The sequence below is a fragment of the Telmatherina bonti genome, assembly GCF_933228915.1.
Source record: "Telmatherina bonti genome assembly, chromosome: 8".
Lineage (NCBI taxonomy): Eukaryota > Metazoa > Chordata > Actinopteri > Atheriniformes > Telmatherinidae > Telmatherina > Telmatherina bonti.
Genome location: NC_136626.1, coordinates 29,735,203 through 29,807,291, shown reverse-complemented (window position 1 = coordinate 29,807,291; position 72,089 = coordinate 29,735,203). Strand labels below are relative to the sequence as shown.

Here is a 72,089-nt window from a genome sequence, read left to right as displayed (position 1 = left end):
TTGGGGATGTTCTAAAGTTACACCATGTGACTTTCTGGCCTCAGAAATATGTTCCTGACATGTTTTGGTGGCACAGTGACATTAAATCAACATTAAAGCTCCATTGTCCCGCAGCCTCCAGAGGCTGAGGAAGGGCATTTCACAACTTTTCTATCCATGAGACCCCCTTACATCAGACACAGCGACAAACATTCCTGCACATGTACCTACATCAAACAGCAGCACAGCTGAGGTTACCTATGCTATATACTGGTGCATTTAGTCATCAGCTGCGTTACCTTTAGCCTGAACATAGACATAATGAAGATGTATGTATTTATGTCTATGAACCTGCCTCTCACCAGTCTGTGTGCCAGTATTAGTTTAGTCATTTCATAACTCTTCCCCTCTGAAACCGGAGAGCAGAAATGATGTGACAATGAGCAAATATACTAATGGATATTTTGGGGAAACTAAATAGACGAGTCTTACATGTCACTTTTTCCGAAACAGCATTTTCTGGGCAACTGTTTTTCTGTTTTTAAAACAAGGGCAAGAAACTCAACCCACTTGTTGAGGGACCACTACACCACTGACAAAGGGGTTTTGTTTTGCTTCTCACATCACTAGCAACTGAATATTAACACACTGGCTGTTTTGAACATGAAACTGTTTTGAAAGGAGTCATCAAAGACACATGGAACGGGTTTTACTACCTGGAGAGAGGAAGCAGGAAGCAGAACAGATGCTGTCTATCAGCGTTCGTACCTCATTTAGAAAATCTGCCAGCGTTCAGGAGTGGAGCTTTAAATCACTCTTTTGTAATCCTGTTCATTGCCCTGTGGATGATGGAGAGCTGTTCAGTCTTTAAGGTAGTGAAGCAAACTCCAAACCGTAAAATTTCCACCAACATTCTTCAAATTTAGCACAAGTTTCTGCTCCTGAAGACTTTAGTGTCGCTGTGGACAAACAACTCTTGATGGATTTTTTTTATTGCATATGCTCACTGATAACCTGAAGCTTTTCCCATCATTTCCCATCACAGCAGGAAGTTATTGTGAATTTTAAAATCCTCTGATGAAACTTTGTGTTTTTTAATAAAGGTTTTACAGGTTTGACACAGTAACCTGTTGCTTCAACCAATCGTGGCAGATGCTGGTGTTGGGTTTTTCTGTTAAAAGAAAGTTTTTCCTCTCTGTCCAGCATATGCTCAGGATGTTTTATCCAATCAAAGAATGGCTTTGATGACTTCCGTTGGCTTCCTTTGCTAGGCAGTTATTTCATGAACTTGCTCATACGTACTCAGATAGTAAAAATGCAACTAATGTGGATCATGTAATGACTTTTGTCACCTTCTTCAAATAATGGCATGAGTGAGTTTTTTCAGATTTTTCTAAAAATGCAAACAAACAAACAAACAAAAAAAGTTGAACTACATATCAACAATAAATTAGTATTTTGTGTTTTTAAAAAATACCATATTTTAAAAAGGTAATAACTTGTTTTTAATTGAAGATAAGTTCACTTCTCTGAAGTGGATTGCATTGGGTTGTGTTGACAGTCATTATGCTGTTGTGATGATTTAACACAGCAGGTTGAAAACAGCGACACTTATGTTTTGCAGCGCAAATGCAGCTTTTACCTCCACCAAGGAGGTGGCAGAGGCTGTGTTTTTTCCAGGGTTTATCTGTTTGTCTGTCTGTTCACAACTTTATGCAAAAAGTACTGGATGGATTTTTTCCTCTCAGGATGAGTCTGATGCAACTTAGATTCCATTAAATTTTGAGTGAGATCCAGATCACAATCTGGATTCAGGAATTTGTGAGATTTTCAGAATATATGCATATAACTCGACACCAAATGTTCAGGCTGCTTGGCCAAAACATACAAGAAAAGTTCCCAACAGGTTTTACAAGATATCAGAGATGACCTGGATCTCAGCAAAATTTTTGATACTACAATTCAGAACAGGAAAAATGACTTTCAGAATTGTCATCACTACCAGAGAACAAATTAGGATATAAATATGCAACAAACACCACAATACAGCCAAGACACTGAGAATTCCTTATCAAAGAGCTACTTAACGAGACTACACTCACTGAGTTCATGTTGTTACGATCAATGTTTTACTCTGTTGTGTTCTGGTGCTCCTGATGATTGTTTGCTTCTAATTCCTACTGAAGCTGTTAATTTTCTCGAGAGGTGTCCTTTTCTTCTCCCTATTCTCTTCTTCTCTCTTTCCCTCAGACTTCCCATTCTCTTGTTTTCCCTCATTAGGTACAATCTATAATGTAACTTAGCAATATCCAAATTAAAGATCAACAATAAAGAATCAAAGGGAGCTTCGTCGCTGCCATTATGCTCAAACACAAAGAAAAGATCATTTCTCTGTATTTTTATGTGGCCCTGCATACAGTGCAACTGTCATAACACACACAGTCACGCTCAGACAAATTAATACCACAGGTCAAGCAGCTTTAAAAGCTCAGTGAGTGTTAGGAGAGGCATTTCACTCAGACAACCTATTGCTATCTTATTTTACGGCAGCTGGAAGAGAAGGGCAGTGACTGTGAGATGTGTATAAATCACTCTGAGCTGTGAGACTCAACAGGCTTACTGCAGCTCGCGTTCATATTTCACATCCGTGATCATGTTGTCTAAATGGTGCCTCTGTACAGTGTATAAAATTCAAACACAAACTCTCACTTGGGAACTTGGTCGATATTCTACCTGAGTTCAGGGCGGCTCTGTATCTGTCTCTGCTTGTAGGTAAGAACCATTGGGGCTGTGACTAATACTGCACTTAGAAACCGCGTGCTGGCATGTGAACGAACGATTGTGCGGCTGTGACCACAGCTGCCGCAAGAAGGGAAAAGAAATAGGATGCTACCCAGCTGGACCCAAGCTCCAATCTGGACATACATTTAGAACTGTCAGCATAAACCCCTTGGAGTCATGGGTCTGGATGCACGCCATCCTGTTTCAGTACCTGAATGCATGCACCTACCCTCGCTGAGAGCAGGCAACTCTTTACGAAAAGTGTCGTGTTGAGTACTGAAAATAAGTACCATGGCAACATGAAGACATCATTAATATGAGATACACTGATAAAAGGACATAAGTAAAGCAGAAATGAAGTCATGTTCACTGGTTAGAGGTAAAAATGAATGATAAGTCTGTCTGTCTGATCAAACCAAGGACATACATGCAGTCATGTCTCGGTACAACGTCTAGAGACTAGATAATTCATGCTTCAGATAAACAGCACATGCCATGTCAGACTGCTTCACTATTTATTTAACAAAGTCTAAGTCAAAGTTCAGATGTTGTGAGTGTAAAACTAAGTCCATTCTGAATGTTTTCATAGCACTTTAGCTGGTCTTTAGCAGCTAACAGCTACCGATCAAATGCACTTGATTACTTGATTATGAGTTAAAGGGCCCCCTTAAAGCATTTTGACTTGTTTTGGTTTGCTGGTCTGTGGCAGTCAGGTGATTATCAACACAATGCCAAGGAGGAAAGACATCAGCATTAACCTTAGTTTTAATTTTATAAAAACAAACATGGCCTTTCTTACAGCGGGTGATGGCTGCAAACACACGTCAAAAACACACTGCATTTATGAACAGAACTGGTGGCAGGAAGTACAGAGGAGCGCTGCAAATGAAGTACAGTAATGCAAAAAAAAAAAAAAAAAAAAAAAAAAACGCTGCATAAACAGTAAAGTGCTGCAAATACAAAAACTTGATGCATAAACTAAAACAACAGGAAAAACTGCTGCACATTCACTCTGGACACAGAGTTGTGCTGATATTATAAAAGATGCTACATTTAGTTTAAACCAAAGATGCTGCTTACAAAATGCTGTTGGTTAAAGGGTTAGTTTGAATTGACAAAGCAGTTTCTGAGTAGACCAGATGGCACCCATTGAATGACAGTTTACTCATCACTTGCAAAGAAATTTGATAAGTGTCTTTGATTAAGAATCAGGTTAAACAAGAGAGCAGTAAGTAATAATAGCAGACTACATAAGGGGCAACTTGTAAAGAATAAAACAGGAAGCAGGGCTAACAATTTAACACTGGATAAAGGAACAGGACACAATAAAACGGAATAGAATAAATTATGAACACAGAAATCACAACCTGAAGTGAACAAAACACAACTGAAAACTAGAACTCACACAACAAGGCTCAAAATAGAAATTTAACAGGAACAAAACAAAACAAAAAACAAAACTAAAACCCACAGAGCTTCCACAAACTAAACACATTCAGCTTTTACTCTCCAGCAAAAAATTACATATTAGTGACCTATCCAAGAAAAATGTTCCTTCTCCGCTTGCATGAGCAATGAACATTTTGCTTTTTTCCTTTTGTCATAAGGAGGTGTAATTAATTTTCAGATGTAATAAATGGAGGAGCCAATATTAATACTTCAGACTTCCAACCCAAACCAAAGACACAAATACAGATCTTAACAATAAAGCTTGTAGCTCTTCATTTCTTTGTTCATATATATATATATATATATATATATATATATATATATATATATATATATATATATATATATATATATATATATAAATTCCATGTAGCAATAAATTTCTTCTTCAATCGTATCCCATGTTATCTCTACTGTATATCGTTCCTTATTCCTCTGTAGATTTTTCTGCTGAGACAGCAAGACACCAAACTTTAACCTTGAATACCAGGGATGAGAAGCTAGAGGTGCAAACAGACAAAGTGCCAGACAGCAGATGATAGACAGAGACGAGAGGGCAGGATCTGGGTCACAGCGGGGAGCACAGACACACATCAGATAGAAGGACTGCCCTCTCTGTGCCCTCCGCGACAGCAGCGGCCATAAACAACTCTTTTACCTTTCATCCTCCAGCTCTCTGTGCTACCTGTTAACCTGTGACCTCTCACACATGATCTTCTGCTTCCTGACCTCTGACTTTTCTCCCCTGGAGGTCATGGTCAGTGTCCTGTTGTTCATCTCAGTACTCTGCTGTTTCTTTAACTTTTCCTCTTACTTCATTGCTGATTGTTACTGTATATGATTTTTTTTAAAATATCAGTTTGATTTAAAGTTAAAAAAAAATTGGCTGGGTTGCTCAAACAAATCTGTCATTTAGTGTTGTTGGGAAATGAGCAACACAGATTCACAAAAAATTCACAAAGTGTTGAGAGAGGGGATTGCTGATGCACTGCTTACGTTAGTAATCTCAGCAGAGATTGAAACCAGATGTGGGGGTGAGGAGAGGTGGGAGGCAGCAGTAAGAGGAGGAGCAGGGCTGAAGGTAGGTGAAGGCTAGGAGAGAGGAATAACAATGCATAACCCCAGTGGCCCCATTTTAAATCTGAAATGCCATCCACATCTCCACAGAAAGAAAAGGAGATGGAGGTGGGAGCTCGTAAATCTGCACATTTCCCTGCTTTTAATCATCTCCACTCGCTGCAAAACAACACTTTAGATCTTTTCAAAAGTTGTTGCTACACTTCCCTTACAGTTTTCTTCCATTACTTTCATTGTCTCCCTTTGTTTACATCTTCTCTTCATTCCTTTTCCCCTTCTGCCTCTTTTGTGCCTCTTTTGCCAGCATTACTCACGTGGAAGACAGCAAGCACTTAAAGGCACAGATAGCCACAGATCTGTGACTCCTACAACTAAGAGTGGGAAAAACAACTGCTCAGATCCAATGCTGGGAGTCTGATTTTTACAGATTATTACTATCATGAGAAAGTGAAGCATCGTATCACATAATAACAGCACATTATGACATGGAGGTGTGAAGACTTTTGGTGTTGCTGTTAAAAAGAAAACAAAATTTTAAAATGTTTGACTAAACTGTAAAAAATTAATACTTTATTTAATACGAAATGTTTGGATGTGTGTATGCATTAAAAATAGAATTAAAATATTTTCAAATGGCATGAACCCATATTCTATTCCCAGCGGAACATAAAGGACATTTCAGATGTTTAAACTGAATCATTTTTTATTTCATTGAAAATATTATTTCTTTTTAAAGTTGATGGCAGCGATGTATCTAAAAAAAAGTTGCAGGTGGATGTTAACAATTGGGTAGCTTCCCAAGGACCCAAAGATAAAAGGTATCCTGTTTTAACGTTGCTTTGTCCCATACACACAGAGATTCCTCCTGATTCGTTGAATATTTTGATGATATTAAACCCAGATGGTGGAATGTTCAAAGTCTCAATTTCATGTTGCAAAATAATTTTCTAACATTTCTCTGCAATTTTTAAATGCTTTTTTTCTAAAATTGGTGACACTGACCACCTTCACACCTGAGAGACTCCCCCTTTCTGAAATGAGTCTTCCGACCAAGTCCTGACACTGACTTATTATAATTGCTCCTCCTCTTGGATTTTTTTGTGGGTCATATTTTCCAGCATTTTGTTCTCCCTTCCCAACATTTAGAGAAGTGTTGCTGCTGTCAAATTAACCCTTTCATGCCACTAACCAAAGAAACGGGCCGGTATCCTGCGGGTGTTTGTTGTCTCCATGATCCAACACACCTGACTGAAATGTATGAATGGGTTGATAAAAAGCTGTTGGATCCATTTGATTTGAACCAGGTGTGTTGGTGCGGGGAAACAACAAAACCTGCTGGATACCTGCCCTCAAGGACTGGATTTTCACACCCCAGTTGTAAAGTTAGTACCTGCAACGTTTACCTTCTTATATTGCTTAGTGTTTTGGTTGGTTAGTCATATTGACATAGTAAATGAGAACCGCATATTGTATAACGTAACTGTTGTTGTATGATCGCCCGCTGGCTCTGATGTGAATATAAACATTCATGTGACCCGATGCTGGACTGTTCAATAGTCCGTATTTGTCCTGCAGATTGTGAGTGTTGCCATCCTCAGTAAAGGAAGATAAATGTTATATTCCTTGCCTGGAGGGGTCTTTCATGCTGCTAACAGTCATTTAAATATCTCCTGTTCGCCAAAGCTAGCAATATTTCTCATTTATTAAAATGAAAAGTAGACACTTAGACACTTTTCTGATTGTTAAAAACAAGTCAGTGTGTCCAATAAGAAAAAAAAAGGAATGACCAGAGATATTTTCAACACATCTCTGATCCTTGTCCAAATCCGGTGCAAACATTCCCCACAATGCAATTAGAGAGGGAACACTGAGGTTCAACACTGAAGTGTTTTGTGTTAGATTTAGGTCAACCCTTAACCCCAAAGTATTCCACCTCTCGTTTGGGAAAAGTATGATAGAATAGCTCATGAAGAACGCAGAGAAAATGAATGCGGCTGTCACAGAGAAAAACATGGCCGTCAACAGTGTGAACTCTGTGCAGTCAGCCTTGGGTGCTGCAGTCATTTATCAGTGAAAAGTAGAGAAAGCACAAAATTTCATTGTAATGGATATAAAATACTCTGATATGAAGAGGGAGCTGTAATACAGTTAATGTTTGCAATAAGGATGTGTTTCCAGATTTTGAAGTTTGGGAAAACTGCACTAAAATGAGCTAGCTGATGGGAGAGGTGCAGCAGTGTAGAAAGCCAGTTTTACTGCTAGCTAAACAGAAGCATGGCTTTTCATTGTCTTTCTGAGTGAAACCAGGAAGAGGAAGAAACAACTACAACAATGCTTTGCAGGCAATTTGTCTTCTGGTCAGTCAGTCATGAAGTTGTGACGTTATCTTGCTCAAACTGCCACAGTCTGCTTTTGATATTTGCAGATAGGAGACACAGTGATATACCGTGTGCAGACAAGGTACTGAGAAATAACAAAGATGGAAACGTGTTATTATTCCCACACAGCACATTTAACAGCATCCTGTTTGTGTCAGAAAGAAATTGTCTGGTCTAACTTTTGCAAACCACTTGAACCAAATATGGACTTGAAGTAAATGTGGTCTCATTTGTTTTTAGTAATTATCCACCCATCTGTAACCGTCAGTCTGCTTGACAGAAATGATGCCATAACTGTTGAAATACATACAGTAAGTATTAATAGCTGAAGCAAAGCAGATGATAGGCCAAGCATGTGGAAAGCACGCTTTCTACAATAACTAATACCACACTTGTTCTAGTAAAGCATCAGCCTCTCAGTGGTTGCGTCATCAGAGCAGCAGAGATTCTTCACATTAACAAATCAAGTTTTTCAACATGTGACGGCAGTAAAGACATCATTGCCATTGTCTCTCAGAGAAACCATAAAACATCCACTGACACTTATTGTTCAAGCTCTCAGAGGAGACATTATGGTTTTTTTTTTCTGTGCAGGCCTCAAAAAGACAACAAACCATCTGGCGGAGGACACTTTACAAGACTGCGTCACACTTCGCAGCGTTCTTTAGCTGCGTTCAATGAGACGTTTCTGCAGGAAGGGGGCAAAAGTTGAGTGAAAGTGGTCTCTGTTTATTCTCTGAGCATTTGACTCACACTCTTTCATTATATGTTACATCTGCACACACCAGGAGTGTCTTGTTTAGAAATGGAGATTTAGAGTACGCGGTCGAGTTGATTCCTGTTACTCATGCAGTCTGAAGAGAAATTTTTATCAGTGAGTCATAGTTCTGAGAAGAAAGCAGGATGCATTTTAATTTGTGGGAACGGACAGGAACCAAATTGCACAACTAACAGTCTGTCCATTGATCTGTTTTAATGTACATGGATGCTCACTAACCAACCGCTACTAGGTGCACCTGTTCAGTTGCTTGTTAAAGACACATTGCGTAACTTTCTGACCTTTAGAACTGTGCAATCCGGACTTGTTCGATGACAAAGTGACATCTATTGTAGATTTCTGGACCCGCTGCTGCAGCCTTGAAACCCAGCAGTGTTTCAAGGCTGAGAAACTGGACTACACAACTTTTTCATCTGGGATGCTGCAGTGATGTTGCAGCGGAGTTTCGCTTCATGCTAGAAAACGCACTGGCTGTTTTGAACACTAATTAAGTAAAGAAACACAAGAGTATTTAAGAGAGAAACAGACTAAACAAGTGTCATCATAAGATTGTCTCTTGCTTGCTGGAGAAAGCTAAAAGTTCAGGTAGGATGCAAAATGGATGCCAAATTATCTGTTGATAGGAGGCGCATGACGTGAAAAATAGTTAAGTTTTTTAGTGTGTCTAACACAAATAGCAAACCAGCCAAACATATATATTTTAGCAACAAACTGTGTGTTTAATCACGAGGACATGGTCTAAATGACTTGTTGAAGTTAAAACTGAGCATCAGAATGAGGAAAAATGGGGATTTAAGTGACTTTGAATGCAGCATTACAGTTGTTGCTACCAGGCTGGTCAGAGTATTTCAAAAAGTGCTGATTTACAAGGATTTTCAAACACAACTATCTTTAGGATTTACAGAGAATGGTCTAAATGAGAGAAAATATCAAATAGTCTAGATGCCCTGTTCATGAAATGAAAGGAGAATGAACAGGTTGGAGAAGATAGTGAAGCTATGACACCAAAAATTAGGAGTATTGAACCCAAAACGGGGTCCTATTAGCAAGCTAAACCTAATAAAGTGACTTATGAGTCAATATATATACATATGTATTATGTAGGCCACTAAATGTGCCAATATGTAATCAATATTACATTGCACACAGAGCGACTCAGACACAACTTTGCTGTGGCACACTTCTTCTGTGCTACCTTTTATTTTTATATAACAGAACCTTCACTGATACCCTCTAGTGGTATAACATGGTACAACATGTCTATGCAAATATATAACATCTCCTTCCCGCCAAGATATGTTGTCATTAACATTTCCTTTAACTTAACTGAAAAATTACCATTATGTCTATCATCGTTATTTTAGGTTTAGAACAAACATTGGCTTAATAGCAACTACCAAGTATTTTACTCATCACGGTAGCGTACTGGTGGTTTAGTAATCCTAACTGGATAACGTCTCACAGTCTCTGCTACCTCTGTAGGTTCTTTGCGTGGCGTTTCCGGAGGTGGTGTTTTAGTTGGCACAGTGGTCTCAGGAACTTGATTAGTGTCCTCTTTGTGGTAGGATGTATTAGTTGTAACAGAAGTGGAACTATCACTCTGAGGAACCCATGGAGGACTCACAGGAATGTTCACAATGGTCTCTTGGGGCACTGACTCGGGGCGGGTCAGCATCTGGTCCACATGGCGTTTCCACAGTCCTTGAGTTCCAACATTTACTTTGTATGACACTGGTCCAGTCTTCTCCATAACAACACCTTGTGTCCACTTATCCTCCCCCTTCCTATGATCACGCACAAGGACCGGCTCTCCAACATCAAACTGTCTGTCCTTGGAGTGTTGTTGACGTCGTCGCTGTTGAGCATTTTGGGACTGATGTACTGCTCCAGCAACACTGGGTTTTAGAAAATCCAACCGAGAGCGCAGCTTGCGTCCCATGAACAGCATAGCTGGTGGTTCTTTTGTTGTTGCGTGGGGAGTATTGCGGTATGATAACAGAAACGTATCAAGTCGCTGCTGCACTGGCGATGTTCCTCTTGAAGACTTTAAGGCGTGCTTGAACGTCTGCACGAAACGCTCTGCCAGGCCATTAGTGGCAGGATGGTACGGCGCGGAGCGGATGTGTTTGACACCATTGGACTTCAGGAATGTGTTAAACTCTTCAGAACAAAACTGTGGTCCATTGTCGCTAACAAGAATGTGTGGGATACCATAGCGACTAAAAAGTCCCCTTAGCACTTGAATGGTTTTACTGGCTGTGGTGCTGTCCATGACGTGCACCTCAGGCCATTTGGAATGTGCATCTACAACAACCAGATACATATGTCCTTCAAATGGACCTGCAAAGTCCACATGTATCCTTTCCCACGGACTGGATGGCCACATCCATGGATGTAATGGTGCGAGAGCAGGGTCTTTTTGTACACGTTGACATGAGTGGCAGGACTTTGCTTTGAGTTCAACTTGAGAGTCTATGCCGGGCCACCACACATAACTGCGAGCTAAGCTCTTCATCCTCACCACACCTGGATGTGCAGAGTGTAGCTCTTCCAGAACATGTGGGCGTAGCTTGGGTGGCACAATAACTCTCACACCCCACATGAGGCATCCTTGTTGAACTGTGAGCTCAAGGCGACGCAGAATATAGGGTGACAGCTCTTCCTCTGCGTCCTTAGCAGCTGGAAAACGACCAGTAATGACCATTTCCATGACACGTGACAAAGTGGGGTCAGCCAAGGTGTCACGTCTGATCTTGGTGTGACTGAATGGCAAAGTGTCCAACTGCGATGTGTAAAATACTTCTACTGCTCCTGGTTTCTCAATAGAAGCATGCGGAAGCGGTAACCTCGAAAGTCCATCCGCATTGGCGTGTAATGCACCCTTCCTGTATTGAATGGTGTAGTTGTGTGCTGATAGGAGGAGCGCCCAACGCTGCATCCGAGCTGCAGCCATGGATGGTGTGCTTTTCACTGGACTCAGGATCGTGGTTAGCGGGCGATGGTCAGTGAGTAGAGTGAACTTGTTACCATACAGGTACTGATAAAACTTACGAACTCCAAATACTATCGCCAATGCCTCCTTCTCAATCTGGGCGTAGTTTCTTTCTGCCTTACTGAGAGTTCGGGATGCATAGGCGATCGGCTTTTCTTCACCATCAGGCATCACATGGGAGAGCACAGCGCCTACCCCATATGGTGAAGCATCACACGCCAGGCGGAGAGGCAGATCAGGATTGTAGTGGGTGAGTACCTCCTGAGATACTAGGAGTGCTTTAGCTTTCTGAAATGCTGACTCACAGGATGTTGTCCACTGCCATTTCTTCTCTTTATTAAGCAGTTCATTCAGTGGTTTTAAGACAGTGGCTAGATCAGGAATGAAACGTCCATAATAGTTCAGCATCCCTAGGAAGGAACGTAGTTGATTGACATCACACGGCGCAGGTGCTTCCACAATAGCACGTACCTTCTCCGGTGACTTGTGGAGCCCAGCTGCGTCAATAATATGGCCCAAGTATTCCACAGACTCCTGGAAAAATGAGCATTTCTCCTTCTTGAGGTGCAGGCCGTATTCCTCTAGCCTGCCCAGGACAGCATCCAGGGTTTTGAGGTGCGTCTGTTTGTTAGGACCGCTCACTAGAATGTCATCCAGATAGCAATGAGTGTGTGGCAGTCCGACAAGCACTTGGTCCATAGCCTTTTGGAATAAAGCGGGAGATGACGCTACGCCGAAAGGTAAGCGATTGAACAGGAATAGTCCTTTTTGTGTAGATATTGTCAGCAGCTTTTTAGAGCTCTCTTCAACTTCCATTTGTAGATAAGCATTTGACAAATCTAGCTTGCTGAAGTGTTGCCCTCCTGCGAGAGAAGCAAATAAATCTTCAATGCGTGGGATTGGGTATTTATCCACGCAAAGTGCAGGGTTGAGGGTGACTTTGAAATCGCCGCAAAGTCTCACTGTGTCATCCTTTTTGCTGACAGGCACCACAGGCGTAGCCCAGTCACTATGCGCCACAGGTGAGATTACCCCAAGCTCTGTCAGACGTTCCAGCTCAGCCTCCACTCGTGGTCGAAGAGCATAGGGCACGTTACGTGGTGGGCAAAACTTGGGAACACTGTTAGGTTTTAGGGTCAATCTGGCTTTAATACCTTTCATGGTGCCTAACCTTTTAGAGAAAACAGCTGAGTGTCGCTTTAACACAGTCTCTAGATTGTCAGCTTGTCCATGCTCAATGGCATATACAGTCTTTAAATCTCTCCAGTTCAGTTTAATAACTCTCAGCCACTCTCTACCAAACAATGGAGGAGCATCAACTTTCACCACGTACCAGGGCAAAACAGCACGCTGCTGATTTAACTCTACTTGGACTTTAATGACTCCTTCTGGTGCCAGTGGCTCACCAGTGTATGTCTTTAACATGATATCCGTGGGTTGCAGTGGAATCTGGCTCCAGTCTCTTTTATACTGTTCATAAGGAACCAAAGACACAGCAGCGCCTGTGTCTAATTCCATCTCTGTTTTCTTTCCATTGACTACAGGCATTACAGATATGCGTGAATATTTCCCTTTTTGAGACAACACATATAGTCCCAAATCACCATCTGTGTCTGATTTAGTGTCTTCACTTTCATATTCATTTGCCTCAACTTGATGAATCTTTTTCATTTTGTATTTGACATTGCGTTTTGTTTTGACATTACCTTTCAGTTCAGTTTTTCCCTCTTTAGGTTTCCTGTCTTGGCCGCTTTTGCCTTTATTTCTGCACATTTGTTTTGTGTGGCCTTTCCTCCCACACAGGTAACAATCTCGGTCTTTGTACCAGCACTCATCAGCAGTATGATTAGTTATACCGCAACGGCGGCATCTCTCTCCTCTTTGCGCCAGCACCGCGTTCACTTTTAGCGAGCTGCTTAACTGCTGTACATCGCGTGCTGCCGTCTCTGCCGATACAGCAATATCAGTTGCTTTCTGAAAGGTGAGGTCTTTCTCTGTCAAGAGGCGCTTCTGCACCGTTTCGCATTTTAATCCACACACAAAACGATCTCGTAGTGCGTCTTCCAAGTAAGCACCAAAGTCACAATGCTCCGAAAGTCTTTTTAGCACCGCAACATACTGTGCCACCGTTTCTCCCTCTCCTTGATTTCGCTTGTGAAACCGGAATCTTTCAGCTATAACAAGCGGCTTTGGGGCGAAATGGGCTTGCAGCGCAGCAACAATAGCATCATAGTTCATCGTCCCAGGCTTGGTGGGAGCCACCAAATTTCGGAGTAGACCGTACGTTTTAGGACCCATAACACTGAACAGCACGGGCACCTTCTTAGCAGCCTGTATGTCATTGGCGGACACGTAGTGCTCAAAACGTTCAATGTACGTTGCCCACTGTTCACCAGCCTCTTCAAATGGATCCATATGACCGATCACTCCAGCCATGATGCGCCTGCCTTCGTTTACATTTACAGCAGCATCAGCGTTGTCAGCGGCAGGGTTGCTCATAGTTGTTAGCTCATTAGCTTAGCTTCCCTCTGCAACGCGGGTGTTCGTCTTTGTCCAAACTTGACTCACAGCGGCATTCCTTGCACCACCGATGACTTTGGACCACACACCTCGTCGCCAATTTATATTATGTAGGCCACTAAATGTGCCAATATGTAATCAATATTACATTGCACACAGAGCGACTCAGACACAACTTTGCTGTGGCACACTTCTTCTGTGCTACCTTTTATTTTTATATAACAGAACCTTCACTGATACCCTCTAGTGGTATAACATGGTACAACATGTCTATGCAAATATATAACAATATGTATGTATACACATAATGTATAATGTTCTTAACAGTCAAGCTGATAACACTGCAAGGACTGACCTCTGGAATTACTCATTTATTACAGCTGACACAATCCCAATGTGTACACTTTAGCACATGTATATATGTAAAGAATGCTTAAGGTCAGAGTTGTTTGGACTCCCTTGTGGAAACTGGACCAAGTCTGATCGCATGTAGATTCATCTTGAAACTTTCAACAATCTCTGGAGAGGCCAAGTGATGTTTTATTGTGGACATAATGTGGACATCTCTAATTTAAAGACTATTTAAGAGAATGCCAGATTAATCGAATTAAAAAAAAAAAACATTAAGAAAAAAATAAGTTATTTTGGCATAATTTAATACACGGAAGCATTTCCAAACATTTAAAAGTTTATCTTCCATTCTACGTGAAGAAATTATGGACATTTTGACTATTTGTCATCAGGAAAAGATATTGTTTAGCTTGAACAAATTTGTATATGTCTTGTACAAATCGGTCTCCCATTTTTACTGGTAATGCGGTTTAATAAGTGTCTTTTATTACTATGCTCAATGGACAGTATGATGTATCAAAGCATTCATAACCAAACTTCAGCATTATAAATTAGCTTAATTTTTCCATATCAAGAAAATGTTGGAATTGTATTGGACCTCATCAAATTATGTTGTGGATGGAAACATTTATAATTACTTCTTTTATGCTATGTGTGTATTGTTATTCCCATTTCTGTCTCTTTTTGAATTCACAGACATCTCACCAGGTGTATGTTCAGACTTGTCATGTTACTTCTGTACATGACAAATGCATTACAGATTTTTGTTCAATGTTTCCTTCCTGACTTTAAAATCAAAAGACTTCCAGGCATTAGTTTTGAGGTTGCATTATAAATAATTTTTAGCATTGATTCTCACACATTGTATTTCATTTTACACCATAAGCTGCAGTGATAGTAGTCAGTGCTTCATTTCATTTGTGTATACTGTTCAATGGCATGCAGACTTTGTTTGACCACTGAAACAGTAAACCTATGAACTTGACTAAAAAAAAAAACTTCTAAGTTAATTCCAAGGGATGAATCACAAGCTTTATAATCAATCCTCCTTTTCACTGAATGGCCAATTAGTCTTTAAAATGAAACTCCGTATTTTCCAGTAAATTCCTGCTGGAAAACATCACAGTTTTATGAGTAAGATGAATGAGCCAAACGTCTGGAATGAGTACTCAGCTCATTGTCAACAAGAAAGATGCATGGTCCCTGAGTGCTGACCTCACAGCTGGCTCTTTGCAGACACAAGAAGTATGAAAATGCTGCACAGACACACACTCATATGGATGACTGCTAAATCAAGCAGCAGCTTTTGGATCACAGCCAGTCCAGTCCTGACTTCTTATAACCACCACATAGCTTTGCACTGCAGGAGTATTTCTCTACGTTTTGTTTGTATGTGCGCATATGGGAGCAACATGTGGGTTTTAGTGCAGTATTGCACAAGCAGGTGACTCATAGGGGGTCTGAAGTGAACCTGGCTGCATGGCAGAATACTGTATTAGAAATCTTAAGCACAAAACACAAAGAAGAAAGATGCTTGGCTAACTTCATGATGTACAATTGAAGAAAAAAAGACTGTTACATAACCCCATTTCCTTTTAAAGACAATCTTTAAAGACAACACACTTTTTCACTTAAAAAACGTCCACATGATTTTTTTTTTTTTTTTTGGCAGACCTCAAGCCTCAGAAATAAAAGTTAGACAGTTTTACGTGTATTATTTAAATGAACCAGCACCAATGAATCCTGACTTCTGGAAATCAGAAATTGCTTTCTCAGATTTAACATACAAACAGCTGGGTCTTACCTATACGTTCCTTACAAATCACTTTTCTAATAATTTATCTGTTTCTTTTAATGGCTTCTTGTGAGATCTTGAGATTTACTGGTGAACTTGCTTGAACTGTTTGGCTGAATCCCTAGAGTGATGACCGGTCCAAGTCGCACCCGGCCTCCCGCCTATAAGCTGCCAGGATTGGCTCCAATGGATAAAAAAATACCCAAAGTCTAATATTGTTTTGTGAGTGTGTGTGTGTGTGTGTGTGTTTTTTTTTTATTTATTTGAATTCAAAGCATTAAGTAGCTGCAGAATGACATTTTACCTTATTTTGTTTTCATGTGCATTAAGAAAATGAAACAGATTGTATTTATTTGGGGATTTTTGTTTATTTGTTTGTTTTCCATTTGCTTCCATGGATACAGCTCTGCTGTGCAACAGGTTAAAATCAACTGTTTAATTTTGATTTATTACAGTATATTACCTTACTCATATTACTTTTCTCTGAAGGAAAAACATAAATCAGTCTGGTTACTTGCAAAATTTTTCAATATTTCTGTTCTGTGTATACAGTTGGAAAATTAACGTCTGTTCTTTATCCAGTTTTTCATTTTTGTATGTATTTCTCTCTCTTTTTTTTTTTTTTTTTTTTCTTTTTTTTAAAGATTCAAATAAAAATGCCAGAAAAGTTTTTATTTGGCCTGAAAATACTCAGGAACAAACAAAAAAAAAAAAAAACAACAAAACAAAACCTTGAGCCAGACTTTGTAAGGACCTGAGAGGCTGGACATGATGGGGCTCATCAGCATATTCACAGATCACCACTCACTGAATGAGGAATGGGTTAAAAAGCAATAATCCATTTGATATCAAAAACGGTAAAATGATCATATTTTCAGTCAAATAGATGATTTATCAAGAACACTGGGAACTGCTGGATTTGGACTTTGCTTTTATCTCATATCCATTTTCCTTGATTGTCCCTTCCAACCTTCATCTCCTCTGAAAAACCAAATGGGAGTTGATTTCTGGTAGAGACGCCTGTGCAGACTGCCTGTGTCGGCGGAGGCATTTTTCCCTATTTATGCCTCGCTTGAGGTCAGGATGTCAGCAATTTTTCCACCTAAAGTTTATGCATTAACCACATCTTTTGCTGCAATAATCTATGTCTCAGTATAAAATGAGAATAATCATCAATAAAACTTTTAAGCATCTGTAAAAATCATGTCTTGTAAAAATGTTCAGAGCAACTAAATCCCCGTGCTCCTTTTCTGACCTGTCCAATCCACCATATGGTCCAACAGAGGACTAATGTCTTTTCCATTCAGGGAGGCACAAACGGAGGTAAGATTAAGAGATTGAGTTTAGCAAATTAAGGCAAAGCCCTCAGCACACAGCTAAAGACGGTACAAAGGTGAGAAATGTTGAGTTTTGCAGGGCATGTGGAAAAACATTTTGGCCGAAGGGCCAACAGGAAAAGAAGAGACGCAGAAGACAGTGTGTGATGATATTTTCACCTGTTGCCCCCACATGCAACCAACATCTGCAAAGTTGATCAACTTTCTATCCTTCCGTCACTGAAACTCTTCTCATCCTAGTCTCTACTCATTCAGACACGATGTGGCACAAGACCTTGGCTGTTTTGTGTGAAGAAAATTTTTATATTCCTAAAGTCCTTACATTTTAGAAGCAAATCAACCTCTCTCGACATATCTTATACAGTATTTAGTCATTGTCCTCAGCCTTTTTTAAAAGTCCTTACTCAGGTTTATAGTCATACCTAACACACTATCATTTCAAATCCTAATATTCTGATTTATTAAAAATTTTAATATTTCCATATATTTCAAGTTCTTAAGAATATATATGTTATTAAATGTACTGAAATAGAGCTTTTCTAGTTATGAGTACACTCCATTCATACTTATACAGCACTTCTGTTGTTATTATGCTATGAGATATTAACTATCACACACATTTGTACACCAGTAACTACACTGGATGACTTAGTGGGGTTCAATGTCTTGCTTAAGGTCACCAGTACATAGTGTCGGAAGCCAGGAATTGATCAACTTACCTTCCATTTTGAGAGATATGAAGAGGATCTACAAGCTGCTCTTAACACTGAGCAACAGTGTTTCCTCAGTAAGCTTATTGCTTTATATCTCATGTTTGTTCTGATTTTACACCAAAAATAGCATACACATCATGCAAAATCATGTAAAAACTGAGCAAAGCAAATGTTATTGTCGGTTACACTAAAGGAGTGGTGAGCTGTGAATACACTTACAGCTCAGTGTGCAGCACCCAGAATTACAGCCAGAGCCCCACTTCTACTACAGCTGATGCATAATTCCATTTAAACACTTTCCCAGTGTACTTAAAAGCCAGATTTCAGAAAATATTAGCAAGTATTTTGACAAGAGTAATGAAGGTTTAAGTATTTTCATGAACCTTGCTTGTGAGCTCATCAAAAGTTCTACTCTGTTGATAAAAGTTGACAACAAAATCTTTCCACATGTTTGTGGCCAAATGTTTTGCTAATAATCAGAGACCAAAGTGGCTGGAAACAAACCACAATATGTTGTAGTGCTTCCTGAAATGACTGTACCATGTCAATAGCTTGATAAATCCATGTGATGTTGCATGTCATCAGTTTAGTTTTAGTGTAGCTGAAATTCCTGCTGTGAAAATGATCTGAGACTGTTTTAGAGATAAAAAAAAAAAAAAGAATCTTGAAGTTTATAAAAACTTTGTACATTTTTGTACAATGATGTTGTTGCTTTTACATTTGTTTCATCAGAGCAATCAAGCTCAATCCATCCATCCATTATCCGTCCAATGAAGGGTCGCGGGGAAGCTGGAGCCTATCCCAGCAGTCTTTGGGTGAGAGGCAGGGTACACTCTGGACAGCTCGCCAGTCCATCGCAGCAATTAAGCTTTATTTGCATCAAATTTATTAAATATGGCATAGAAGGTCACAAGTTGGACCCCATCTTTTCCCTTGCTGGTTGTGTTACAAATCCTCCGCCATTTCCCTGAAACCACAATTCTTTGTCCATATCCTCCTGACTACCAGGAAAAAAAATGTGTGACTACAAATGTCCACTACGGAGGACATTGCTTAAACTTTTTAATATTGTGGTAAAATATAGTTATATTTATCTAAGAAACGATTTAATGTGTTTATAAGATATTCAAAGAAAATATAACTACAAATTTTCAAGTAAAAATAAGCACAAAGAAAAGTATGAACTTTTGCTCTTCCCATAAAACATGCTTGTTGCAATGGAGCCCCCCCCCAAATGAGGTACCATTTAAAAGCACTAAATGTCCTCTTTAAAGACCAAAAGGTGTTAGTTCAGTAGCATTCAGGGAGATGAAAATATTTAGGTTTACAAAGGTCCTTCACAGAGGACAAATTGAACTACTGGTAGTCAGGAGGATATTGTTGTGAAAACTGGCTTACTGGTTTTTGTGCAAACCTGCTCAAAAGCAGACGATTCACGCTGTAGTTGTTCCTCCTCGGTGGAGTTCATAAGGCTGACTCATTTTTCACGAACATTCATCATGGAAAGGAAATACAACAAAACCTGCAAAGGTACTTGTGAACAGCAGATATCAAAAATAAACCCGTAAACTGGAACAGAAAGAAACTAGGTTAATCCATACTTCCTGTCTGCCACAATTAACACAAGATTCATGTCTAGCAGCATTTTCCGCTTATTGGACTGAGGTTTCATTCATATCAAAAAAGCTTAATGAGTATTTTCTCAGCTGAGACAAAGACACGGTGTTAATCCGAGACATAAATCCTTGTGCTGCCTCCACATGTGCTTATTGACAGCCATCCATTGCCCCACTGTCCTTATTTTAATCACTGATAGAGATATTATTCTGTAGATGAAAAACTGGGTTAATACTTAGCAAAATCAATCCTCTTTTTGTTGAAAGGGTGCTCCATTTTCTATAATGTTCCTGTTTTGTTGAATGTAGGAGGTATTCATTCTGTGGTGCTCGATCCAAAAAGCAACACAGGAAATGCTATTTGTGAATAATGCTGTTGCTACTTATCTACACGTGTCTCTGTTACAGTTATGGTGGAAAACAGTCCATCGTCCAATTTCTGGAGGCACCAAAACCTCTTAGTTCTTTCTCTTCTTCTTTCTTTTCTACACAGCAGCTTCCTTTTTTGTCTCATGTATATCCTATGAGTGGATAATATTATGTCTACACACCTCATGTGTGCTAAAAACCAGCAAAACAGGCAGTGATCGTGTAAACATTTGACTGCATGGAGTCTCTGCTCACACTTGTCCTAAGGAGGCGCTCAGCCGTGCCCACACTGCTGTGCGCTGGAACTGCTACCCCATGTGCTGGGTTCCCCTAAGCGTGAAAAGGCCCTCAGAGCTCCAGGCCTGCTCTTGGAGGTGCCACCCTCACCGCAGCGCAGCTCCTCTCACTTACAGCATTCAAACCCAACCAGAGGCACCTACAGTAGCAGTCTTGTTATGCTGCGTTGCTTTTTATATCATATCTGCCAGCGGGCCATTTCACGGCGAGCTCCTTGACTGCAACCACTTCTGTGTGCAGCCCAGTGTGTGTGTAGAGATACCTCCCAGAGCTGATTCTGATTTCAGACAGTGTGTATTATTTAGTTACAATATATTTAAAAATTGTGACATACTTTACAAGTGCTTTCAGACTTTGTTGCTTCTGCTCACTTGGTCATCATTTGTAGCATGTTATATTACATGGTGTGTGGATACTGTACATATGTTATTTGTTAGCCTCTCAACTCAAATAGAAACCGGAATCATACTGGAATCCCAAACAAAGTCCAGCAGAGCAGAAAAGTGCAAAACTGCTGCATACATGTAGCAGCTGTTACATGATGCGTTGCTTTGCCAGGGTTAAGTGCGATACAAATTTGCTGAAAACAGCTCCTTACTGTTTTAGCTTCCAATTTTATTTGCCTAATTCCTTTTCGCACTGCTGTGTATTTCTTAATGAAACACAGTTGGCAGTAGAGCAAGTAAACTTTCCTTTTAGCAGGACCATTACACACTTTTGAGTCAATCCAAAGAGAGTTTTGAGTAACTTTTAGAAGACTCAGGGTGGAGGACTCTGTCAGCCTTCAGAGGATGACATAATCCATCGAACTCGTGTCAAAATGTCGTCACCAACATAACAAATTACCAATTTTCCCGCATGCCAACAGGAAGTTCAGTTTGAAGTTTTACAAAAGGGGGAATATTCAGATCAGGGTGTCATGTGCCATATAAACACAGGGAGTGGATGCACTCCACAGTGTTTGATGGCAAGGAACGCATACCCAGCACACACACACAGCAGTAGAGCACTGTGCAATGCTTTGGTCTCCCTGTGACAGACCTCTGCCAGCTCTGCTGCTGCCAAACAAGACCACAACATGGGCCTCTCTGCCTCAGCAGTAGGCTCTCTACTATTACAGCCATGCACGGCTGACCTCAGGCCTACCAGCTGTGCACAGGCACCGTAAATCTCTGTTAGGTGCTGTTTTCTTTACAACTGACCTCAAATCAGCTGTACTTAATCAGCCACCAAAAGGAGGCACCTTACGGGATTTAGTATCAGTGTCAAATTATTCCTTGCTCTGTGTGTTTGTATGTTTATGTTTCTAGGTTTTAATTTGATACAGCCCTATGTGATATATTTGATACATACAGTTTTTGAGACATTTTGCATCACTTAATGGTAAAATGTTTGCACAAAATTCTGTCAGACAATCTGATACTAGTCTTCTGCCCCCCCCCCCCCCCCCCCCCCCCCCCCAACAATAACCAGAAGGATGAGATTTTGACATATTTTCATGGACCGGGTCTCATAGGATTAAAAAACATGCATTTTTCAGCTTTTCTCTGCAGAAGAAGTTGTTTTGCAATTCTGTTCTTCTAGTCCAGCAGCACATTTGGCCAGATCATGATTCTCTTAGTTTTATACTGTTTTTATTGTTTTGTTTTTTTTACTTAGGAAGCTTTTAATTTAATTAATCATTACACTGATATTTTCCTTCTTTGCCAACCTGGAAACTAAGACTCATTTAGTCATTTTGTGTGATTATCAATAGGCATTCAATCTATCATTAGTAAATCTCATCTCCTCATTGTCTTTAGAGGGAGATGAGAGTTTTGTTGCTGATTTTTACACTTTTGTTGTTCGATCAAACAGCTGGGAAACAGAGCTAATGTTTGAAGCCTTCTTGTTCAGAGGAAGGAAAAAGTTCTCATCCATCCATCCTCTAAATTCCACAGACTGGACTCCACCCTCTTCTTTGGGTCACATCCACCACCAAATCAGCCTTCTTCTATGTAAAAAGCATGTCAGCCCTCCAGCCATCACTCCCTGATGCTGTTGCCTAAAGCTCCCCATTCACCTGTTTAGAACTGTGACCAGTGTAATGTGTTCATGCATGGGATGCCCTGTAAAACCCTGACAGGCACCATCACATGCAGGATGATGCTTGCAAAAGTCCTCACACATACAAAACCCTGGCAGCACTTCATTCCTGTCCTCATCCGTCTCCACTGGCACCCAATCAAACACGTTGCTCACTTCAAGGTCCTCCTTCTCACTTCACGAACTTGAACCTCCCCTCATTGACCTCCTCCTGCCATGAACCACCACAGAAACATATGTCCTCAGATTTCTGCCTGGTCTCATCCCAATGGATCACATCGGGACATTTTAGTGGCAGAGCTTTCGGCACCGCAGCCGCAGAACTCTGGAAATCATTACATGCTGCTGCCATCTAACTTCCCCAACTTCGGACGCTTTAAAAACCTCCTCACACGCCATCTATTCACCACTGCTCATGATATCAGTTCCTTGGGCTTTATTCTTTCCTTGTCTGTGTCTTTTGTACAAAGTTATCATGTAAATCAGTATTATTATTATTATTATTATTATTATTATTATTATTATTATTATTATTATTATTATTATTATTATATTTCATACCCACCCAGCTCTATTTTGCAGCTTTATTTCCTCCACGTTTCATCGTAAGGCGGACTATGTGTTGTCAGTAAAATTTCTTTCCTTGATGTAACCCCAGAGTGAGTAATTTGTCAAAAAGCAACTTATATATTGACAGTAAATAAATAAATAAATAAAGTAAAGTAAATAACTAAAGTAAATAAACTGATGACATGCAGTCTGATCTAGCAGGGGTCTCAAACTCCAGTGCTCAGTGGCTGCTGTCCAGCAGGGTTTTGTTGTTTCCCTGTTCCAACACATCTGATCAATTCAAATGCATCAAACAGCATCTTGAAAACGTCTGTCAGTTGTGCTGGACCAGGAAAGCGACAAAAACCTGCCGGATTGAAGCCCTGAAGGACTTGATTTTGTCCAGCACCAACGCTCCAACGCTGGACAGAGATTTAGATTTTAACTGATGCTCACAGTGCTGCGTCTGAAGCACAAACTCTGTCTTCCTCAGAGCCAGTTTGTACAAACAGGCTGCTTATGATGTGTTTTTATGAGGAATATCGCAGCATCTCTGATTGCAGTACAGTACAGCTCTCATGTCGTTCTGCCTCAACACAGATCCTTTTTCATATTTAAAAAAAGTCATAATCACTTGAGCTTTTCAGTCTTTTTAGATGATTCCTTTACAATCCTTCTTCCAAAAAAAGCTGGGATGATGAGGAAAATAATATTAACTGTATGCAAGGATTTTCAAATATCATAAACCCATGTTATTTTATTCCTGGTAGATTAAATGTTGAAACTAAGACATTTTAACATTTCAGTAAAACATTAGTTTATTTTGAATTTATTGACAACAACACATCTCTGAAAAGTTGGAATATGCTGATATTAACCTTTATGTAACATCTGCTCTTTTCTAACAACTGTCTGTTAACATCTCCACAGTGAGGAGAGTTGTTAGTGTTTAAAGAGATGTATGTTTCCCTGTCCTGGCCTGATGGAGGTATTTGGCTGTTCAACAATCCTGGAGCTTTGTTGCTGGATTTTTTATTTCATGATGCTACTAATGTTTTCTGTTGGTGAAAGGTCTGGACTGCATGCAGACTAGTTCAACACTCTTCTCTGGTGAAGCCATATTGTTGTGATGGATTGTTTAGCGTTGTCTTGCTGAAATCTGCAAGGCCTTCCCTGAAAGACATGTTGCCTGGATGGGAACAGACGTTGCTCTAAAAGCTTAATGGGCTTTTCTTCGTTGATGAAGACTTTGACAATCGTGGAAGCTGCCCATGCCATAGTTACTAAAGCAACACCTTACCATCAGAGATGCAGGCTTTTCAACTGTCTGCTGCTGACATCCAGGATGGTCCCGAGTATTTATTTTGTACTCTCAGATTTCTACTTTGCCTCAGACTAGTATGAATTACCTTCGCCAAATTCCTGCATTGTGCATTGTGTAATCTGCTCTGTGGGTTGGACCGTGTTGCAAAGTCTTCTAAACTTTACATTAAGTTGCATTCTTTCTGACATTATTCCACAATGTTTATATGCAGTTCGTCGCCCATTGGCGAGCCTCTGCCCATATTTACATCTAAGAGACTCTGCCTCTCTAAAGTGCTCCTTTTATACCAGTCACATTACTGACCTGTTGAATGCTCATCCAGTTGGTTGCCATGTGTCTCAGATACTTTTAAAGCATTTTATTGCCCCTTTTCCAACTTTTTTCATGTGTTTCTTACTCAAAATGAGCTATTTCCGAGAAATGATAAAATGTCTCATATTTATATATATATATATATATATATATATATATATATATATATATATATATATATATATATATATATATATATATATATATATATATATGTATATATATATGTATATATATATATATATGTATATATATATATAGTGTGTATAACAAAAAGTTATACACACTTAACTTTTTGTGTTATGTGTTGTACATGAAAAAGAAGAGATGTGCAGAATCGAGTCATTATGACGAAATTCCCACCATCCAGTGCCAAAACACATTAAGCCAAAGGTGTGTTCATAATGAGCTTTTTATTTAAAAGCACATATAATGGAGCTAAGTACATTTAGCAGAAAAAAAAACAGCATTGCTACTATTTCTTTTGTACAAAAAATGAGACAATATAAAAATACTAATATTGAATTTCAATACAATTGAGGGTGTACTTTTTTTTTTAATGCATATTACAAATGTAACTATTACATTCTACAATAGTTTAGTTATCTAGATACAAAGATCTGTCAAATTGATGCTTTTTAAGCAGCATTTTGTAAAGAACACAGGTCTGTAATCATAGTGGATATGTCTAAACATGTTAAGAAACAATATCTTACAGAGTTAATTTCAGTGATCTATACATTATTTATATATTTATAAAAAGAGTGAAAACGGCTTTGTGAAATGATAGGACGGACTATACAATGAAAAAGATGTGCAACATGGCGGCGTGTGTTGTTGGATGAGGATATCTGAGGAGGCTGTAAATAAAAAGGACCGCAGTGTGTGGTACTATACAACATGTTAGTGATTATACAGGACAGGCTATAAACATGCGAGGTTAAAGATGCTTCTTAGCAGAGAAAGAAAGTATTAGATCCACAGTTTTATAATGTTCACCTGTTCTCTGACACACAGTGGCACACGTAGACACACACGTAGACACACACACACACACACACACACTTGGCACAGCTGACAGCGTGTGTGCGTTAGCTACCGCACACACAGTTTATCAATGTAGGGGGGGGGGTTCCTTTTTTCAGGTCACAGCGCTCCTACACATGCATACATGAAATCACACTCAAGAACAATAACAAGCGTACCCGCACAAGCACAAGACAAAACACACACACACACACATAGTGAGAGACAAACATCCATTGCCAATGAGTGATTGGGTGGGTGAGAGCCCCTCCCTGCCAGCGGAAAGAGCCCATATCATCCCAAAATAATGTGCCAGTTTAGCTGTAAATCATCACCCCGTCTCCATGGTGACAGACCACACCCCTTCACTCCATTCACCAGTCAACCTTCCTATTTAGGAATCTGAACAGGTGGCCCAAACACCCGGAAGTGGCACGGCACAGCCACACCTCTCATCCAGGCGCCGGGTCTGCTGGGAGGTCTGCCTCCCTCCTTCCACAGAATAAGTCACCCCAGTTACTACATCTAAACTCAAGAACTGCAACATCCCGGGTTTGGGCCGCGCTGATAGTCCACTGCCAAAAAGCTTGATGTGCTGATCAGGAGACGGACATATGTGAGGTTGGAGGGTTTGGAGTTTCTAAAAAGCCAAGCAAGCTCGGCGTGTGACGCCTGCAGCTTCCTGCTGGCACTCGGTTATTTATTTATCAGCTCAGAAGGTGATGTTTCTGTCTCATAAATTCAGCACTATCAAGTTTTTTTTCCGGTAAACATCTCAGGCAGCGAGTGGTGATCGTGGACAATGAAGTTAAAACAGTGCTATAAGTTATATTTTTCTATACTGTTAATATGTCTATGCTGCTAACTAATGCAGTAATATCCTTCCCTTGGCTCAGGAAGTTCTTGTTGTCCTACGGTGCTCCAAGGCCACAGAGAGTTCAGAGGGTAAGAATCTCTCTTTCCCTATAGGCAGGGGGTTTGTCTTTTTTTTTTTTTTTTCTCGTTTTCTTTTTTAATGGACTTTTTCTTCACGTTTTCCCCTTCGTGTGGTTACAGTCCTAAAACCTCAAAACCTTCAGCTCCGCCTGCCGAGTCATCAATTTCTCCTTTCCTCTAGTTGTTTAGCTCTTCAATTCTTCTCTGTTTGGGCTCAAATGTTGATTAGTAGTTAATAGCGAGTAATAAGTCTGAATAGTGAAAGTGGACTCTGCTGTGCAAATCTCAAATCTGACACCCTGGTCCACCGCGTGCCTTGCAGGGCACAGCGAAAGGGAGGAGAATGCCATTTAAGAGGCAGCTACAGTCTCTTGTCACTACATTCTACTGTCCGATGGGAGGTGAGCAGCGCTGTGATTGGCTCCTCGATGACGGGAAGGAGACGAAGCCTCCCTCACACCATGTTGTGGTGGTTGTTCCTGTCGATGATGTCGGATGATGAGAGCAGCTCCTTCTTGATTGGGGAGGGCGGGGGTGTGGCCAGCTTCACCCTGGGCTTGAACAGGTCAGAGACATAGAAGACCTGTCGGACACAGAGGGACAGAAAGTTGAGGAGGCGTTGCAGCAAAGACAGAGGAGGTGACTAAATAAGGACACATTTTCTTTTAGGTTTTATGTGTTTTAAGACATGGCTTATGCTATGATAATAGCATAAAATAAGCATAAAAAGACTTTTTTTTTTTTTTAAATTACATTAATAGAATCCCTCCTAACTTAATCTGTTTAAATGTAAATGTATGAGGCTGTGTCATGGCTTCCATACTGCATGTTTAACCTGTCTCTGTTGATATGTCTGAACATAACTATTTCATTATGGGGTTTGTTTGTTTTTTTTAACCAACCACATTTATTTCTTAATTTCACCCCAGATCTTTTAAAAGTTTGAAGAAAAGTGCCAAACTGGCACGAGTTGCACACATATACTTCTTATTTAGAGAAAGTTCATGAACCTTTGGGAAAAATGGAAAGAAAATTCCAATATGACAAAACATATGACTGATCAAGCTGCAGATGGCGGAAACATGACCAACGCTTGCTAACATAATAATTACAGCATGATCAGCGTCTAATTCATCACAAGTTAGAGTGGGAGCGAAAAGGAAATCCTCCAGACTAAAAACCAGTCAGCTGGATCCTGATAAACTGTGGCAGGTCTGAACAGCAGCGCAATAAGTTTACACCCACATGTTCTTATCATCCTTCTCCAGCACATTCTGGACAATCCCAAACTAGCAACGATGAGTAATCTGAGGATGGCGATGCAAGTATGGCTCAACCGAATATTTCTGAATTTATGAAACATGAACAATCATCCTCTAAAATACGCCAAGAGCTTGAGGTCAGCATTCATGGTTCATGGTGGTGAACAAAGGAAAAGCGAGAGAGAAAAAAAAAACAGTAAGAGGGGAAATCTCTTCCTGAGATCATGATGACATCATATGTCAAACAGGAAAATGGGCACGGAATGGACAGGAAGCGGGAAACATGGAAACTACTGTCCAGTTCCACCGTTTCTGCTTTCAGGGGTCTGGGGTCACTCAATGAGCAGCAGCAACTTTAAACTGCAGGCAAACACACACAAACACATGCAAACACACACACATGACTGGCAGGCGAAGCAGCTTTTCTTTGCATGTAGCCGGTCCAGAACAAGCTGGGGCGTTTACCACGGAGGTAAAACCATCAGAGACAACTGAGTGGGCTCCGGCTCCCATGGGAAGACAAAACGCATAACTCGGGTGTATTTCATGGTGCTTTCATTTGGGAAATGTCTGATTGTGAAAAAGCAAGCTGGAGTTTCAGAGTTCATCTGTGTTTACTGGACAAATGCTGGACATGTAGTCACTGACCTATTTATACGCCTCATTCTTAGCGCCGGGCTCCACACAGACACATTCTCCTCCGCGACAGCTTGACATTTACAAACTGCACAATGAGCATTACCACTGACCCGGTAATGAAAGTAAATGCTTCCGTTTCCACATGACCTGTCTCATGCGCGTTATAACGGTGTGATTAGGAGAACGGAAAGGATGTGATGTCATATCTCTCAGAGTCATGCGAGCCATCATGGGAAACAGTCCTCGCTCGTTTCCCATCAGCATCCAATCGCAGCGGATCCCGCTTGCTGCGTCACCCAAACTCCCAACCTATCGCCCCTGAACTGCCACGGTGGAGGGCTTATCGTGACCTCACCCCTTCCTGCCAGTGATTACACAAAGACATACAAAGCCTCCAGCACTCCATTGTGTTGGGTAATGCAACTCAGCAGTTTCTCACCTTAATTCATTCACACCTGGAACCAAAACAGCAGGACCTTTAAAAGCGTGTAAATGCAAGCTAGTTGTGGGCGTCTGTCTTTAATTACGATGAAATGATCATCCCACACATACTAAGAATGCTGAGTCACACAGGAAGTAAACTTCACATGTCAAAATAAAAATAAATAAAAATTATTCACTGGACCTTGTTTACATACCAAATAATGAAACTGTGAACTTGTCTGCACACATAAAACCAGTTCTGAATGTCACAATACACCAGCAGATGCCTTCTGTGTGCTCTCATATTCCACAGAAGTCTGTGCATTCATTTAGAAAAATAAACTTGGTCATTAACTGGTTCCTTTAAACTTTAGCATGACTTGTGAGCGGTAGGAGCTGCGTGTGACATGAAGTACCAGGTCGGACAGTTTCTGTTGTAATTATCCTGATTCTCTGAAGGCTGCAGTGTTTGGCTCAAAGTCCCGTCAGTGGCTGTAAGGGGAGATACTTTCACCTCTTCGTTACCACCGGATGGTGATAAAGCTTACGACTGGATCACCAGTAGAGGTGGCAATTCCTGGTTCAGAAAGTAAAAGTCCTGTCCGGCAGCAATTCCGACCAGTCACCAAACCAGCTGAATTTAATGAGTAGAGTTCATCTGCCAGGTAAACCAGCCTGTTAATGAAAACACCTGTTCTAAATGTACAGGTAGATCCAAAAACATGGCAGGACTTTTACTTTCTGGACCAGGAATTGCCACCTCTGATTGCCAGTAGTACACTTGCAGGTGTGGGTTGTAATGAAAAGGTTACAGCAGTGGTTTATTTACCAACCACAGCCTAACAGGCCTCCATGTATGAATATATCTGTAAACATTCGTATTGTTTATTTGCTGTGACTAAGTTAAAGAAGAAACTCTGGAAAGATGCAAGAACAGCAACAGTGGACTCGTTAGGTGAGATAAGTGAGTTACTGAAATGCATTTGGAGAGGAAAACATTCTTTAATGTCTCTATAACTCAGCTGAGACACTCAGAGCAACAATCCCACTGTGAGACCGCTTCCAGCCATGTCTTCTTTTGCTCTTCAAATCCAAACCTTACATCTAAAATTGGGCGCATGTACACAAACCCAGGTTGGATCATCTGCTCTTTAAACACAGCTTGTCCCTTCATACTTGTGGTTACTACAGCTGTCATCTAAAGGTCTAAAGATGTTCACACCTTGATTTTAGACTGGCACTTCTGAGCCACAAAGGCTTCCTCTCTCCTTCTTTACGCTTCTACTCATCTCCTGTCAGGTCCTTTCTGCTCTGCTGCTTACTGAGAAGCCGAAACAGAAGAGCGAAAGTACTTCCAGATGTGTGTTTCACCAAGGAGCGGGCGAATCAGACAGGGAGGATTGTGAAAACTAACCTCGTCCTCTTGATCGGCAGGGGTTTGACAGTGTGTATGTGCGTGTATACATGTGAGGATGTGAATAAAGTGAGCATTAAGCTGTCTGTCTCCCTGCTGGTGGAATAGCTGAATTGGATTAAACCCACGCTCATCCCAAGCCAAGATGCGGACAAGGCTCCTCTCTCCTGTCACTTCCCTCCCTCTTCGCCCCCTGCCCAGTCAGAAGATGGGCTCATACGCTGAGATTTTCTCTGAAAACAGAATTTTCTGACTTGTTAGGGACGATGTCGTCAAGGCGATACACCCAGCTGGTTCAGCCCAGTTTCTGTGTTGCATTACAGTCTTTTGTTTCGCTCTGATTTCTGCTCACAAATCCCTTAAAAAAAACCATGAAGTTCGTCATGCTGCGTGTGATTCTGCGTGTGCCAACGTCTGCCTAGGCGCCACCGCGAAGGTCTCACTTAATTTTATGAAGCTGACTCTTTCCATGTCAGTGATCTGGGTGCTGTATAAAGGTAAAGGTTTCTGGAGTGTGTGTGAGTTCAGCAGGAGCCCGCTGTGCTGACAGAACCAGAGCCACCAAATAAAAATAAATAAAAAACCCCCAAAATAATTAACAGCCTCATGCCAGTTTCACAAGCCTAATCCTCTTTTATACCCCCCCCCCCCCCCCCCCCCCCCCCCGCCTTGCTTCCCTCTTGACCCAAATTCAATTTTCCTTGGCTCCATCTTCGCTCGGTGTAATGATGAGGGTTACGAAAATCATCTGGCAACCGCCCTGATGTCACACAAGCAGTGATGAAGGTTGCAGAACATGCACTCACACTAACACGCAGACGCTACAGAAACACACACACTTCTGAAAAAGGGGCCTGGCTCCAAGAAATGTGTTATTCATTAAAGGGAATCAACCTCTCTTCACTTCACTGCCTGCAACGTTTCGTCTTTTCATGTAAACTAGATGGGAAAAGCGTAAAAAAAAGGTGATTTGAGGAGGAAATCTGTATCAGAAATTTGCGTCGCCCAAAGGATTCCTCTAAAAAAAAAAGGTGGCTTTTAAAACTTTATAGGAAGACTGGGAAGTAGAGCCTGGCTTGTATGAACTGTTATAACTTGAACTGATTTCTTAGTTTGTTTATTTTTTAATTGGATTATAACCACTTGGTTTGAATTGGTTATGTCTGTAAAGTGACATTTGTTGTAAATTGGTGCAATTTAAATAAAGCTCCAAACTTTACTTTCCCCTTTTTCTGCATGGATGATGGCGTGTTCTGTATGTCACTCACTATGCAGTATGCCACCAGGGCTCCCTGCACAAAGCCCGCCAGGACATCGGTCGGGTGGTGCTTGTGGTCGGAGACGCGTGACAAGCCGGTGTAGAAAGCCATCATCAACAAGGTAAACTGGAGCAACGGGCGCAGGAGGCGAGCGCCGCGCCACGTGAACCTGGACTGGATGTACAACTGGAAAAAAGATGGAAAGAGGAGGAGGACAAAGTTAAAACACACACACATGCACAGAAAGCATGGAGGTAAATAATAAAAACCTATGATTAATGCTAACCGAAGTTAGCATTAATGTTCCCTGTCAGTAACAACCTAAACACACACATTTACACACCTGGCTGGAGACATTCATATAGGTTACAATATGTTGCACTGCCCTTTTAACCTTACACCTGCAGCATGTGTCGGTGTGTGTGTGTGTTACTGATGTCTGAGAGGTCTAGACTGAATCAAAGTGGGCAAGCTTGCCGAACCGACAGGGAAACGCAGACACTCTTCCACAATCTGACTGCCTGAGACCCGGACATGACTGATTCATGGTTAAACATCCCAGCTGTAAAAACAACATGACCACAGAAAAGCAAGGAAGACACACACACTTACACACACAGACTCACACACCTATATCCCGCACATACTCTTTTAAACTTGATCCAAAATGTTGTTGGGATGAACTCGCTACCCTCTATTAGAGCAAACACCAGACTAAACTCATGTGCAAACCCTCCTTTTGCTTTTGCGTCGGCCATTTTCTGGGTCATGACAAAGACTGAGGGGGAACCAAATCAGGAACAAATAACTCCCAAGGCCACTTTTCAGTCACTCAGGAGTGCAAACACACCAAAAGCGGTTTGCTTTTTCGTCAACCACTCAACATACAGAGCGGTGAGGTCACACCAGGCTCCTCAGACATCCTGTGTTTCTGTACCGCTCATACCCATAACTTCCTCTCTGTCACACCGAGAGACAGAGGGGCAGCCTCAGCCGAAAGTCACCCAGCCCATACCACCATGCTTGTGTCATATAATCAAACAGGGTAACAAATTACGGGCAGTTCTAGGTGTGGACGTAAATCTCCCTCATACTTCCTCAAAGACACAGTCATTGTTCTTCTCCTGATGGGGGTAGAGGAAGCAATCCCTCCCATCCCTTCTAGTCTTGCTCCCCTCCTCTTTGGCAGGGATGTTTAGGCTTCAGCTTCCTTTAGCATGCTTCTCAGGTAGCCGGCAAGGACTGCTGATAAGAACTGAAGTCAGACGGCTTGCAGTCATGCACTGCTTCTAAACTTCTCTGTTTTAAGGCAGCATTGATACAGCATGAGGCTGACTTGAATGTAGTCAAAACAAGAAGTTACAGTGACCTGCCAAGCAACATGACCCTGTCTAACAGGAGGGCAGTGCGTTCACCCAGATAACCCTCTCCAAGTCATCAGGAGTCGCACACACTGACTCCAGATAAGTGTTTGAAATCTCAAGTCACCCTTTTAAAATCTTCAACACAATCAGCCGTCTGCCTTCCCAACTCCAGCCGTCCTCCCAGAATTTGTCTCAAACAATCTGAGGATCTGAGGAACACGACACTTAAAGCACAACAAAAGCCCAACAGATTCCCATGGCAGCAGACGAGAGCGGCACGGAGTCTGGTGGTTTCTAAAGGAATCCAGTTTATTCCACTGAGACCTTCACGCTCTGTTTGCCTTGCTTTGACTCAGACTGAGTGTTATATGGGAAAAAACAAACACAACAAAGTGAGAAAACATCAGAATGTGGGTTCTATCTTTGTGTCCCACTGTTTTCGCTTCTCCTAGTTCACATTGTGCTGTGAAACAACAGTGCAGTCGTTGAGACTGATTCCTTCAGCAATACATTCTGTTTTCCACTTAGCTAAGAATAAACCCTTTGCTAGTGAACTGAACGTGCATATACTAATATTGAATGTGTATGTTTGCTTTGTTGTTGTGGTGTCACTTTGCACCATGCTGTGTGGTCTGCGCCAGTTATCTGTGTGCCATCTCGGAAAGCTGCAGCACTGTTGGGGCTCAGCGCTAACCACATCAGTCACAGATGCAACTTGACAGGAAATGAAGTTCTGCACATTAAAAGCTTGCCAATTAATGGGGCTTGTGGGGGGGTGGAGATGAAAGATTAGCACTACCTGATAGCAATTTTAATGAACAATTTCTTGTTTGTCAATCAGTTTCATTTCTTTTAGTCATAACTAAAAAAACCAGTATGCTGAGCTTATACAAACTGGTAACAAGGAAAAACAGCCAGACTTAGTCTGTTTCTGTTTGGTCTACTTCCTCTAAGGGGCAACAACTTCCTGTTGGTTACCTGGCAACTGCATCGAGCAAGTGGCTAGCAAGTAAACTAAAGCAAATATAAAGTGGACCGTTGAGAAAAAGAAGGATTTTGTGTCTCGAAATCTCTGAGTTCTCAGACAAGACAAGGAAACAGAGGAATGCCTCCTCAGCTGCTTGCATTGGTTTGTTCCTGGCTACATTATGTTTATCCAGCTGGTGATTTTGCTTTCAGGGCATATCCACCTTCACACCCTTCTGATCTTAGCTGCTCTTGGACAGAACAAGAAGACTCTATTTTCAAGGAGAGTGGGAGTGAAACCATGATTTCACATGACAGGTTTTCCACTGGGAATTCCTTCATTGTGGCCTTTGTTTCAGGCTGGATTTGTATTCAAAAACACCACCCTCAAGCTGTTCTCCTCCAGTCCTCAGCTGGTCTCCATCCTGGTGTTTGGACCGGCCTCCTCTGGCCACAGTCCTTACTTTACCACAGCTGGAGAGCTGCTCTCCGGCTAGTGTGTCATGCTGTGGTCTGGATTCAGCACATCGCCGTTCTCTGCTTTTTATGCAGGTTTTCTCCTCGCTCTGACCAGAGTGTGCCTCTAAGTTCACCAAGAGGCTGGGGAACACCCGCACCAAAACTTTAACTGTCAATCCACTGTGAGAACTACAGCCACCTTATAACCAAGCCAGCCAGACCCAAAACATGGACTCTCTCCTCCCATTTTTCTTCTTTGTAAGCTGCAAAGTCAAGTTGAAACAGTAAACAGAGGAAGAAGGGGAAGAGATGACTGGGAAGCTATAATCTAGCAATTGTCTGTGTGTGTAATTAGACTGTTTGAGGCATGACATGCCTCTGGGGGTGCTAAGCTCCACCAGACACCCACAACAGGTGGAGTGAGAGGGAGAGAACAGGAAGCGCACATGCAGCTGCTCTGAAGAAAGCAGGTGGAGTGCATCCATCCATATCTCCCAGGCTTTAAAAGGAGCGTAAGACCGAGCGAGGAGATGAAGGAGAAGAGGTGTAGCAGCGGCTCAAAACAATCTTTTTCCTTTTTCCCGAAACAGCAAATCCCCTAATCAGAGCCCAGCCTTCCCATAACTCCCTCCACCACCAGTGAGCTGTTGTTTCAGTGATCTTCACTATGTGTGTGGCATATGACTAAATATTGGAGAGAATAATGATTACTTACAGCCAGGTAGAGCATGGTATACAGGGAAAAAGAGGCATGTCCCGAGAAGAAGGATTTCCTGTGAACAGAAATATTCTCTATTGTCCATTGTTCCCAATATAAATGTTAAAGACAGTCTCCAACACTCAAAGGATAATGTATAATAAGCATGTACTGATGTTTCCACAAACCTGGCCTCTTGCACGTCGCTGTCTTCACCAGTGCAAGTATAGTTAGTGATATATCCCAGTGAACAGTTGATGGTGGAGAAATCTGGCCGACACACATCTAAGAAGTGGGGTCTCATCCTGCCCACCGACACCTTGGCGATGTCTGTGAATGACTGGCTGACGGCACAGCCGAACAAAAACACACCTATCTGGAAAAGGACACATAATAATAATTAGACCTAGCATCACTTTGCAGTAATTATTGCACGTCATTTTTGCACATCAGCAAACCTATATGTGACATAGAATTACCATGTAATATTTTACTCATTTAATAACCGATGACTGGCTGCCTTAACATGATGAGAACACATAAGGAAAAAAAAGCTCATGAGGTTTTGTTATCCTTTGGCAAGATCCCCAGCCCATAAACTTCTGTGACCCTTTTGAGCTGTTAAATCCTTGAACCCCCAGTAATAATGGTTTGATTTATACCTTAAAAATGTTTAGAGCATAAATCTCTTTTCTGATGTAAGACATTATGATTTTGTAGCTAAAGGGGCTGCTTTGCTAACGTCCTATGTTAACTGTTAACACAATCAGGGGCTGAATTTCTACTGTATCAAAGTGACTAATTTTCACACAAGTTTTGTCTTAACAATGCACTTTTGACATAAACTATTTACCATGTAAAAATAAACCTAAATGTTATGGCTAAAGAGTTAGCATAACAGAGTTTGTCGATGTGCTAGTCCTGAAATGCTATAACTGTTACAGTAAGCTAGTTAGCCAAACATGCTAGATTTTACAAAGTTTGGAGTGTGAAAGTAAAACAAGCTAAGTTGATTTTTACCATGTAAAAATAAACCTACATGTTATAGTTGAAGAGTTAGCATAACATAGTTTGTCGATGTGCTAGCCCTGAAATGCTATAACTGTTACAGTAAGCCAGTTAGCTATACATGCCAGACTTTACAAAGTTTGGAGTGCGAAGGTAAATCAAGCTAGGTATTTTCTTAAAAATAAACAAACAAGCAAAAAACAAATATAGATATACTCTTGCTTAAGCTACACCTTTAAATGATGACCCACTGGAACTGTGTGGTAGTGTTTTTTTTCTTTCCCATTTTTTCTTTGCAATATTTAAACCTCGTCTGAAATGTCAATAATAAAAACCTCAAATATCTAGTTTTTTTCACTTCATCACAGCTGCCCTTTGCTGAGATATGTTCACATGTTGCACTATGATTTGATAAATGTTCATAGCTATAGCTGCATCAGGGACATACATTCATTCACTCTAAAAGTTCTTTTTTAAAGCAACCTACAAACTTCTTTGCATGTTTTCTCTGTGCTATCTTTATTTGTTCTTTACCAGTAACAAACATGCTGACATGTATTCATGAATTTATATCACAAATATTACAAGTGTTTTGTTTTTACTATGACTCTAAAACGCAAACTGACCTTATGGTTGCTCAGATACACTTATTTCAATAAAGTCATGCAGTTTTTAAGGAGGGGCCTCAAAATATGCATATGGACTCAAAGGTTTAAAACACACATATAGGTTTTTATGGAGATAATTCTGCTTTTGAAAGTAACCGTGAACAAATTGATAAATATGTTTACAGCTTTCTTTTTATTGATTGGTCTAAGTCTGTCATTTTAACTTGCGTCAGCATTCCCGCAGTTTTTCCCCACTCACCAGAGGAAAGGTGCAGTTTGCCCTCCTTTTAGTAAGAAACCACAATGTCAAAGTTATGACAAGCCAAATATCACTTAAGGGAAAGGTTTACTGAACTGTCAACTATATATGTTTAGAGTAACCATGTTTGACAATTACTCTTAAACAGAGCTCACCTGTTTGTAGAGAGCTGCAACATAAGGATTCCCAACAAATGACTTGGTTCCCTCACGTAGTTGGTGAATCCTGTAGCATTCTCCAATCGCAATCTAAAAGAAACGTTTTTTTTCAGATACACAGAAAACACATATTAGATCTATAAAGACTTGCTTATATTGCTGAATCTCAGAGTGGTAAAGTAGTACTATAAACAAAAAAACATGCAGGAAAGTATTATCATCAGAATGTTTCATGCATGAAATGAAATTAAAATCCAGGATGAATTATAAGATGGAACAGAAAGGATGGGTGAAATACAGATGGGAGAATGAATGACAGAAACACACAGACAAACATACAGAATGAGCATGGCCTGCCTTTCCCTCAGGCAGTCTGGATGAGTCAGTGATATGATGCAGTCTTTATGAATGATAATGACGGCATTGGAGGCAACGGAACAAGAAAAACACTAAAGTTCAAGCTAATCGTCTCGACTGAGTAGGCATCAGTCAGACTGACCTGGCTTTGATAGAAGAATGATTTACTCTACATCATCTGCTATACTGCTTAAGTCCACTAGACTAACCTTGACTCCTGTGGTATTCTAGCCAGGTGGTTTTAACTACTGTTAGGCCCCATGGAAAGACCTCAACTACTCTAAAGGGGCTCACGCCAAGCCAGTGCTCGAGGCACCAGGATGTCAATCAATCCTCCACCAGCCGGGAAAGGTAACTGACAGCCCGGCTGCTCTCTCTTCCAGACAATCCTTCACTCTTTGGCGTACTTTCTCACCACCTAGTCTCTCAGGAAAATATTTACCTGCCCATCTGTAAGCCAGCAGACGCTCAATACTGTGAAGAACATCACGTGCACACAGAAATGTGAGCACATGTACGGCTATTGGCTTTCGCCTATATCCAATCATCCTGCCACATTCCGTGTTGTGACCCTTGACCCCCATGACAATCTAAACAGGTTTTGATGAATTCCTGATCATGACATTTGTTATATGTTATGTGATATGTAAACATGATATATTTGGATACAAAGATTATTAATAATCAGCTGACGCTGCTTTTAATCTCTCCACCCTATTTTTATTCTCTTCTGACCTGAAGCTGCAATTTCCATCTGCAGCGTTGATTTTTTTTTACAAGATGTTGGCCTGCTTGTCTCAGTTCTTGTTTTTTTTCTAGCATCTTGTTTCTTGTTTTCTAAAGATGTGAAACCTTAAAAATGTCCATCAGAAAAATCTATGAGATTTCAGAAACCAAACTAAGATCAAGCATTGTACCAGTTTATCAGATCAGGGATCCCTGTGCTCATTTATTGTGTGTGTATTGTTAAATTTACTCAAACACACCTATCTCACTTATTGGGTGGTCAGCTGTGAAGGCTCACAGCCAGAAGAAACAAACATTGTGGTATATTGTCTGTTTGTGCGCCCTATTGTGATTGAATTGTTCCGATCGGAGCAGGAGATTAGAGCCACAGGAGGCTACTTCAGGTCGCAAAAGTTTATTTGCCTTGTTGGCGTTTGCATTCAAAGATCTCTTCCACCTTTTCTGCCTTGATTTACTCCTGCATGTCAGGGTGCCTGAGAGCAGACAGGTCACCAACGCTCGGACCACAGGGGTAAATAGCTATTTGAAAGGTTTATTTGGGCAGTCGCTGTGTATGCTTTAAATTCTGTTTCTCACAGCAAAAAAAACAAGGCTTGTCAGACGTGGATACGTCTTGCACGCCAGACTATTGGGGTTTCCCTTGCATTTGACATAAACAAGAGTTCCAACTGGAATCTGCTACCAGTGCATGCATACATGTGCATGAATGTGTATTTATGTGTGTGCTTGTCTGAGACAGGGAGCAAGCATGTCAAAGGAATGGTGTTGGTATGGCAGTAGACGCCACTAATGGAACACAGCTGTGTAAGACACGCCAACTTTGCCCACACGTGAACATGTGAGGGAACTAACACAAGCTCAGTCTCCTGGTTCTAATAAGCAGAAGAGCTGAGCTGGTGCAGTGAATATATGTGTGTGTATGTGTGCCCACCAAGCTGATGGCAAAGGGACGATGCTGAGGCGACAGTTTAGTCTGAGAACTTATGAGGGGGTTGTGCCACAGAGAGTCTGGGGGCTGTAAAGATCACCTAGCCTGACCACATAGAATTAATTGACATGCACCCACCACATGCCATTATAACATGTTTCCACTACGCCTGGTCTCCCTCTTTAATCTGCTATTACTTTTTTTTTTTTTTTTTGCTTTAAAGCAAGAGTCCAGTAATGGGAATAAAGACTTCATGCTGTTTCAAACTAGTAAGACACCCCAGGCTATCAGTGGGGCACCGGCGTCATGGGAGAGAGCAATGGCATTTCAACCAAAGTACATTGTAGGGCACAGAGTCAGAGTGTGGAGATAAAAGCAAGAGGCATAAGAGTGGACCAGGAGCTTGTTAAAAACTCTTTGGTCTTTGGCATGCATGTGTCAGCATGCAAACAGACCGACATACATTTCCTAACTTCGCTCGAAGGGCCTCTCACTACTGACTCACTTAGCAAAGTAATAAATAAACCAGACATTACAAATGACTGTGAATGACTCAAATAAGCAACAGAAGAATAAAGTATGATAGAGAATGGAGTGGGGGGTGGGGGGGGGGGGGCAAATGAAGCACATTTATAGTAGGAAATAGGGCTATTTTCAAAAGACTGCATGTTAAGGGACTGCTAAAACCTTTGGTGAGGTGTCCATGTGGAAGGAAGAAGCAAACAAGAGGAGGTGTGAAGGTCCACTTACAGAGAAGATGCCAATAAGAATGCCGACGCCACAAAGCACAGCATCACTAATGGTTTCGCCCTCTTTTCGCGGGAAGCGGATGGACTCGTCCGAACAGTAAAACCCGCGCCGGTACGGCTTTATGGTGCTAGTCTCAATGATCAGGAAAGGCAGGCTAGCTACAAAAGACACAAAGAGAGAGAAAGACAGGAAGAGGGAGCGAAGAAAGAAAGCACAAAAGCAACCCGGTCAGTGACACAGATATAAACAGGAGAGAAGCACAAGGAGCATGCTGGCACTGGAGGAACCACGGGATGCCAGAAAAGGGATGGGCTTGAGGAGGTTATGTGTGGACATCTTGGAGCAAAGGAGTGATGATTTTCCAAAACTATGACTTAAGAGAAAGATTACTTAAACTTTTCCCTCAGCTCATGTGACACTCAAACTCCTTTATGGCCACATCATGAACCCCACCATGAGCCCTTCCTATTCTGCCCTTTGTTTCCACAGCCGAGTACTCCTTGTGGCGGCGCAAGGGGGGGGGGGACTTACGGACACTGTAGGCAGTGTCAAGCCAACAGTAGTAAGCACTGAAGAGGGTATGGTGCTGCTCTTGTAGGGGTACTTCAGGCTGGTGTCGCTGCAGTAAAAACCCCTCTGGTATGGACGAACAGAGGTATGATGGAGAACCAGGGTCGGCAGCATAGCTACACACACACACACACGCATACACACATATGTGAACAGATGTATGAAACGCACACATGAGCACATGTACATATAAGTATGACCTACAGTGCACCTGATATGGGAAGTTACACAGCATCAAATCCACTTACCTGCAAGCTGTACAGTTTAAACACATATTAACACACAAAAAGCTTCACAGGTGTGTGAGCTCATGCTCAAATTAAACAAGTTATTTACTTAGCAAATACTCTCCTGCTGCTTCTGTTGACAAAGTAACACAAGGTCAGAAGGAGCTTCAGTCCCTCTTGACAGAACAACCAGGGGCCCAATACTTAAGATAAAGAAACAATGGCAGCAATATGATGGAAATGTTATGGAAATTGGATAAGAGTGTGAGAGTTTCAGGTAATACTGAAAGGCCTTTTATGGATAAAGTATCTACTAAGGGAACAGGAGGTCATGTAGAGAAATATTAACTTTCAACAGCTTTCATGAGAATCTAAAGTTTGTCCAACAATGTCAACAGCAAATGGACAGTAAAGTATCCCACTAGACAAATTACTTCAGTAATAGCTTACACATACACACACACACACACTTAAAAAGCTGACACACAACAAGAGAATATAATGATACAAATACATGCCTGCAAAATCTGGGCTGGACTGTTAAGTTTTCCTGTTAAAAATGTGAGAATATAAAGAAAAAGTCAAAGCCCACTCATCTCTGGGGGATTTTTTTTCACATGACAGCATGTTTTGGCTCATAGATGCACCAGCGTTTTTGCTCATAAATGGAAAGATCTCACAACACGATGGCTTCCTGAAGAGCTGCATGCAGACACACCGTCATATATGTTCAGCGTCAGGCTGAACCAAAACCATTCCCACACGAGGTTTCGTGTGGTTGGCTCGCATCACAGGGGCTTTTTTTTCTTGCAGCAGGGTAAAAGTTAGATATCTGCTTATGAATGTTCCTGATGCGGCCGCGGCTGTCGTCTCAGCGGTGATGAGAGTTTAGAGATCGTGTTACCGATCTTTCCAGAAAAATACCAGTGTGAACTTCTCGAGGACCTCGAAACACTTTTCTCATGCATGCTGGTGAGACGTGCAGCCTCAGCAAGGCTCTAATTTCAGAAGAAGAAAGTGTTGTCTTAGGTGTGTATCAGATCAATGAGTGGACATTTAAACAGTGTCCACAGTGGTGTGATAAAGCCATGAAAAAATCTTCAAAAAGCAATACCTGATATTTTAGAGAAACACAATTTGCAGATGATGACGAAGCCTCAGGGTAGCCGTGGCTCAGGAGGTGGAGTGAATTATCCACTAATTGGAAACATTTAGTGGTTCAAGTCCTGAATCCTGCAGTCTGCCTGCCTAAGTGTCCCTTGTTGCAAGATGCTTAACCCCAAAAACTGCAGACATTATGAAGGTGCAAAATATCAATATTTGTCCTCTATCTGAACCCAGAAAACCTCAGTAGAAGAAATTAAATGGATTGAAGAGTCATTATCTTTCAAATAGGAAAGCCACTTCATAGACAAAAAGATAATAAAGTATTTTTTTTAATTATTATTTTGATGTCTAAGTGATGCCTTTTTCTCTCTGTGTGCAGTGGTTAGACAAGGGCAGCGGATCACATGGTCACTGAGCCAGACACCTGCACAAACACCAGGCTTTAACAGACTGCTGGTGGGCCCACACAGGGCCAGGCCGGTCTTCAGTGGTGTCTTTGAAACTTGCTATCCACACAAAAGACAGGGTTAGCTGTGGGTGAGAACAGAACTTCTGGAGCAAGGTGGGGCAGGACGGTCAACACAACTTAAGACGAGTTAATTCCAGTGCAGATATGGTTGAGTTTTTATCCTAATGCCTCTGTGTACTTTTATATTTAATACCTTATATTTAATATATTTATATATAATATATTTAATACCTTAAACAAAGTGAAGTGAGAATCCTCGTGAGTGAAGTCTCAACACGAACTGTTGGGTAAACAATCAGCTGGGGAAGAAAAAAAAGTTACAGAAGTTTGGACCGTGCTTTTGCTCAAGTCCTTATTAATTTTCTCTTTGCCTTCCTTTCTCATCTTTCTCCATCCCTCCGCCATGGTCTACTTGTGGAGAAGGAATTCAAATGCTAATGAAGGAGACGTGGGGAAATAAAAGGTCAGGCGTACACGGACAAAAACACACACAAGCTAACTAAGCGGTGCTTAAAGGCTAAACTGATCGGAGAAAACCATGGGAAATTCTGAAGCCGGGCAGTTCAATGACCAAAAAAAAAAGTTAAGTGAGTTCGAGCGGGCGACCAACTTGTCCCCATCTATTGATAATTCATGAAAGCCTCTCTGTGTGTGCACAGCGCCCAGCCTTGAGATGCCAAGCTGTTTTGTTCCCCCCCCCCTGAGAACAGCCTGGTATGTGGGCATTCTCATCATACCACAGTCAGTCCATGAAGCTCCGAGCAGAAAATAAAACACGCTCAGGCGTTTGCTCTGCAGCACATCTGAGACTCGACTGCAAACAGCAGCGTGAGGAAATATGACCTCCTTTATGCCAACAGAATAAAGAGCAAGTGACCCTCAGAGGGTCTTTGCTGACCCAGAAGGAAGAAGAGAGAGACAGGAGGGAGTGTCGAAGGAGGGAGAGATAAAGTCGGAAAGGGTGGAAAAGAAAGAAGTGGGCCGGACTGTTGGCAAAAGCCCGAGGTACATCACTGAATCAAAAGCCGACTATTTCACCAGTTTTGTCATGAGGTCACTAACATTCAGTTATGGTTCAGATTGATTAGAAAGGGCGAGTCTCGCTTTAGTTTCAGAGGAAATACTTCTCTCAACTTATTTACTTTGATGTTCCGTTTTGCTTTGCCAGAGATTTGGTATGTTTTGCGCTTTAAGAGCCAATGAGCCTTATGAGCTATTAAACCACCGAGCTGCTTTTAAATGCAACATGAACAGGCGCCTGCGTTTAATTGGAGCCTGAAAATCCCCTCAATGGAGTGATTTTAGAAGAAGAAGAAAGGGAGGGCCCAGAAAGTAAGAATGAAAAAAGAAGAAAAACAAAGTGCACACATCCAAAGTGGGTGGCTCGGCAGGTTTGGGAACACTTCTATTTGTCTTATCAGATCCTGCAGTTCATTTCTCTCGTGCAGTTCATGAGGAGAGCCACTGCAGACCACTAAAGACTACTTACCGCAGGTCAGAGAGAGGCTTTCCCTTGCCTGGTTGAATCAGTGTTTATATAGCAGAGGTCATGGTAAGGCCTTTGTGCGTGTACGTGTGTGTGTGTGTGTGTGTGTGTGTGTGTGTGTGTGTGTGTGTGTTAGTGTGGTCGCGGCACTTATTTTCCATCTTTAAATCCAGTCACAGGTTTGCGCTCCGGTGCCTGCTAGAAATCACAGCTCAAAAGTCTGTCCACGTGTGTTTATATGAGCTGTGTGTGCGTGTGTGCTTACAAAAGCATGTGTGCACTCATTTGTTGCTATGACAGATTACCCAGCTGGCATCCCTTTGATTGGCTTTGGAGTTAAATTTGGTACAGTGACTTAGTGGATCTATTGGCTGCACATGCTGAGCTGTGAAAGAAACAGGTTATTCTTACCTGGTTAGAGATTAGGATTTACATTTGGATGTATTTAAACTGGTTTCTTTTCAGACCGGTCGAAAGCTTCTCACCTCGAATGGCTCGTCTATGCAGGCCAGAAATGAAAACATTAACTATTCTTATTGCATCTGAATATCTACGTCTTTTTAAAGGTTAATTCCATTTGACATGGAACGGATTTCCTGCAGAACAACACCTACATGTCTGCTGGGAAGACACTAGGCTTCTCATCCCCCTTGCGTCTCCATTGACATTTTAATAGGCCTTCGTGGCTGTCAGGGGGCAGAAATAGAATGATATCATGATTTCTAGAGAGCCAGCCCGAGTGTCAGAAGCGTAGGAGAGGTGAATGGGAGGCGGGGCGCGGCAGAGGAAGAGGTATTGTGGCCGCCACTAATGGAGGATTTCCTCCTCCCGTCTCTCGAACTCACCATGTGACCCATCCTGAGAAGGAGTGGGAGAATTCAGAGGAAGGTTACAGAGGGCAGGGGCTGAGGGGGGCTTTGGCTTCATAGACATGACCAGTACATCAATCAAGCGTTGCCTTCTTTTTGAGAAAGATTTTTCTCAACACTCCTGCAGAAGCCGTGCTTTAGAGTGTCTGAACATTTACCATTCTTTCATCACAAAACTACAGATTTAAGTAAAGTTGTTTTTTATCAGTTTTGGAATAAATGTTGGTCTTTTTGTACTTGAAAATGCTTAAAGATGGATCCACATAGTTTTTCACTGATATATGTTTTGTAATGTTGGAAACCGAATACCTTAGCTCCCCTTTACGTGACATCTAATCACACAGAAGTGACTTTTCCAACCATAAATCCTGAAACAACCCCGATCTATGCCTATCAGAACCCTTCCCCATCTCTTGAGGAAACTCTTGACATACTTATATCATTCCGATGTGAACGTCTACGCACACCCTGCAACATGACCTGCATCGGCAGGAGGATTCTCCAAACTGGCCTTCATGTGCAAAGAGAACAAAAGGTAGATATAGCAGTGTGGTCATTTGATATGTGTGAGACTGTGTGTGCTGGAGGACACATCCCTATTCACTTTCTTGCAAATTGCATGAATACTTGCAGGCGCATTTGTGTGGGAAAGATTAGCTTTGTGTGTGCCAACAGTTAAAGTGGATGAGTGCGCATTTGATAAGAACAAGAGAAGTGCCAAGTACACTTAGTTGCGGGAAGGTATTGTACAAGAGGAAATGTTACACACAGGTGTTTTAATGTGATCCTGTCTTCATATAAAACTTTATTTTTTAGAAAGGAGACATTTAGCATCTTCACTGTGACCAGTGGGGGTTTAAAAAGAGGCTGCTAAGCAGATGCCTGACACGCTGTCCAACGTGTCAGCCACCCATCAGCAGACAGAGTCTCAACCCTACAGTTTATCTTGAGGTCATTAAAGCCGTGAGGTTGAGAATGCGAGACATTTCGGAATATTCTTGCTGAAGTTGGTGACGGACCCTGGAGGTAGCTGCAGGACCAGGGGTCAAAGGTGAGGGATGCTGCATAGCTCTGGCATTGTGCTGTAGCGTGCAAGAGCAGCAAACGTCCCTGCGACCATGCCCTTCATGCTGCATCTGTGGGAGTGGGAGGCTGCGTGTGTGGCTGTTAAATGGGATTACTGTGGTTCCAACTGGCATCTTCAGCAAAGCCACTCTTAAACAATTCTAAGTCGTTGACCACGAAGGGCTTTAAAAATGTCCCTGCAATCCAAATAAACAAACTCAGCTCCATAAACTTACCCGCCCCTAAAAGTTGTATCCATCAACATAATCACCGTTTAGGAAACCTATACTTCCCTGCACTGATGCAGATGTTCGGTCTGAGATGTTGCCTCGTTGTTTCCATGGCTTGCTGAAGTGTTTCAGACATGAAAAGCTCACAAATACACAAACACACAGACACAAACAGATCCACTGGAGCGGCTGAGGTCAGCAGAGTGGTGTACAGAGTGAATCCAGGCCCTTTTTTTCCTCCCTATGCGTGAATGCCGCAGCAACCGGGGGGCCGCTGGCTGAAACATGTGCTTACTCAGAGAGATTTTATTCACAGCAATAAATGCCTTTTACACACAGGCGTCTGTTGGGACACTCTAGAGGGACTTCACCAGCAGGCAACTGTATGAGCAGCCTCTCCATGCTACTACTGACCCCTACTGCTGTGGATTGTGGATTTATATGATATGATGTTGGACACAGCCAACTCTGATCCACATGAACAGTAGAGGTTGTGCATTAATATTTAAATAAGCTTCAGAAAGATCAATTACAAGTTATGGCTGGGAGATATTACATCAAATCAGCACCGTGATTAATCGAACAGCTTACCTCAATTACGCTCAATTAGCGGTATTATTTTATTTTTAGGCCTCATGGCTAACTGAAACTTTTGTTGCAATATTTTTTTTATAACAAAAGAGCAGATATTGGTGATAAGTTAAATTAAACACACAGTTTAAACATGTATGGTGATTTGATTAATATTTTTCAATATTTTTGAGAGAAATTCAAATATCAAAACATTTAAAGCAAGATTACGTCGACTTTGCCCTGAATGTTGGTTTCCATTGGTTTTCGATTAATCGCCCAGCTCCCATTACAACTTACAGAAATACTGCAGTTTTACAAAGGAGGGTGAACGTGCAGCTGCTCCAACGAAGGGGAACCTGAGCCGTGCCCAGGGGCCACATCAGACTACTGGTCTGGTTGGATGGTGGGGCGTTTCTCTCTTATTGCTGTAATGGCATTACTGCCTCCCAAGACAAAAGCCCGGCCGCTGTGAAGAAGCCAGTGGACCCTTTGAAACCCGACCCCTTCTGTCTGGATAATGCTCCATTAAACTTCCTCTCATCTGCTACTTTAACATCTTGCACACATCCCGAATGGTGCGTGTTGAGGACAATAGGTGTTAAATTGGCACTGCGGCGCGAATGCTTTGCATGATTTTTTGAAGCACTGTCGGCATCCCCTTCGGTCCGAGCTCTTCCCTGTATGTAAACAAGACAGGGCTCAGTGGCTGCAGCTCAGATAAGGCCAGCGCCAATAAAGATGCTGAGCTGATTATTACACAGTGCTGAGAAGATAAGTGCCACGACTCACAACCCAGCCAACAATACAGCTAGAAGCAGAGGCGGCCATTAAGCACTGATTGATAATCAAGTGGCCTAGAGAGCAGATAAGTACTGTCTTATACCCTCTTATCCCTTCCCTCTATTCCATCCTCTTCTGTCTGCCATTGGCCCATCGGCCCTCGGTAACGAAACAAAGAGCACAGAGATGCATCAAAAGAGGCATTGTTCTCCGTGAAACAGTGAAATCTCCCAGACCGAACCCTCCCCCTGCCAATCCCTGGATGCACACAGTATGTGCACACAAATAGGGAGGATTGTAGCGGGTTATGCAGTAAGAGAAAGTGACAGACAGAGGGGCCTGTGTAACAGCAGGGAGGCCCAAGAAAAGGACACAGAGGGATGTAATGAGGCCTGCAGCTTCACATCATCTGCTGCCTCTGCTCTCATTTACATGAAGGGGGCCCGTGGCATCGCTGGTAGCTCTGACCCCACCGTTAGCGAGAAATCAAAAGAAATCCTGGAGCGACAATCAGGTTAGCGATGACATTTACGCCGCGATCCCCTCCAGGTTACAGAATTCCATAAAATACACATTTACATGACCAGCTGAAAACTTAAACACACGTCCTAACACAAGCCAGAATAAGTGCTACCAAAGGGCTGTGGTAGTATCCTGCCCAGTCATCTAAAATGATCTAAATAAGCAGTCTGACGGTGTTTATAGAGGAGGGATATAATGACAGATGAGTGTATGGACGGAGACAGGAGGACAGAGGCTTTACTGCTCCATTGTTGAAAAAGTGTGAACTACAAGTCTTTGTTTCTTCGTACGATCTGGCTGTTTGCTGGGATGGAAGTCGGTGAAAGAAAGGGTTGAAATAGATGAATGTGTCTGGTTTGTGTTCCAGTGTAAGGAGTAACAGGCACATCAGTCAGCCCGATGCCTTCGGCTTGCCCACGGGAACCACATGGGACACACACAAACACACACACACACACACATATATACAAACACACAAATCAAGCCACAGATGCCTCACACATGCTACCCACACACTCCTTCACCCTCCAGGCCCAACAGTCCATTTAATGACAGCTTTGAGTGCTCCCTCTCCGCCGTGAACCTCATGGGACACTCATGCACACGCTCACACCCACACACCTCTAATAGCAGCCCTGCGCAGACCCAAACCCCAGGGGTTTGTCTTTTTAACTCTTGCACCGGCGTGAACCAGCCACATGTCTCGGTGACACAACTTGAATACGTTGCAGACACAAGTCTGGCCATCTTCATCACGAAACGCACACCAATACACAATCTGAGCACAAATGCACAGTTGACATGCCATTCATTCTTGGAGAGGCTGCAGACACAGTTGCTGTAAACATCTGCTGATCTTTATCTTCTTACATAATACAGTGATTCTCTGCTGCCAGAGGCCGCTTGTCACCTTCTTAAGAGCCCTAGCCTCACCTTGGCCTGCAGCCATAAGACAAGACACATGCTGGAAGTCTCCAAAGGCCAGCTTCCACTGCAGCACAAAGGCACATGTAACAAATACTGTGCAGATGTCGACTATGGCACGGAGATCTGCCGAGATCGATTTTACACGGCCCTTTGTGATTTTCCCACCGAATGTTTGCATGCAAATGTCATACACACAGCAGCACTGCAGGCTTTTGTCCTGTGTGAGTCTATTCTGCACCCGACCTTTGGCCTCATCTTTCAAAGAACTGAAGAGCATCAACATTTGGACTATAAACACTAGGGCTGTGACGATGTGCTTTTGTCCCGATTCGATTCCGATTTTTTGGGTGCCGATTCGATTTAAATTGCGATTCTCACAATTCTTCCATTTTGTTGATTTTTGTAGATTAAAAACAAAAGAAAAATGTATAGACCTTTTTTCTTTGCTCATCTTTTTTCTCGATTTCAATTAGGTGAAAACAACACAGTAGCTAGACCATCATTCTGCTGCTATAATGCCCAAGAAGACAAGTAAAAAGATTTTTAAAAAAACCAATAAAAATTACTATAATTTCATAAAAGATTATTTTGTTTATTTAAAAAAGAATCAATTTTCTAAAAAATAAAATCGATTTTAAAATTGTGAAGCAAAAAATCCCGATTTTCGATTCGATTTTCCCACCCCTAATAAACACACAAAGTACACGTTCCGCTTTAGTGCTTCTCTGTAGTAAAGACTCCTTTGAGAGTCTGTCACACATTTAGTAATTAAATAAGTCGACTTATTTGGGTTTGGCAGGATTTGATGGAAAATAATAAATACATTAGCATAATTTATTGGTTAAATCTTAAACTCTTTGCTTGTGGATCTACCGTATCGTTCTCGGCGGATGCCTCTGCACAGGCTGGTGCAGAACTGCCAATATTTGCCCTCAGATTAGGGCCAGCATATTTGGATGGCAGCCTATGTTTGGGTTTGTGTGTCTGTTTGATTACAATTTTCTTGTGGATCCTTGACAAATACAACTTATCTCTTGTGATCCATTACTGTAAGGGGATTTCTTTGTTCCAGTCCAATCTACCAGCTATTTTTACAATAGATTCTTTTAAACTTTTCCCCTTCTTGTTTCTGGGCTTTTGAGTCTCCTTTAAGAAACCCAAATGAAGAAACACTGGAAGAAGTGGGGAGAGAGACAGGAGGGTGAGGGTGGAAACGGACTGTGAGGCTGAAAAAAGGAGAGACAGGATTTTATTTCACAACCACACCTACCTCCGACCGACACTACCTTTCCGTTTCCCACCCTTTCCTGACACACACACACACACACACACACACACACATGCACACACTCTGTGCCCACTTCTTCACTCTCTTCCTATTGCAACATATGTCCCATCAAGAGTTTTGGGCCAGATGAAGAATTTGAGAAATTCTGAAAAATATTTTTGGAGCGGCTTGGGATTGAAGTGGCCGAGGCTTGGAGAGGTAGAGGTTAAACCCTCTCCAGCTTTAATGAGGGGTATGAAGGGGGGGTGACTGACGGCTGCAGCATCCGATGGGGAAGTTTGAGCTGGGCGCAGGCCGGGGAGGTTAGAGCATAAGAGGCCAGTTCTGAAACAGATTCCCTCATTCTGGATGAGATGCTGATGGAAAGATCCTGCTGATAAGACTTTTAAGACACCGTCAGAGGTGACTGGTCACCATAGCAATGCCAAGGAGACTCATTCTGAACGTGACCAAGACAAAGGAGACGGTGGTGGATTTCAGCAGGAGTAAGTCCCCACCCTCCTCAGTCTGCATTACAGGGAATGATGTACAAATCGTCCCATCTTATAAGTTCCTGATGCTGGTTCCAAGAAGGCCATGAGCAGACTATACTTCCCCAGCAGGACGCTCCATATGTTTTATCAGTCTGTCATGGTGAGCACCATCTTCATGAAGAAAAGCATTGTTGGTTTTAAACTGGAGGAGGTGGTGAGGGACAGGATGTTGTCAAAACTGCTGACCGTCATGGACAATCCCTCCCACCGCCTCCACAACACTGTGGACAAACTGAGGAGCAGCTTCAGCAACAGAGTCCTGCAGCCCCGTTGCTATAAGCAACGGTACAGGAAGTCATTCCTGCCGTCTGCCATCAGACTCGTCCCGATCTGTCAGAGCTGCCCTCACATCACCGCATTAATGCACCATCTCAGATGCTCTACAAACTTATTCAGTTACAGTAACTGTGTTTAGTTTTAATCTTATTCTCATGCTGTGTAAATATACTTGCTGCTATATGTGTGTGTGTGTGTAACATCTATAGATACACAGTATTTATATTTCTGATGCTGCCACTACAATTCAGTTTCCATATGGGGATAAATAAAGTAAATCTTATCTTATCGGATTTGAGAAGGCTGAAAAAAACTTCTGATGTCAAGCTCTAAATGTTTTGCACACAAGCAGACACACGAAGCGCAGCCTTCCTTTGCATTGTGTAAGTTAATCAGATGTTGAGGTGAAGCTAGATTTAGAAGTTTGGTTTCCGGAGAGCTGCCGTGGCTGTCGCTTCACAGTGTTTTCACAATAAACATCTATTCAGAACTGCATGTTGGAGAACCGCTGGACAGTGTGTCGCCAGCAGGAGAATAAAATCCTGCAGGCTTGCAGTTAAGTTTGTGTATTTATAGTGAGTGTATACTGTGTGTATACACGCTTCTTATATATAAGAAATCAGCTGCGCTGCTCTGGAAGAGCGCAACGCGAGCCAAATCAGAGCATGATGCTTGCGCTCAGCTGCCAGAATTGTGCACAGGGACTCTGACCTCAGCAACCGAGGAGAGCCGGAGTGTGTTTTCTCATTGTTTATGGATGGTCAGCCTAAATGAGCCAACGCAAAATGATGGAGGGGCTCTTTGAGGTGCGAATACACTCATTAGCTGTGCCTGAGGGTGTGTGACTTGAGAATGACGTTTAGTAAAATCCTGCTGCTCAGACTTTATGTGTGTGTTTCTGTGTGTGTGTGTGTGTGTGTGTGTGTGTGTGTGTGTGTGTGTGATACCAGCTGGCAAATATGAGCTAATTAAAGGGCTTTTATGCATAAGCTAACTGTAAAGGCTGATACACACGACACAAAAGCCTTTCAACATCAGGCACTCTTCTGAGCCCCCCCTTACACACCCGCATTCCTCATTTCTCTTCCAGACCGCCCTGATAAGCCTCCTTCTCCTTCTCTTTCAACCCCCTCAACCCCTACAACCCACTTACCCCCAAACTGGTAAAGTGGGCCAACCAATAATCGCTGAGCGACCAGACTGTGTTTAGCATGACAAAAGAGAATCTGGGTGCCAATCTGTGTGTGTGTGTGTGTGTGTCTTTACATGTTTACAGGCGTACATGTGTGTGACATAACCAGCGTAGATACACCAGCAGAGGAAGTACTTTTTTTTTTTTTTTTTTTTAACTGGCAGGAAATTTGTTCCACATGTGCTCAAAGCTCATCTACATTTATACAAGTGTGGGTGAAACAGTGTATCTGTGTGAGGTTCTTTAATATGCAAACCGATGTAAAGCTCATGGAAAACTTTGTCTGGTAAATCTGCTTCTGCTTCACAGCATTAAAGGGAACGTGGAGTTAATTTGCACCACTTGTAACAGCCTGGGTCATAAAAAGCCCACTTCCCATGCAGCAATGTCACAAATTCCCACGTTGCGTTTCAAAGCTTCGGTTTCTGCATTCAGAGCAAGTCGGTGAGACTCCCACCTGCTCCTCTAAAGCCCGGTCAGCCACGGGTCCCTCTCCTCAGTCCCCGTCTCTTTCTCTCAGATCGCAGGCGTCCCCCCCCCCGACACAACACATGCTTAAGCAATTATTCCACGCATTCTCCTGGACGGAGAGGCGAGAAGGAGGGTTAGAGAGAGAGAGAGAAAGTCATTTGAATTGGAGTGATCAGGGGCAGCTGGCCAGGGATTTGCTGGCCAGGTTCTGGGAGAGAATGTGTAGAAGTTAAAGCACAACTCCCATAATCCTTTTCTAAAAGAGAGAAAGGAGAGACAGAGGGGGATTGAAAATTGGGGGGAGTTCCATTGGAGCTTGAAACTAATAGGACAGAGGAACAGTGACAGCAGCCAAAAACAAACCAGCTATCAAGGCAACACACACACACACACACACAGCTGAATCTGGACGGGACACGCTCAGAATTATAAGTTTGGACAAACACACAAACAAGTTTAGGCCACCACCATCGCCCGGCTTCGGTGACAGCTCCACAGCTTATAAATCAGCACCTAACAGCACAGAAATGTTCCACTCGGGCCATTCCTCATCTCTGCGTAGGGACAGCTCTAGCTGGAAGGCAACTCCTGGAGGTGAAGGGTCACATGACCAGGGTTATCGGGGCGCAGGAGGAGATGGGGCAGGATGCAGCACTTCAAAACATTTGTGCCCCAGGCTGCAAAAGCATCTACTGATCACGCCTGATGACACTCTGTGGACTTTGAAATGATCAATATATTAGGTGATGACACCATTTTTCAGCTTCCTCATTTATCTATCTATCTATCTATCTATCTATATATATATATATATATATATATATATATATATATATATATATATATATATATGTATATATATATATATATATATATGTATATATATATATATATATATATGCACCTGTCAGTGTTCACAGTTTATGATTTATAATTGATTTATGTTTTTTTTAAATAGTTCTTGACTTTGTAAGTTTAAATGAGAGAAACTGAGATGCTGTGAGTGTTTGTCTCCTCTGTTGATGATAAGAGGATGCTTCATATTAAGTTGTCTAACGGTCACAGACAGCTGGCAAAGCCACTAAAGCGATAAGGCTTTTTTATTACCAAGCATCAGAAAGCGCGGGTTCTGTTTGCTTTATCTGCTGCTACAGCAAGTTTTGCATTCTTGCATGTGATCCATATGAGCCAATGAAAGATAATAAAGTCCGGGCAAATTCTAAACACAGGAGGTAACTTACCAAGCAGGAGACAGAAGATGTCGAGCCCAATGAGCAGCTTCTTCTTGCTGTTGTCAACGCCGTTGTTGTTGTTTAACGTAGAGGTGCCTCCGTTCCTTGTTTCTTGAGCCATCGCCTTCTCATACATGTACTTTTGCATTTGAGAACTCCCCGTTTTTCGGCTCTAAATTCCCACACCACGCCGGAGGTGAAGAAACTGTCAGGATCTTTTTGTGTTTGGAAGAAACGTTCCCGACGCAAAGCTTTGCGCACACGCTCTCTGAGCTGGTGATGTCTGCCAGGAACAGAAACTTCAAAGCAGACCAGTGTGATATAAACAGACTCAAAAAGAAAAAAAAAGTTGTCTGTGCGCCGAAATCAGTGGAAAGCCTGCTCTCCTTTGGATCGGTCTTGGTTCAAACAGTTGGAGTGAATGGCGCATCGAAAGCCGCGCTGGTTATATCAATCCGTCTTCTCCTCCTCGCCCCCCTCCCCCCTCCCTTGCTTCAAGTTCCCCCGGCAGCTTCAAGGCTCAGCCCTCCTCTTTCCTCTCTGTTGGCGAGGGGTAGTCAACTCCATCCCTGCGTGGAAACTTTCTCAAACTGGACATGAGTGGAGGGGAGCGGGCAGCGCGGGGAAGCAGCGCCCCGGTTGCGACAACAGGCGCAAAACAGATGCGTAAAGTGATGCAAAGAAACTTCTTTTTTTTTTTTAAATCGTGTTTAACTTTTCCGTTTTCTAATGCTTAATTGAAACATTTACATAATTTTTTAAACATCAATTTTGACAATAAACCTTCAACATTTTCCTTCAACTTTTCCCCATCTTCATCACATGAAACGTTGCTATTTATGCATTTCAGTAAAACATCGTACTCATTCACTTGTAAAGTTTGTATTTAATTATTTCATTTATTTTTACTCTTGATAAATAAATTCTTAGTTTAAATTTAATCTTTTTGCGAATGCATTTTTCAACCTACTCGGTTAGTATTAACATACATGCCAGTGGGAATTTGTTGTATATAGCTGAACAAAATCAAACAGATTAATAAGTTAAACAAAATGTATAATATTTCGTTCGTTTTTTTTCTGTCTTCTTTGACAGTCTTTCACCGTCAGCTGCAGATCTGGGCTCCTGTTGGGAAGAGAGGCGCCAAACCAGGCAAGAACCAGCAGGCATCGTCTGGCAGGCAAATGTACGCTGCCCTCTAGTGGTACTACAGGAGCAGTACAGCTCAGTCTCTAAAATCCATCATCCGCAACAACTGTGGAATTGACTCTTTAGGAGGATAGCTATTTCGTTGTTTTATTCAAAAAAGTCAAAATAAAAAAAACAAATTTTGTTATAAGAGATCATATGGGAACACCTTCAAGCAAGAGTCACAAGAGATAGCCTATATATACACGAAGTATATGCTGAATTGAAATTTCAAAATACACTGAGCATTAAAGATGAGATCAGAAGGGTTTTTTTTTTGTTGTTTTTTTCTTTTAAAGAGAAATATAAAGTACATCTGATATGTGAGATTTAAAGAGTGACCATATGACAGACTGTTTGCTCAATATGATGTAACTTCCTGGTACCTTAAATATATAAGAAATACAAAGGCTTCCATATTGTATACACAATCTGTACATAGTGCTATTGACCCCCCCCCCCCCCCCCCCCCCTTGTTTTTTAAAAAAATTATTTACTTAAATGGGATAATTTCTTTTAACATGCCAAATTAAACTCTTCAGACTAATTTTCTTACCAAGTCCCACAACATTACAGTGTGAGAAGAAACATGATAAATAACACAAATACACACAACATACATTGATTGTTCAGATAAATCAACATGATCATTTAAGAATAACCAAAAGTAAGTCAGCCATGCAACAAACAATAAACATAAAAATGTTTACATGTACATGACACAGAGAAAATCATTAAAGATGTCAACAAAAGACTAAAAGAAAATGTGTGTGTATATGTTTGACAGTCAAGGAGCCGTTTTACTGATTTGGAAAAAGTTTTTATTGGTGAGATGTTCCTGAGTTGTGTAGGGACAGTGTTCCTGCTGTGTGACGCTCTGACAGAAAAGGACAAACTGCACAAAACTGCTTTTCTTGAATAGAACATGACAGTCTGCTCTGGGCTGAGTTCCCACTTTGTTTTTTTAAACGGGTGAGTTCCTGCAGAGATGACGATTATTTTCTATACTAACATGGTGTTTATTGTTCCAACAACATATAAAACATACGCAGAAGCAGAAGGCAGATGGATTACGTCAGAGCGACCGGTGGTGTCACCTGCTTTTCATTAGTTGTGTCAAGTGCTGAAGAATGACGAACATACAGTAAAAAAAGACATTGGCCCAGTTCAGAAAGAGAAGGAAAGAAGAAGAGTAAAGGACAAAAGATACAGGTGTGTACTCTGTTGTCATGTCATTTCTGTGCACACCTTTATCTTTTGTCTCTCACTTTTGTATCACTGACCTCCACTGCCTTTACTATCATCTGCCAATACTGTGTCATCTTGGTCCAAAAACCCTGGAAAAAGGATGCAAATCTTACAGATAAAGTGTCTAAAAGCCAAAGACACCAAAACAAGAGCAGGTTTCTAGTTTTATTGAAAATTGAGGTGTGGATTGGGATGATATTTTTTGCATGTGTGTGCAGAATGTTTATGTTTTCTGATACTAATGTAATGATACAAACATGGTTAAGAACTGACTGTTACGTTGGAGCCGGTTTAAAGAAGTTTTTCCTTTCCACCATTGTTGCACTCAGTTGTTGAAACTTTTTTCTTAAAAGTATTTTATTTTATTTAGTTTTTCATGTTTTTTTTTCTTCATTGCTAATGTATTTGTCTTGTTCTGTCGCTGGCTGTTCGGTGGTTGGTGCAGCTGTTAATGACTGCCAAACATCGTGTTGTTCACAACATTATCATTTAGATGATACATAACCACTTTTTCATGATCTCAGATATGTGTGGTGCATACTTTATCTAGTATTGAGCGTGCTGGTTCTTGTGTAGGGCAGTTTAAGAGCAGCCGCTGTTGGGCAGGGTGCTGCAGGACAGATGTCGCACTAGGACATGAGTGTACGAGGGTGGGAAGGGAAAGATCTGAGTCAACGCACTAGAATAAACTAGACTACAGAACTGAATTAAAAGCCATCTTAAGGGCATTGTCCCTTTGTTTAATTTGTGATCATATTCTGTCATTTACCCATGACTTTGTCTTTCTTTGACCTGACTTTTACTAGCCTAAAAGTTGTTTGAAGTTCTGATGTAAAAGAGGAACACCTGTTCTCCTTATAATTTCCTATCAGATATTTATTCCAGTCTGCCTCTAATGATTAGTAAAAACCAAGTGAGTCTCAGTAAATTTGATCATTTTAGACGGTCATTCATTTATTTATTTGAGGTCATGTTTGTTTGCAGTTGTTTTTTTTTTTAACCAGTTTATATAAACATTTCCAAATAAAATGATGTAATATCAAAATGTTTGATAAGTTAATTGATCATAAAAGACCATTTTTGAAGTAGGTGGTCTATAAATTACAATTACAGTAAAGACATTAAGCTTCTAGTGTCTGTGCAAAGCGTCACAACACACATGCATCACAACATTGCCAAAAGACTTATCGAGAAATAGGGCTGCCCTGAAAAAGAGGTTTTTAATCTCAATGTTTTTTTTTTCTGGTCAAATGTAATTAAAATCACAAAAGCAGATTTTGGTTGGAAATAGTTTAGGCTACAATAGTGGTTCTTGGCCTATTTTCAGTTAGGCCCCCCTTCATGCAAACACTAAAAAACAGCCATGGACCCCATGCCCAACGCTGTGCTGAAACCAAGCTTGGTTTTATGCTTGTGTTAGTCGCTTCTGGTCATAAATGCTGTGTTCTGGCTGAATCCTGTGTTTCAATAAGCTTAATGATTAAAGTTAAATTAACAAGATACAGACTCGCTTTTTTCTGTTAATAGGGACAAATGATCTGCTCTGTGGCTCCTTAGACACCATAAAGTCTGCAGGAAAAATGATTGGATGCACAAGCTGTAGCCTTGTAGATATTATTTCTTTTCATTATAATAATTTTTTTTTTTTTTTTTTTTAACCTAAGATACGTGTGTTAAAATACTGCAGAGTATTAACTTTTTTTTATCTAGTTTAAAAAGTTTGGGTTTTCTGGCTGGAAAAAAAAAAACTTGAGCATCAAACCCCACAATGTTTTCTCTCTGGACATTGTGTTCTTTTTTTTTTTTTTTAACACAGAGGTTCCTTGCTGGACTCCTGACTCTGCCATTTTCTTTACATGACATGCTCTACGAAGATAACAGCGCAAATTCATTGCACTGAACACGACTAAACACCAGAGGTGTCAAGTAACAAAGTACAAATACTTCGTTACCTTATTTAAGTAGAACTTTAGGGTATCTATACTTTATTAGAGTAATTATTTTTCAGATGACTTTCCACTTCTACTACTTACATTTTTGTGCAATTATCTGTACTTTCTACTCCTTACAATTTAAAAATATAAATGAAAGTAGTTTACTCCTACATCTTTCTGGCATAAATATATATATATATATATATATATATATACATATATATATATATATATATATATATATGCTTTGTTTATTTTCTTATCACTTATCACTTAATGATTTTGTTTGTCTCTTAATACACATCTGTTGCCTTCACTGATTCCTGCAGCTAAGCTTATATTTACTGATATTCTAATAAAGATTGTTGATAATGTGCCTTTTGAAGTTAGACTCTTTGCAACAATGCGTATAGTCATCATATCATCCAGGCCATGAAACTCATCTTAATGCTCATACATGGTTCATTAAAATATTTGCATTGCACTCAAATGTGTTTTTTTAAAAATCAGAATCTACGTGGCTGAAAAGGTGTAACGCTTTCCAACTTTTTCAGTAATAACATTCTGATATAACATTATAGTCATTATAACTTTTAGAAAAATGTTATTTTGGGGAGTGCAATATAGGCTCCGGTGCCACAATTTTTTATAGGTATTTTTCCACACTTGCATTACTTTTACTTTTATACTATTACTATTTTTTTGAATCACTACTTTTAAACTTTTACTTAAGTAAAAAAATTGAGTTGGTACTTTTACTTATACAGACGTCTTTTTAAACCTGAGTATCTATACAGTTGTTCTCATATTTATTCATACCCTTTCATTAAAGAAGGAAAAAAAACAGCTGCCTGTGAAATAAGCTGAAATTGACAGAAGTAATAATAAATAAATAAAAAATCATTACATTATTTTCTAATTCTGGTATAACAGAAATATTTTCTTTAAAAAGCAAACAAATAAGATAATTAATTACTTATTACATACTGAACAATCCTTTAATGTTTCCCCTACAGTCAGGTGTTTTCTGTTCCTCTCAGTAAGACTTTTGCACCTGTTGACAGGTATTTTGTCCCACTGTTCAACAGAAAAGTGCTCTAATTTGTCCTGGATCAATTTGTTTTTGTTTTTTTCCCTTCAACTCAATTAAGTGAAAAAACGGTGTCTTATATAACTAAATTATATTTTTGCAAATTTTTAGTTATTGTTCCTTTTCTAAGTCTCCAGTTATATGAGTGACTGTTGTAAATTCAGCCTTTTCTTTAATGAAAGGGTATGAAGACATATGAGCACAACTGTTCTTCTACCTGAGTAATGAATGTGAATACTTTTGACACCACTGCTAAACACTCAGCAAAACCTCAAAACAACAACCTTCAAAAATTAACTTGAGCGACCTCCATTCTGTTTTGTTTTTGTTTTTCTTCTTCTCTGTTTACATGGAGAATTCCCGCACAGTAAAGACCGCCGCACCGCACCGAAGGACTGCGCGCCTCCGCGGCACGGATACCATTTCTGTCGGGATAACAGCCTTGGCACGACATCTGTCTCAAGTAGTCGCTCGTTCCGCGCGGTGAGAACAGGAGGGCCCCGCCCCTCCGTGTGCCTACAGCCAGGCAGCAGCACTCCCACCGCACCGAGCGAGCCCAGCTGTCGGTAACAGAGAAGATGGCAGAGCGGCAACAACAGAAACACGAAGGCAGGGTAAAGATCGGCCATTACATCCTCGGCGACACGCTCGGAGTGGGGACATTCGGGAAAGTAAAGAGTTAAGTCATGTTTTTGTGTCATGCGGTGCTTTATGAATGCGTTTGAGGCTGTCGGTCGGAGTAGTTAACGTGAAATAGTGTCCGAGCCCACCCCTTTTCGACGCACCGTGTTGAACTTGACAGTAAGAAGTTTGCGTAACTCGCCGCTTTACGGTGAGAAACAAGACTGAACTTGTACCGCAACTGCGTTCTGTGAATCCCACCACTTCAAAGTCAAATTCTTCCACCAAAGCCCCTTTTCTCTAGCTTACAGTTATCAGCTATAGCAGGTGTAGTTACCTGGAGGGCAACAGAGATGCAAAGTCACGCTGACATTATCGTCTCACAGCATTAAACAGTTTAGACTTTGTGGTCTTGCAGGTTTCTTTAGCTCGTCTTGCGGGGAAAGGAAAGCTCTGTTTCACCCAAACCCACCGTGAGAGCGTAACGTTGTCGTTAATGTTATGAGGCGGCGTTGCTAGTCCGATTAGTAGCCTCGCGTCTTGGCAACGCCAGCTTGTTCAGCACCTGCCAGGCTGAGGAAACCTTTGACGCACGTCAATCTTTAGTGGCAAATGTGATGGCAGGGTATAAATTCAGTTTTCTTAGCTAGTGTTTGGGCTCTCAGCGTGACCTTGTGAGCTTTCTTCCCCCACCTGCTTCTTGAGTGCGCAGTTGAATGGATGTTTTAGCTCACAGGGAGGCATTAAAGCTCCTGCTTTCACGGTTATATTATTATTAAGAGCATGATTATCATTTCTGTCAGAGATAACCATCATCATAACCCACTTGGAATTAATTCTAGATTCATGTAATCTAATGCCACATTCTTTCTTTCTTCTATTTTTTAAAGAGTTTGTAATTATGTATATTAGGGCTGCTTTGGTCCCGATTCGATTCCAATTTTTTTGGGTGCCGCTTCGATTTAAATTTCTATATTCAGTAATTTTTCCGATATTACTGATTTTCGTAGATTAAAAACGCAAAAAAATGTATCAAACTTTTTTTTTTTGCTAGTAATTTATCTTGATTTCAGTTAGGAGAAAACAACACAGTAGCCAGACAATCATTCTGCTGCTATAATGCCCAAGAAGACAAGTAAAAAGATCAATAAAACCAATAAAAATGACAAAAATTACATAGTAGATTAATTTTATTTAATTGGAAATATTTTTTTTTTTTTTTTTTTTACAAAAATATCTATTTTTAAATTGTGAAACAAAAAATCCCAGTTTTCAATTTTTCGGTTTGACTTTCCCACCCCTAATGGATATATTTTTTCTTTTTTTGTCAGAGCAGCTCATCTTCCTCCTATCAAGGGTTAATCACAGATTTTGTTCCCCTGTATGCAGATTTAGCAGCTGCAATAACATTTTGAACTGAGCCTCAGGCAGCCAGAAAACCGACCACAGACAAAGAGAACATAGGGGCTAAGTTACAAACATTAGAAAATACACATTTTTACACTGTAATGGTAAAGTTCTCCAGATCCTTTGGTAGCGTTTTAGTCCTACTGCATCAGTGTGGTCTGTCTGACTCATGTCTGTATTCTGTTCTTAGTTGGTGAGCATCAGTTGACAGGCCATAAAGTGGCTGTGAAGATCCTGAATAGACAGAAGATCCGCAGTCTCGATGTTGTTGGAAAGATCAAACGTGAGATACAGAATCTCAAACTTTTCCGACACCCACACATCATCAAACTGTAAGTTGAAGAAGACAACACATCCATCATTCATAAATAAGACTTAATTCCTGACAGGCTCCACACAGGAAGACTTAGCTTTGCTGTATTATTAACTCTTGTCGTGCGGGACCATTGCGATGGTGTTTCTGGTGTTTATGGTGGCTTGCTTTGCTTTTTCCTGTTTGTTTATTGCTGCTGGTCTGTACTGAGCATGCTCGCACGACATCCAAGATCTAGAAAGCACAAACATACTAAATCACACTCACAAACAAGCTTGGACCTGGATAAAGAAACCTGCTCTTCCGGTTGCTTTAAATCCTGCATGGCTAAATCCTTATCCCTTCGCAGATGTATGTTTTTCTTTCGCCGTGTCCACAGTCTTATATCTCCTTTGTCTCTTTCCCCTTGTCAGTCCATTCTTTTTGAGTCTCATTAATCTCTGTGTTATTTTTAGGCCGGGGTTAGGGTTAGCCTGTACTGTAACGCTGCAAGTGATGGCAGATATGTGAGCTCTCAGGTCACAAGCAGGAGTGTTGTGAAACTCTGTCAGAAACACATACATGCTGGTGTACAGTCATATCATGGTATCAGGTAACAAGTACAGTACCAAGAAAGACTCCGGAACATTTTGACCATGTTCACAGAAACACAGCATGAAATGAATCTCAGTAACGTTTAGCTTGCTCTTAGGAGCTTTTACCGTAAAGAGTATTCGGAAACCTTGAATGTGTGCATGCTGGACAGAAAAGTGGAGGGTTTTTTGATTTGGTTTGTATTTATTTCCCTCCATGGGCGCACACATGTCTTGATTCAGTCGACTCGGTAACAGAAACAGACCGTGATGAAGTGCAGAATCACCCACAAGCAACAACTCATGAGATGGGGCCTGTAGTTTAATATACTTGACCTTTATGAAAGATTACCTCCCTGCATCAGCCAGCCCAGCTGTAACTTCGTTTCTATGTACTTACAATGTCTGTGTTAATAAAGTAGGTTTTAAAGGCTTGATTGAATAAGGATAAAACAAGAAGCCAGCGAATAATCGAATAAGTTCACATTATTACAAGTGTGTTGTTCTAGGTACCAGGTTATAAGTACACCAACAGATTTCTTCATGGTCATGGAGTACGTGTCAGGAGGGGAGCTGTTTGACTACATCTGCAAAAATGGACGGGTAAGACATTTTTATGAATGAATTGACTGGTTAAATACATGAATTCATAATAAACTGCTGACATCAAACATGAAACTAGTGTTTTTATAGAACATAGAAATCCCCTGATTCCTTATTTGATCATGAAATGAAGTAAATACACGCTCAGATAAACAGCAACACTTGTCAACTTGAGCCATCTCATTGCTTATTGAAACAAAAACAAAACCAAAATGCCGTATGTGTAACACTACGTCCACCCTCACTGTCTCCGGAGTAATTAACTGGGTAAGTTGCAGCCAAGTGCTGTTAATCAACTACACTTAAATAATTTATCAAGCAGCAAGTGTGAGCTCCTCACAAACGAGCTGAAGCTTTGGCAGTGTGCCGCTCTGCAGCATTTAGGTGTTTGTTAACAAAATACCAAGGAGGAAAGACACCAGCTGTGACCTGAGAGAAGAAATTGTTGCAGCATATAAGTCTAAGAAAGGCTTTAAGGCCTTTTCCAAAATGTTTTAGTTTTTCCAAAGGTTTGAAATATGATGGAGCAGGGGTGTCCAGCTCCAGTCATCAGGGGACGCAATCTTGCAGGTTTGAAATGTTTTCCTGCTTCAGCACACCTGATTCATATTAATAAGCCAAAGTGGAAGTCTGTTGGAGCCGGGATACATTGAAAAGCCACTGGATCAGGGCTCTCAAAGATCGACTTTGGACACCCCTGTGCTTGATAGATGAGGGTGTCAGTGCATGTTCATTTCAAGGTCAGACTGTGCAGTGATGAGAGGAACTGCAGAAACCTGAAGAGCTCCAGTTCAGACTTTCCAAGTTTCAGTTAAAGTTCGTGGCAGCTCAGTGATGGCTTGTTTGGACTTTAGGTTGCCAAAAGAAAACCTTTTCTCTCTAAAGAGAACATGGCAGCAAATCTAGGTTTGCAATGTTGCAGGGAAAAGACTTCCGTGTTCTTTAGGTAGATAAGGCCAAAGTGGAGATATTATGCCAGATTACATGCCATGAAGTTTTGCAAAAACTAAACACAGCACGCCCGAACGAACACCTGATGTAAAGCCCAGTGGTGGAAGGGCTGTGATAGGAGCGAGTCTTACAGACACAGGACCTGGAAACCCTCCAGTCAGTCAGTCAACCTCTCTATGATTTTGCTTGAATTGCCTTGAGACGACTTTGTTGTTAATGGTGCCATGTAAATGAAGCTGAGTTGTAAACCAAAGTATTCTGTTATAAAATGTGAAATCTGGCAGCTGAAGCAGGGCTGCTTGATTATGACAAAAATTATGATCACGATTATTTTGACTGAAATTGAGATCTTGATTATTTAACACAGTTATACATTATTTTTAAACAACACTGCGCATCGTGGTGTTCTTGACTCCGTGTCGTGCATTATAACCGTCTAATGCACGAGTTGTTTAATCCGCTTTTACCACAGTCCCACACAGGAAACATTTCATATAGCATTTCTTTTTTACAACACTTGCTAAATATGCTGAAGTATAGAAACTATTTTATGTTGGCCTTGATGTACGTTTAATGCCAAACAACCGCTGTCAGGCTACAGCGCATTTCTCTCATTCACCTGTTAAATGACAGCTGATTTGAACCAGCTGATTAACGCATTGCTATGGTAACGGAGGAATATTACAGTGATTTAACTCGCCGAACTATGTGTGCGTATATACGAAAAGAATGCAGCCAGTTCTCACTGACAATGGTATAAACTATGTTGTAGTGAACTTCCACGACCTACTGCAGTTATTCTACATTGACCTGCATTGACTCAGCTCTAAGCTGAAGATCAGCTGAAACTGAATCATGCAACCATCTGAAGCACGGTGACGAATCGACATCAGAAGGGCTGAAAAATGAAAAATAAATAAGTTGTATGGATGTAGTGAGAGTCCAGACTTTAACCTTTTGGCCCTGTTTACACCACGATGCTGAGATGGAAAGATGCATAAGTTTGGTTGGGTTAGGTTTAGGCCTGGTTGCTGTTGTGTAAATATTTGTTGTTTTTATTAAATATGCAAAGCAGAAAGTTTAGTGTGGAAACGTTGTGTAAACAGGGTCTTAGTTTCACTGTCATTTACATTTAAATTGTATTGAAATGCAATTCTCTAAAAGTGGATTTGTCAACATAAAGTCCGATAAAGGTCTTAACTATCCCCAGAAGCTGTTCCCATCAGTACTTTTCTTACTTTAACAGCTTTCATCTTTCAGCTCAACAGCTCCACAGTGCAGACGTACTGTCACCATCCTGTAAGCTGCGTCTCAAGTCAGCACAAGCTGCTGTTTTCAGAAAAAACCCAGCAAAAACTCCAACACAGTGACTAAACAGTTGTTAACATGCCGAAGCATTTGGCCAGTTTCATTTGTTAGTGGTGCTCAAAACAGAACTAATGCAGCATTAAATATTTACACGGTACCGCCTCCTGTCTGCACCGATTCAGCACAACGCAGAACACGATCCAGTTCTTTTTCGTTTCTATATTTCCAGTCACAGGTCAGTTCATGCTGTAGGTGTGTAAAGTTTCTTTAGATCTACGCCTCCGTCACACAGTTCTACATTTCTGACAGTTTTATCTGATCTTTTCCTTTCATTTTGTGTCTCAGGTGGAAGACACGGAAGCTCGTCGCCTCTTCCAGCAGATTATCTCAGCCGTGGACTACTGCCACAGGCACATGGTGGTACACAGAGACCTCAAACCTGAAAATGTCCTGCTTGATGCCAACAAGAACGCCAAGATCGCAGACTTTGGTAAGATCCCAGTAGAACAGTAGGAAGCAGACACCAAATAACTCAGCAGGAGTATTGTTTGGATATTTAAAAAGTAAACAAGCAGAAAAGGACAGCACTTCACAGGTGAACAACAGAGAGGGCTGTTAGTGGAAGAGCAGACTGGAGTTACTTTGTAATTAGACAACTCGATTAAAGCCAGGTGAAAGTTTGTTTTCCAGCAGAAGAGGAAAGCGCCCGATGGAAGAAAGAGGAAAATACTTTTAATAACACACGAGGGCCCTTTTTGCACGGCGGGGTACGAGAGGTGGAGAGACGTCCCTTAGCAACGGCCAGGTCTCGTATCAAGACTGGCAGGAAGCCTTGAGGCCCAGTGTCATCTGATAGGGAAGGAATCGAGGGGGAATGTGGCAGGGGTGTCGAGCAGGACGAGGGTTTTAGCTGCCAGCAAAAAGACACTGGTGAGAGAGGGAGTGCTGTGGGAGCAGGGAGAAAAGATAAAGTGAAGGTCAGCAAATCACAGAATGTCTGATGTTTAGTGTACGGCACACGCCATGGCGAACACACAGAGGCTCATCCAATTACATGAGCTTTGTGTCTGGAGCTTAGAGTGTTGGCGGGGAAAGGAGGATAAAGATCTCAGCAGCGTCCATGGCATATAGCTTCACCCTCGCTGCCTGGCAGTATTCACTGTGAACTGTCTGCATAAGAGAACCAGCAGCAACAAAAACGATAACAGGAGTCTGTGTGTCGTCTCTTTTACTGTCAAAGTAAAGACGGCCGGATGTTAACGTGTGCTTGCCTTATGATTGGCCAACAGGACTGTCAAACATGATGTCAGATGGAGAATTTCTACGAACTAGCTGTGGCTCTCCCAACTATGCAGCTCCAGAGGTCATCTCAGGAAGGTGTGTGTATGTTATATGTGCAGTCACATGTGTGATCAAGACAAAATGATTGACCAATCGGATGATTATTTTCTGTTTAATCATGTGTCTGTATGTGAGTAGTGATAAGTAAAGGCCCAACTTGGACATTTAAAGATGCCAATCTTTAAATGTCTGATCAGATGCTGCAGTGATGGTAAATTATGAGACTTTTTAATCATCGCAGCGCCTGATTATTCTTCTGACTCAACCGTGAATCAGCTAATTGTTTCAGCTCTAATCCCACTTGCACTGTGTTTTTAGGACAATTGTTCAGTCACTATAATTCAGGTGGCTTTGCTGTGTGGATTACCGTTGGCAGGAATATGTGCCACACGTGTGTTTGTGTTGACGTGTGCCTGCATGATTCCAAAAAAAAAAAAATGCATGGGAAAAAAAACCTCCCCTTCGCTACGGTCAGAAACTCTACGGGGGTTCGTCACATCATGGTCACACTGTGTTCCACCGATCAAACCCGTCTCATATCTGTACCAGGCTGTACGCGGGACCAGAGGTGGACATCTGGAGCTGCGGGGTGATCCTGTACGCCCTGCTGTGTGGCACTCTGCCCTTTGATGATGAGCACGTTCCCACGCTGTTTAAGAAGATCAGAGGAGGGGTCTTCTACATCCCGGAGTACCTGACCCGCTCCGTGGCCTCGCTGCTAATGCTCATGCTGCAGGTGGATCCACTTAAGAGGGCTACCATCAAAGACATCAGGTACTAACCCGTCGCAGTTCAGTCAAGACCCGGCTTTTACCCGCCGTGCTGAACACTTTGGTGGACTCCACCCCCAGAGGTTACCATCTGTTCCATCACAGGAAAAAAAAAAAAAAAAAGGGACTCAACTTGAAGCTTTAAAACGACCATTTACAAAAAGTTGCATGTTTGTACAAACAGCAGTGTAAAGCAGCAGTCTGGAACGTGTTCCTCCATGTTAACGTATCCAGTTTTTACTGTACTGTACTCAGTCCTTCCTCTTCTTTCAGCTCTGTCAGGGGAGGAAAAGCCAAAGTGCTGGTAATCTGTGTTTGTCCTCACTGTTGATCACTTACTGAACACAGTAATCCCCCCTCTGAACTCCACTTTTCTTTTTAATCTGGAGCAACTAAAACTTCTCTTAGATGCTACCAAAGTTTCTTTTTTTATTTACCACCTTTTAGCTGCCGTACAAAATGAGACTAATCTGCCTCCATCAGTCCTGGCATCAGCTGATAGTAACGGGCAGATGTTGTGGGCAGGATCCATCCGTCAGGGGAACTTCTGTATATGTTTCATATTAATGGTTTAATATTTGGCAAGCGGCAACCTCCGGCGGTTAAAAGTGAAGCCTATGCGGAAGTGCATAAAACTGCAGTTCCCCCTTCATCCACTAGGGGCTCCAAAACAGACGAATCCCCATAGACTTCCATGTTAAAAAGGCCAACTTCACGGCAGAAATAAACATGTTTACAGCTTGGTTCAAAAATCCATTATTTTATAGGTCAGGTTTACCTTCATGACAACTGTGGGGGGAGTGAATTTTTTTCTAACTCGCCCGTTTAAAAGTAATTTAATCTCAAAGTTGGCATATTTAGGGGTGTGTCCTTTTGATTGACATGTATCATTCTCCCGCTTCAAATCAGAAAAATGTAAAATAACCATGGTATTTAGACGGTTAACAATGTGACTTAACTTTAGCCCGCTTACCTCCGTTAGCTGGTTAGCTCCTGTTATCTCCTGTTATCTCCGGGTTAGCTTGGTTTGCTTTTAGCTACAGAAAGCTCGGAGTTTGCTCGATGTCAATCATCCACCATGACGCTCACAGCCCCCCTCTCAGCTCCACCTCTTTGCCCATATTTGTGTTTTCCGGGCTAGACGACACGCATGCCCCTGCCAAGATGGCGATGGTAGGAACCGCCCACCGTGCTTTAATTCAGCTCTTCAGAAACCTATGGGTGACGTCACGGAGACTCCGTCCATCTCTTTATACAGTCTATGGTATTTGGCTTAATCAACAGACTATTTAATATCGGGCTCAGTCAATCAAAGTCCCTAAACAACGATGATTTGAGAGAAACGTTCAACACATATTTCACACATTCCAACACAGATGCTCTGCACAGTGCAGATGCTTTTGCCACTCAATAAACCTGTACTTCCCAGTGAGGGACGGTGGTGGAACGCTCAGCAACTAATCGCTCAAGTACTTTACAGAAGTACATTTGAGAGAAACTAAGGCGTCTAGTGCTCAATCCAACGCATCCCGTTTTATTTAATTCAGCTCTGTAAAACACAAAGGACACGTCTGCAGCTGAAAACAACCTAACGCGCCACCAGTACTACCAGTAAAAATGTAACTTAGTAAAGATGGCTTAGAGTCGGGCTGAGTTTAGTCCAGCTGCACATGGCGCCTCTGGAGGTACAGGTGAAGGAGAGACACACGCCCCAGTGGTTGCTGGGTTACTGTCTCGCCAGGTCTTCATCATGTTGCTGAAGTCATCCAAGCAGCTGGAAACGCTCGGCACCCGACACACATCTTTCTTCATTTCACTGCTGAACCACTTGGTTATGTCCGTTGTCCAAAGACATCACGTCACGTCTGACTTGAGTGCAAAGTATCGAGATAAGTTAAAGAAAATACACACACACACACACACACAACTTGCAAATATCTCGAGAGGTAAGTACTAAGAAAAGCACACACACATAAACTATCCAACTCCCAGATGTTTATGTTTGACTTCCTGCAGCTTTGAACGGTGAAATATTTGAACCCTTTTTCGTCGACCCCCCGCTATTTATTGTCAGATTCGGATCGAAGCGATGGAATTGGCAGGTGATGCTGTCTTTTGTTTTAGGGAACACGAGTGGTTCAAGCAGGACCTACCAGGCTACCTGTTCCCTGAAGATCCGTCGTACGACGCCACAGTCCTGGATGAGGAGGCTGTCAGAGAAGTGTGTGAGAAGTTTGAGTGCACAGAATCGGAGGTTATGTCCAGCCTCTACAGCGGAGATCCGCAGGTGTTTATGAGTTTTTACGCACGTAAAGTTCGGTAAGAGTTCGCGCCGCCTCCTTCATCACATCCGTCTGTCCTCCCTCTGCCCACGCAGGATCAGTTAGCAGTTGCCTATCACCTGATTATAGATAACCGCCGCATCATGACCCAAGCCAGCGAGTTCTACTTGGCATCCAGTCCTCCGCAGGGCTCCTTTATAGAGGAGGGCATGCCGCTGCCTCCTGGGGTCAAACCCCACCCAGAGAGGATGCCTCCACTCTTGGCTGACAGCCCCAAGTCCCGTTGTCCCCTGGATGCCCTCAACACCACCCGGCCCAAACCCATGGCGGTGAAGAAAGCCAAGTGGCACCTGGGCATCAGGAGTCAGAGCAGGCCTCATGACATCATGGCGGAGGTGTACAGAGCCATGAAACAGCTCAGTTTTGACTGGAAGGTGACAGAATATGTCTTAAACACACAGAGGATGTGTACAGAACACACACACACACAAGTCTGCTAATGACTGCTGTTTTGTGTGGTAGGTGGTGAACCCGTACCACCTGCGAGTACGGAGGAAGAACCCAGTGACAGGAAACCTGGTGAAGATGAGCCTGCAGCTCTACCAGGTGGACAACAGATCCTACCTCCTCGACTTCAAGAGCATTGATGGTAAGTGAGACCAAAGTTCTTTTCCGGCTGAACGTATCTCCAGTATTTCTGCAAGAAATACATATCAGAGAACTTGTTTTACTTTTTATTCTCATTTGAGCGTACCGGATGTGTCTTTGTGGCGGTGCAGTGCTGCTGAAAGGACAAAAGAGACTGAAATCCAATTTATCTTCTTCCGTTTTGCTGCTGTGCTTTCTGAGTGGAGTCAAAGCAAGTGCAGATTTTTCCGTTTTATACCGTTAGCACACATAAAATAAAATACGTCTTTCAATGGGAAAAGTTGAATATATTTTTGTCTTCTTTGTGGTTTGAAAGGGAAGAAAAATATTTTTTTCTCCCATTTTTTTGTGCACATTACCTTTTTTTTTTTAAATCAAAGATAATTTAGAAATTTATGTTTCAGAAAAATAAAAAAAGAAATTAAAAGACAAAGAAAGTAAAACGGTTTTTAATCCTCTCATGTGTGAATCATTAGAAAAAACAATGCCAGATTTTTTTCACCTGCAGTATTTTACTTCTACAGACATCCAAAGACACATTTTTCTTTCTCTTTCATATTATGTGACTATTTAGTTTATTCGATCTATTCTATTAAATATTTATAAAATATCATATAGTCATATTTCTACAATAGAGATGTTCTATAATAAATGGACTGGACTCATTTCTTGTCCTGTTTATCACTGAAGTAAACTGGGTAATTACATGTACGTGTATGTGTGAAATTTTACACTGTATATGTTTGTGGCAGTGTGTTGGGTGATTCTCATTGATTGCAAATGTAACAACCTCTCTTATACCAGAAAACAGCTTTTAAACAGGAGTCCACTGCAGTGGACAGCTGCATGAAAGCGGTTCAGATATCAGCTGATACAGTTGTGGTCATATTTATTCATACCCTTTCATTAAATAAGGAAAAAAACCAGCTGCCTGTGAAATGAGCTGAAATTGACTAAAGTTATAATAAATAAAAATGTTATGAAAATCATTACATTATTTTCTAATTCTGGTTCAATAGAAATTTTTTTTTTTTTAAAAAGCAAACAAATGAGATGATTTATTACATATTACATCACTCATAAAGTAATATTTAGTTGAACAATCCTTTAATGTTTCTGCTCCAGTCAGGTGTTTTCTGTTCCTCTCAGTCAGACTTCTGCACCTGTTGACAGGTATTTTGTCCCACTTTTCAACAGAAAAATGCTCTAATTTGTCCAGGACCAATTTGTTTGTTTGTTTGTTTTCTTTCTTCAACTCAATTAAATGAAAAAAACAGTGTCTTATATTACTAAATTATATTTTTTGCCAATTTTTAGTTATTGTTCCTTTTTAAAGTCTCCAGGTATTTGAGTGACTTTTGTAAATTCAGCCTTTTCTTTAATAAAAGGGGATGAATATATGAGCACTACTGTACATGTACTGTTAGGTAACAAGACACCTGATGAAGCGGTCTACATAAACATGCTGTTATTTGAGTGACTTGTAAATTCAGCCTTTTCTTTATAAATACATATGAGCACAACTGTAGACTTTGTGAAGCACTTTCTGCAAGTTTTTGAGTTTTAAATCTGAGAAATGTTTGTTTATAAAGCAGGCAACTCCTCTTTAACGGATTTTGATGTTTCTATGCCGCAACCTGCAGACGACATCATCGAGGCCGTCGGCTTTAAATCTGGGTCGTCCACTCCCCAGAGGTCAGGCTCCACCGCCGGTCTCCACAGACCCAGACTGAGCATCGATTCTGTGAGCCCAGCGATAGATCTGCCTTTGCTCAGCTCGTCTCTCCCAGGATCCCTCTCTGGTAGTTCCCCTCAGCTCACCCCACGCCAGGGATCACACACCATGGACTTCTTTGAAATGTGTGCCAGCCTGATCACCACACTCGCACGCTGAGACGTCCCTTCCTGTAGCCTGGATGTCAGCGGGGTTTTTAAGCTAACTGGGAGGTAGGAAGTTGTAGATGTTTGGAGTGACTTTCCTCTTTCTGTTCTCCAAACAGCACTGTGATCAGCAATACCTGTGTGGTGTTGACC

The 72,089-nt window shown here is 41.5% G+C and overlaps 2 protein-coding genes across 4 annotated transcripts in view; one reads left to right on the top strand and one right to left on the bottom strand.

Annotated features, from left to right (window-relative positions):
• Positions 1-25,102: 25,102 nt before the first annotated feature.
• On the bottom strand, positions 25,103-54,241 carry plpp3 (phospholipid phosphatase 3). 2 transcript variants are annotated; one of them, XM_079245050.1, is made up of 7 exons: positions 53,789-54,241; positions 40,494-40,648; positions 37,178-37,270; positions 35,336-35,523; positions 35,166-35,223; positions 31,671-31,847; positions 25,103-27,247 (listed from the first exon to the last, which is right to left on the bottom strand). In XM_079245050.1, exons 1-7 carry the CDS (start codon positions 53,925-53,927, stop codon positions 27,119-27,121), a joined length of 939 nt encoding a protein of 312 aa, XP_079101176.1. In that variant the 5' UTR covers positions 53,928-54,241; the 3' UTR covers positions 25,103-27,118. The 2 variants fall into 2 exon arrangements, with proteins under 2 accessions (XP_079101176.1, XP_079101175.1); XM_079245049.1 differs by lacking the exon at positions 40,494-40,648 and adding an exon at positions 39,963-40,120 and having other exon boundaries at positions 53,789-54,234.
• A 5,366-nt stretch (positions 54,242-59,607) lies between these two features.
• The window catches only part of prkaa2 (protein kinase, AMP-activated, alpha 2 catalytic subunit), a 15,639-nt gene continuing 3,157 nt past the window's right edge, over positions 59,608-72,089 (top strand). The window contains exons 1-10 of one of the 2 annotated variants that reach the window (XM_079244996.1): positions 59,608-59,917; positions 61,458-61,599; positions 62,662-62,755; positions 65,360-65,504; positions 66,304-66,391; positions 66,905-67,129; positions 69,250-69,412; positions 69,503-69,841; positions 69,930-70,056; positions 71,699-72,089. The exon at positions 71,699-72,089 is cut by the window's right edge and continues 3,157 nt beyond it. In XM_079244996.1, coding sequence (XP_079101122.1) covers positions 59,818-59,917; positions 61,458-61,599; positions 62,662-62,755; positions 65,360-65,504; positions 66,304-66,391; positions 66,905-67,129; positions 69,250-69,412; positions 69,503-69,841; positions 69,930-70,056; positions 71,699-71,949 — 1,674 coding nt within the window. In that variant the 5' untranslated portion in view covers positions 59,608-59,817 and the 3' untranslated portion in view covers positions 71,950-72,089. Of the gene's footprint in view, positions 59,918-61,457; positions 61,600-62,661; positions 62,756-65,359; positions 65,505-66,303; positions 66,392-66,904; positions 67,130-69,249; positions 69,445-69,502; positions 69,842-69,929; positions 70,057-71,698 lie in introns of those variants that run through there. The other variant, XM_079244997.1, reaches the window with a different exon arrangement.

What these genes read in the sequence shown, in the direction of transcription:
- plpp3 (XM_079245049.1), bottom strand. Translation starts at nt 53,927, where the DNA reads ATGCAAAAGTACATGTATGAGAAGGCGATGGCTCAAGAAACAAGGAAC. An exon ending in ATACCATGCTCTACCTGGCT is followed by an intron (nt 31,848 to 35,165) that starts GTAAGTAATCAT and finishes TCTTTTTTCCAG; the next exon opens with TTGTACATCCAGTCCAGGTT. An exon ending in CCCTGGTGGCATACTGCATA is followed by an intron (nt 27,248 to 31,670) that starts GTGAGTGACATA and finishes TGTGTCCGACAG; the next exon opens with GTCTTCTATGTCTCTGACCT.